At 32.8% G+C, this 72,089-nt stretch overlaps 1 protein-coding gene across 1 annotated transcript; it reads right to left on the minus strand.

The window, feature by feature from the left end:
- Positions 1-23,310: 23,310 nt before the first annotated feature.
- On the minus strand, positions 23,311-32,887 carry LOC134690663 (T-box transcription factor TBX21-like). Its single transcript, XM_063550654.1, has 6 exons — positions 31,925-32,887; positions 29,136-29,290; positions 26,593-26,708; positions 26,041-26,184; positions 25,654-25,715; positions 23,311-24,903 (listed from the first exon to the last, which is right to left on the minus strand). Exons 1-6 carry the CDS (start codon positions 32,578-32,580, stop codon positions 24,264-24,266), a joined length of 1,773 nt encoding a protein of 590 aa, XP_063406724.1. The 5' UTR covers positions 32,581-32,887; the 3' UTR covers positions 23,311-24,263.
- Positions 32,888-72,089: the final 39,202 nt, after the last annotated feature.

The following is a 72,089-nucleotide window of genomic DNA, read 5'->3' on the forward strand; positions in this document are numbered from 1 at the left end:
ACTGAGCTGTCACATACGATATGGGATCACACATTATTGCTTTTCTTTTTTTTTAAATATGTATAATCTATTAACCAATGTTAAAATAGTATAATCAATGTGTTTTGTGGGTGCATTACACTAATTAAATAAGAGGCTTTTCGAAAAATTTCACTCGCCTATTAAAGACGATATAACAAACATGCAGAGAAGCAGTTAGCAAATGTGTAGAATTAAAGATTGGTCGTCAAGAATCTGTTGATTGACCAATATTCATGTATCATAGTATGAAAGAGCGTGTGTTTTTGTTGTTATTCCTGTGTTGATAGACAGAATAACGAGGGCAATATCAAATGTGAATATGAGAAAGACAGAATAGCATGGGCATCAAATCGGAATATGAGAAAGATAGAATAACATGCCGATTGAGCAATATCAAATCGAAATATGAGAAAGATAGAATGACAAGGGCAATATCAAATCGGAATATGAGAAAGACAGAATGACAAGGGCAATATCAAATCTAAATATGAGAAAGATAGAATAACAAGGGCAATTTTAAATCTATATATGAGAAAGACAGAATGACAAGGGCAATATCAAATCTGAATATGAGAAAGATAGAATAACAAGGGCAATTTTAAATCTAAATATGAGAAAGACAGAATGACAAGGGCAATATCAAATCTAAATATGAGAAAGATAGAATAACAAGGGCAATTTTAAATCTAAATATGAGAAAGACAGAATGACAAGGGCAATATCAAATCTGAATATAAGAAAGATAGAATAACAAGGGCAATATCAAATCTAAATATTAGAAAGACAGAATAACAAGGGCAATATCAATTTGAATATGAGAAAGACAGAATAACAAGGACAATATCAAATCAGAATATGAGAAAGACAGAATAAAAAGGGCAATATCAAATCTGAATATGAGAACGATAGAATAACATGGGCAATATCCAATCTGAATTTAAAATAATATTTATTCATCTGAATCATTTGCCTAGGTGGAAAATGCGTTTGAAATATAAACAAATAACCATAGCTTCTTTTGAAAAAGCTGAACTCGCTTGCTTCTGTGGTTTGATTTAAAGTAATGAAAAGTATCGTGCACATGGTTCGTCTTTTGGGTAAGTCGGAGATCTTCTAAAATGTAAATGTTCCATAATATGCTGACATTATCAAAACATTAATAATATCTACAGTTTTTTGGTGTCATGCTGAGTGTCCAAGGACAGTAAACTTTAGAAAAAATATGAAGAAATGTTTGTTCTTTCGGATGTGTTTGCAAAACGTGTTATTAATTACGATCTAGAGCAAAATACTATTGTTGCTGATTTCTTTGACGTTCGGAAAAGTTTTATTTTATTTTAATTGCATAAAAATTCAAAGATGACGCAAATAAGACGATGACTAACTTCTGTATACGTGTTCCATGTTATAGAGATCTAATAAACAGGTTGGCTGCATCACACAGTGAATGTGTTACATGCAATAATTGACAACTCAACGGTGCAAAAAAAAATGTATTGCAAATATTTGTCTTGTTGCTTACACAAACATGACAACAGAGATGTAAGGTACTCTAAAGTAACCATTAGAGCATGCGAACACGAAAAACAAACATAACTAAAATATGTCTTCTGTATCCTTACAATTTCCAAAGGGAATACGAGAATAATAATACATAAATACACTTGCATTTTTGCGCCTGTCCCAAGTCATGAGCCTCTGGCCTTTGTTAGTCTTGTATTATTTTAAGTTTAGTTTCTTGTGTACAATTTGGAAATTAGTATGGCGTTCATTATCACTGAACTAGTATATATTTGTTTAGGGGCCAGCTGAAGGACGCCTTCGGGTGCGGGAATTTCTCGCTACATTGAAGACCTGTTGGTGACCTTCTGCTGTTGTTTTTTTTATTTGGTCGGGTAGTTGTCTCTTTGACACATTCCCCATTTCCATTCTCAATTTTACTTATAAAATGACCACGTCTTATTTATTTTTAGACATTTGAGACGATGCTGCAATTAAAATTACTGTTTCAGACTTAAAGCGGCTCGAGGATATAAATTTTATTGTATTTATTACACTACTAGTTGTTACTGTATGATATGGTACAAAAATCAACTAAAAACAATTCGTTTTTGGCCTAGATGATTTTGAATATGATATAAGTTTTGCATTAAAATTGAAATATCATTTTAACTCATCGGTTATCTATATTTTGTATTATTTCTTTCAAATAAGCTTTACTTGAACTAAACTATTCTGAAATTTAAGCGATATCTGAATTTCAAGGTTTTTTTTATTTCCGTATTACTCTTCTTTTTTTTTAAGTCAACAGAAAATAAGTACCTTAACAAAGATGCTTTCGAAGGCAGATTGTGAGCTTAAATGAACGGTGAACCCATATTTTTCTTATATCTTTGATATTAACTATAAGGATAAAGGGTATTTATAGAAAATAAATAGCGAAATGCTATATTTAAAAAAAAACGCGAGCCCCCTTCAGTTCAATTACAAGTGGATGTGTTTGCAAAACGTGTTAGCAACTACTCTGACGCATTGTGGTAAAGTTACTTATTTCTTTGACGTTTTAAAAAGGTTATGTGTATCAAAGTTGCACTCATTAACACATATAAGACACTGACAACTAATGTACAGATGTAAGACAAACGGTTGAGCTCTTCAGGTACAATGTAAATAAATTTATCATCCAGCAAAGCTATTTCACAACTGTACACAGGTACATGTTTTAGTAAAATAGGAATATATATCTATATTTATGTGGTTCATAAAAAAAAAAAATTCTTTACGTTTTTGGTTTTTTCAGGATTGAGATCGTTTTTTGTTTTTGTTTAAAAGGTTTTATACTGGTCATTTTAGGGCCCTCAATAGATTGTGGTTCAGTAACAGCCAAAGCTCAGTGTTGAAGACCGTATGTTTACCTATAATGGTTTACCTTTACAAATTGTGACTTCGGTTGAAATTTGTATCATTTGCACTTATACCGTATCTTCTTATATCTACATATCTTATTTTAACGCCTGCATACAGAATATATATTTCCAGGTTGATATGCTATTCCAGGGCTAGTAGTTAATATCATTATTTCGTCGATAGAGTGCTCATGCCCAATAGAAAGGCTCTCAACCCAGAGTTCAAAGGGACCAAGTTGAAGTCATCACATCATACATTTTACGATCTACATCGCAAGATTAGAAATCTTTATAAAATATCTGTTTGTCAGATGACGACGGATAAGTATTAATTGTCATATCAATTCCTGTTCCCCTGAATATGTCCTACCAAATTAGACTTATCACAGGGGTTTTACCTGCACAAAAACATGACAGGTGCCATAGACATGACATATGGAGCAGGATATATTTACATCTGAGATCACTGTCAGCTTTGTAGGCGTATCCCTGTTCTGTCTATTTTCATTCCATGTTATTTTTTGTGTACTGCGGTTTCCATTTTCCATTCTGATGAAATATAAAAGATCTATTTCAAGAACCTATTAATTAGAATATTTTTTGTAAACATTGAATGAGGTATGATTAATTAAAAGTTTTAAGTAAGCACAATGTTGTGATAATTTTGTGGTTAGATAACCTCTGATCATTTATCAAAGATAAAAGGAAGTTGTGACATATGCCAATTACACAGATCTAGTTTGGAAAAGCAATCTAGAAAGGTATTAGTGGCCTTTGACCTTAAATCGAACACAACATTCTCATAAAGCAACACTATACAGGAGTTTAAGAAATATTATATGGAATTATCTGGTGTTAAGATCCATCTACTACGTCCGTTATAAAGTAGATGGCTTTATACTATAGACACAAAGATGCGAATAGCAAATATAACATCAAAACTAAACACATGAATTTGGGAAAGAAAAGTACCGTGACACGTCTTATAATAATTTGAATTCACAATCAAATATAAAATAATTTGAATTCACACTCAAATATAAGAGGAAACAAACGACACAAAAGGAACACAACGTTAAAATGTATTTTATTTCGTTTGAAATATGGTTTTTCCCGTTTGCTATTTGTAGTTATTATTTATAGATGGGATTTAGTATAACTAGTTCGGATACTGGTTTTGTAACAGTATGTGCTATTTATAAATTTGATGTTAGGTGCAGGAGGTACGAGGAAAGTTTTGGTGGTTTTTATGGGTGGGGTTTAATGGTACTATATAAAGTTTGGCATTTAAATGTATTAGTATCGAAGGTGCTCGCTGTTACGTCGAATTCAAGTAGGTCGCATAGGTATATGTGCAGTTGCTGCTATGTGTATTGTACGTACAGGCCTTGGAGGTATTAGCCGAGGAAAAAGAAACGATGCGAAAGAGGAACAATGTTATATGTCATGTATTTATGTATTGTTTCAATCGAAGAAATATGTTCAATACAGTAAAATAAAATATTGTATCGCAAGCGAAAATTAAATATTACTGCGAGTAACTAATCCTATATCTGTGTTTGTCTTGTAAATATGTTCAATACAGTAAAATAAAATATTGTATCGCAAGCGAAAATTAAATATTACTGCGAGTAACTAATCCTATATCTGTGTTTGTCTTGTGTATAGCCTATTGAATTTAGAGATTAAACACTTTAAACTGTTTCAATTCAAACTAGTAAACGTTAATTGGTGAGGGTGAAACAAGCGCAAATCGTGAAAATTGTTGTTATGCATTTATGATGAGTTTCGCAAGCAGGTGATACGAATACCTGTAGGATCATGTGGATGGGTTTGCAAAACATGTGTGTACACCATATAGATAGAAACAACTAGTAATGTCCCAACTTCATTGACATTATGAATATTTTCAATTGATGAAATCTTGTTTACGCACGTCAAACACCAGATGATTTGTTTGCAGGTGCTTGTTAAAGGTTGTTGTCATTAATGAAAGAAAGGTGTTAATATCTCTTCATATATAATTGTCATACTGGGCTTGTCGGTGTAATGTATCGTCATAGTAGAATGAAAACTAGATCTTTCTGAATAAATGTGTTACTTTCAAAGAACTTAAATGTCAGTCGAAAAACAAGTGCCTTGTCGGGTATATAAATAAAGCAACTACATAACGGTTTTATAAGATTTGTCATCTTTTAAATAAAATCGTAGCCACTTTGGACATAAGGCTTTTTTTCTATATAATAAATAATTGTGACGTATGAGGTGCTGTCTGATTTTACAGGAAAGTTGCTATCCATGTTAAGCTACTTACATTGCTCCTCGGCATTGTGTCGTTCTTTTTAAAAGAGAGACGAAAGATACCAAAGGGACAGTCAAACTCATAAATCTTAAACAAACTGACAACGCCATGGCTAAAAATGAAAAAGACAAACAGAAAAACAATAGTACACATGACACAACATAGAAAACTAAAGAATAAACAACACGAACCCCAACAAAAAATAGGGGTGATATCAGGTGCTCCGGAAGGGTAAGCAGATCCTGCTCCACATGCGGCACCCGTCGTGTTGCTTATGTGATAACAATTCCGGTAAATAGTCTAATTCGGTAGTTTAATATTCGTTTACTACAAGGCATCTGTTTATTTTCGTGTATAGAAAATGACAAGAGTTACCTATTTTCATTTTAAATTCAAAATGTCTTTAACAATGGAAAAGTATAGTTTAGGGGAAGGAAGTCACTTTGAATAAGATTGTCATTGATATTTGATGACAATAACACAGCATTATTTCAAAGTTTGAAAAAATTTGTAAAATCTATGACTATTTATGGTATTACTAAAATTAATTTCACATTAACTAAACATTTTACTTTATACGAAGTTACGGTGATTAGAATAGTTAAGTTCATCCCATCCTTTAAATTGGAGTCCGCATCATCGATAAAAACCACCTTATATTATTTTTTTCCAAAAAAAGCGGCTATTTGATTTGGGAACTGGGAACAGTGACATCGTTTGATTACAATGACATGTTATGGATTTATAGGATCTTGAATTGCTGATGTCATGTCGCACTTTTTCTTTACAAATGCCACTGATAATATTATTTAAACCCCACCAAATCAATCTTGAAGCTTTTGCTTAACTGGTCAATTATAATGGCTTGATTTGTACATATCATCAAAGTACATTATTTTGTGTGAATGCTATTATTCAAAGCTAGGCTTAAATATCGGTTCATCAAACCATAAGCTTGTGTTTTGTCATGTGGCACCTTTTTTGATAAAAATCTTGTCGGTTCAGTATGATGTTGGCGCGATTAAATATTACGTTATTTGTAATGATCAAGAAAATATCATCAGAAAGTTGAAGCTGCTTTTTTTTGCAATAAACGGATATGCAATCGTTAGGAAACGGTGGTTTAGTTTTGTATGTAGACTTATCTAAACCCTCCAAGGTTAAATGAATGTGACCTTCTGAATTAGACTGTTTACAGGATGTTATCACATAACCAACACGACTGGTAACACATGTGGAGCAGGTTCTGCTTACCCTTCCGGAGCACCTGATGTCACCTTTTGTTTTTGTTGAGGTTCATGTTGCTTATTCTTTAGTTTTCTATGCTCTGTCAGGTGTACTATTGTTTGTCTGCTTGTCTTTTTAATTTTTAGCCATGGTGTTGTCAGTTTATTTTCGATTTTTGAGTTTGACTGTCCCTCTTCTATCTTTCGTCTCTCTTTGAACAGAAGGGTTTCACGACTGCATAGATGAATCAATATGCAATAGTTCTATCCCCATTTTTATATTAAACCCTCCACGTTAACAATTTGAAACACTTATTTTACATCACAAAACTTGACTCACCAGAATCAAATACCTAGACAAAATCTAAAGAAAATTACATTCTTTTCCCCCGTAGTGACCTCTCAAGACATGTAGAAATACAATATAGGATAAAAATTAATGATTTATGAACCCGCATAAATTTAGTTGGTCAACGAAATTATTAAAACAAGTGTTTCAGTGCTAAAGATTCGACAAATCAGTCGGCGAATACAGAGATTTGGAGACATGACCATATGAGAAATAATATGTTTTGAACATGTACTGTGTTTTGTTTTGAGGCCTTACAAAATTCAAACTGTCCACAAACCGACCCTATTTCACAGTAAAACAATATCAATGACCACAAACAAACATGACAACAGCCCTGGAAAGAGCTTTCTTTACTTAAAAAAATATTTGTTAAAAATTATAATGTTCCTATAATGTTTGAAAACAATGATGATACTATCGACACAATCTGTTTTGGGAAACTTTAAAAGCAATATGAACTTAGATTTGCTCACTGTTATTATAAAATAATATTAGTAGATAACATGTTTGTTTTTCATACACATAAGAATGTGTGAAACAAACGTACTGAAGTTTGTCTTGTTAACATCAAATGCAACTCCTTGAGTATTGTTCTCCTTGAGCATTGTTTCAATGTATGGCATCATTACTCGCTGGGTATCATTTTTCGTTGATTCCGTAGAAAGTAAAAACACAAAAATACTGAGCTCAGAGGAAAATCGAATCGGAAAGTCCATAATCACCTGGCAAAATCAAATGACAAAACAGATCGAACGAATGAAAAACAACTGTCATATTCCTCACTTGGTACAGGCATTAGCAAATGAACAAAATGGTGGATTAAACCTTTGATGACAGTCTCATTAAATTCCGTAGGTGAAGGGAACATTTGATATGTATCAGACTTGATTTAGAGAGTACCAATGTTAAAGGAAACAATCAGTAAACTAGATAAAATCAGTTTCACACTAATGTTAATAAGAACGTAACAAAACATAGCCTCAGACAACAAGTGTGACTCCTATATCACCATGCGAGTCACATTAGTTGTTCCAGAAGGGGTGCGCAGTGATTGTTCAATAAATTGAACTTGTCGATAATAACTTTGTCTCAGAAAACGCTACAAAACTCGATTTAACACAATCATATGCCGGGGCATCAAAAAAAATCTTAATAAAATTTTATTTCATTATCGTTTTTTCCTAAAGTAATTTGCCAGACATGTAAATACAAACCACTCAAAGAAGTTGAAATTCAGCGAAATGCATCATCTAGGTTAATAAAGAAAATAACGGTTTATAAATTTCTTTCAGTTTATTGCCCCTAGAGGTTATTAAAAAAGAATGCTGCCAAAAATTCTGCTCATCAACTGGCAGTTTTATAAATAAAGAAATATATATAGAATAATAGGTAGTTTCGTTTTCTATACTGACTATATCGTGTGGAATACCTAGACGAGCGCGTTAGGGCGAGTTGAGATATTCAACATGATATTGTCAGTATCAAAAACGAAACTACCTATTATTCTGTTTTTGGTAATTATGACGTCACACAATGTATTGCCTAATATTTTCAGTGATACAGCCAGTCCGATGATACTCGAAAAAATTAGGCAGTAAAATCAAAGGGAAAATATACGAAATACCAATATTCTGTCTTGTTTTGAAGCCTTTGTAAAACTCAGAAAACCTAACATTTTACAAAACTTTGAAAACAGACCCTAGCCTTCATAATCAAAACATCAGATATAAAAACAATCAAGAAAATACCCAGTCTGCACATGGTGTTTCTTTACTAAGAACAATATTTGTAAGTATTTATTATTTTTCTAAATGTTTGAAAACAATAATAGGATATTTTGTTGTTTTTATAATAGGTACTGTGTCTTGCTAGCTGTCAACATTGTAGAAAAAAGAATAGATAACATGTTTGTTTTTCACACACGTAGAAATCATCATAAATGTTTGTAACAGTATTATAGAAGTATGTCTACATGTATGTTCAGGTAACACGTATCTGAATGGCATATCTCCATATTTCTCACCTTACTGGTAAACTTGTACATATGTACTTTGAATTGAGTTACACCGGAATATAGAGGCTCTGTATTGCTCACCTTTATCTACTATGGTTTTGGAAATCATGTAAAATAAGGTCAAAATCATAATAAACAGTATTGGATGTCCTAAAATTGATAATAATGAGTGCCGCCAATTAGTTCAATTTTGTACAGTAGTTAAATTAAAAACAGGTCATCCAATTGTAGTCTTACAATAGTTATTGAAGACCCCTCAAAAATTTTTAAGAAGATGTGATGTGGGTTTAAATAAGAGAACTCTACATCTAAGTCACAATTTGTTAAAGTAAACCATGATAGGTTAAAGTTCGGTCTTTAACACAGAGACTTGGCTCACACCGAACAGCAAGCTTTTAAGGGCCCCAAAATGACGAGACAGTGTAAAACCATTAAAACAGAAAAACAAGAGTGAACACGCAGAATGTCTCGCCTTCTTGATTTATGATTCATATTATGTTGATAGTCTTAAATATAAAGTTTTACTACGACTATCACATAAACTTAACATGATCCAAGAAAATGAGTTCAAGGTCATATAAACCAAACGAGAAATACATGAACACCTTACACTCATTCAATACACTAAAAATTGCAGACTTATTGCTAATAGATTCTAGGAAACAAACTTAACCAAGAAATTTAAACATTGACAAATGAACCATGAACATTAGGTCACGGTCAGATGAACCATGCCGAGCAGACAGTTACATCATAAAATATTCGTACCAATTAAATAATACAGTTGACCTATTGCTTATAGTTTAAGGAAAACGACCAAGACACAAAAACTAAACACTAATCAAAAGACTGTGAAAATGAGGTCAAGGTCAAATAAAACCTCCAAGACTAACAGGTACATCATAAAATATTCCGATATACAAAATATAACAGTTGCCCCATTGCATATAGTATTAGAATAAAACACCAAAAATCAAAATCTTAACTTTGACCACTGAACCATGAAAATGAGGTCAAGTTCAGATGACACCTGACAGCTAGACATGTACACTTTATAATCAGTCCATATACCAAATGTAGTAGAACTATTGCATAAAGTATAGGAAAAACAGACCAAACACAAAAACTGAACTATAATCACTGAACCATCAAAATGTGGTCAAGGCCAAATGACACCTGCCAGCTAGACATGTACACCTAATTATCCTTCCATACACCAAATATTCAAGACCTATTGCTTAAAGTATCTGAAATATAGACTTGACCACCAAAACTTAACCTTGTTTACTGATCCATGAAATATGAGATCAAGGTCAAGTGAAAATTGTTTGTATATCATATATAGTTATCTTATTACTCAAAATAAGAGAGAAATTAACATTACAAACATATAGTCACTGAGCCATTCAAATGAGGTCAATGACAATAGACATTTGACAGACGGAAACTTTGTAACATGAGGCATCTATAAACAAAGTATGAAGCAGCCAAGTCTTCCATTTTCTAACATATGAAGCTTTTAAGAATTTGCCCAACACAGCCACCGTAGCCGCCGCTGTCACCGCCGGATCACTATCCCAGTGTTGAGCATTCTGCGACACAAGGCACAGGCTCGACAAAAAAAACAACAGTTCGATCTATATAAAACTAGAGGCTCCAAAGAGCCTGTGTCGCTCACCTTGGTCTATGTGAATATTAAACAAAGGCAGCAGATGGATTCATGACAAAATTGTGTTTTGGTGATGGTGATGTGTTTGTAAATCTTACTTTACCAGTCTTGCTGCTTACATTTATCTCTATCTATAATGAACTTGGCCCAGTAGTTACAGTGGAAAATGTTAATAAATAATACAAATTTTATGAAAATTGTTAAAAATTGACTATAAAGGACAATAACTCCTTAGGGGTTCAATTGACAATTTCGGTCATGTTGACTTATTTGTAAATCTTACTTTGCTGAACATAATTGCTGTTTACAGTTTATCTCTATCTATAATAAAATTTAAGATAATAACCAAAAACAGCAAAATTTCCTTAAAATTACCGATTCAGGGGCAGCAACCCAACAACAGGTTGACCGATTCATCTGAAAATTTCAGGGCAGATAGATCTTGATCTGATAAACATTTTTACCCCATGTCAGATTTCCTCTAAATGCTTTGGTTTTTGAGTTATAAGCCAAAAACTGCAGTTTACCCCTATGTTCTATTTTTAGCCGTGGCGGCCATCTTGGTTGGTTGACCAGGTCACGCCACACATTTTTTAAACTAGATACCCCAATGATGATTGTGGCCAAGTTTGGTTTAATTTGGCCCAGTAGTTTCAGAGGAGAAGATTTTTGTAAAAGATAACTAAGATTTACGAAAAATGGTTAAAAATTGACTATAAAGGGCAATAACTCCTAAACGGGTCAACTGACCATTTCGGTCATGTTGACTTATTTGTAAATCCTACTTTACTAAACATTATTGCTGTTTACATTTTATCTCTATCTATAATAATATTCAAGATAATAACCAAAAACTGCAAAATTTCCACAAAATTACCAATTCAGGGGCAGCAACCCAACAACGGGTTGACCGATTCATCTGAAAATTTCAGGGCAGATAGATCTTGACCTGAGAAACATTTTTACTCAGTCAGATTTCCTCTAAATGCTTTGGTTTTTGAGTTATAAGCCAAAAACTGCATTTTACCCCTATGTTCTATTTTTAGCCGTGGCGGCCATCTTGGTTGGTTGACCAGGTCACGCCACACATTTTTTAAACTAGATACCCCAATGATGATTGTGGCCAAGTTTGGTTTAATTTGGCCCAGTAGTTTCAGAGGAGAAGATTTTTGTAAAAGATAACTAAGATTTACGAAAAATGGTTAAAAATTGACTATAAAGGGCAATAACTCCTAAACGGGTCAACTGACCATTTCGGTCATGTTGACTTATTTGTAAATCCTACTTTACTAAACATTATTGCTGTTTACATTTTATCTCTATCTATAATAATATTCAAGATAATAACCAAAAACTGCAAAATTTCCACAAAATTACCAATTCAGGGGCAGCAACCCAACAACGGGTTGACCGATTCATCTGAAAATTTCAGGGCAGATAGATCTTGACCTGAGAAACATTTTTACTCAGTCAGATTTCCTCTAAATGCTTTGGTTTTTGAGTTATAAGCCAAAAACTGCATTTTACCCCTATGTTCTATTTTTAGCCGTGGCGGCCATCTTGGTTGGTTGACCAGGTCACGCCACACATTTTTTAAACTAGATACCCCAATGATGATTGTGGCCAAGTTTGGTTCAATTTGGCCCAGTAGTTTCAGAGGAGAAGATTTTTGTAAAAGATAACTAAGATTTACGAAAAATGGTTAAAAATTGACTATAAAGGGCAATAACTCCTAAACGGGTCAACTGACCATTTCGGTCATGTTGACTTATTTGTAAATCCTACTTTACTTAACATTATTGCTGTTTACATTTTATCTCTATCTATAATAATATTCAAGATAATAACCAAAAACTGCAAAATTTCCACAAAATTACCAATTCAGGGGCAGCAACCCAATAACGGGTTGACCGATTCATCTGAAAATTTCAGGGCAGATAGATCTTGACCTGATAAACATTTTTACCCCATGTCAGATTTCCTCTAAATGCTTTGGTTTTTGAGTTATAAGCCAAAAACTGCATTTTACCCGTATGTTCTATTTTTAGCCGTGGCGGCCATCTTGGTTGGTTGACCGGGTCAGACCACACATTTTTTAAACTAGATACCCCAATGATGATTGTGGACAAGTTTGGTTCAATTTGGCCCAGTAGTTTCAGAGGAGAAGATTTTTGTAAAAGTTAACAACGACGACGGACGACGGACGACGGACGACGGACGACGGACGCAAAGTGATGGGAAAAGCTCACTTGGCCCTTCGGGCCAGGTGAGCTAAAAATAGAGGCTCTAAAGAGCCTGTGTCGCTCACCTTGGTCTATGTGAATATTAAACAAAGGACGCAGATGGATTCATGACAAAATTGTGTTTTGGTGATAGTGATGTGTTTGTACATCTTAATTTACTGAGCATTCTAGCTGCTTACAATTATCTCTATCTATAATTTACTTGGCCCAGTAGTTTCAGGAGAAGATTTTTGTAAAAGATTTACGAAAAAATGGTTAAAACATGACTATATAGGGCAATAAATCCTAAAGGGGTCAACTGACAATTTTGGTCATGTTGACCTATTTGTAGATCTTACTTTGCCAACATGTATTGTTTTTTACAGTTTATTCCTTAAAATTAACAGTTCAGGGGCAGCTCCCAACAACTGGTTGTCCGATTCATCTGAAAATTTCAGGGCAGATAGATTTTGACCTGATAAATAATTTTACCCCATGTCAGATTTGCTTTAAATGCTTTGGTTTTTGAGTTATAAGCCAAAAACTGAATTTTACCCCTATGTTCTATTTTTAACCGTGGCGGCCATCTTGGTTGGTTGACCGGGTCACGCCACACATTTTTAGCTCACCTGGCCTAAAAGGCCAGGTGAGTTTTTCTCATCACTTGGCGTCCGTCGTCGTCGTCGTCGTCGTCGTCTGTCGTCGTTAACAATTTTTCAAACATGTTCTCCTCTGAAACTACTGAATGGATTTGAATGAAACTTAGCATGATTGTTCCTAAGATTATCCTGCACAAAGTTTGTGCTTCGATTTTTGATCCGTCAAAAAACATGGCCGCAGTTTTTTAAAATAGAACATAGGGGTCAAATGCAGTTTTTGGCTTATATCTCAAAAACGAAAGCATTTAGAGCAAATCTGAGATAACGTAAATTGTTTATTAGGTCAATATCTATCAGCCCTGAAATTTTCAGATGAATCAAACAAACCATTGTTGGGTTGCTGCCACTTAATTGGTTATTTTAAGGAAATTTTGAAGTTTTTGGTCATTATCTTGAATATTATTATAGATAAAGATAAACTGTAAACAGCAAAAATTATCAGCAAAAAAAGATCTACAAATAAGTTAATATGACCAAAATTGTCAATTGACCCCTTAAGGGGTTATTGTCCTTTAATGACAATTTTTCACAATTTGTTCATCATATTTGCTAACTTTAAAAAATCTTCTCCTCTGAAACTACTGAATGGATTTGGATGAAACTTAGCATGATTGTTTCTTAGATTATCCTGCACAAAGTTTGTGCTTCGATTTTTGATCCGTCAAAAAACATGGCCGCAGTTACTTAAAATAGAACATAGGGTAAAATGCAGTTTTTGGCTTATATTTCAAAAACTCCAGCATTTAGAGCAAATAAGACAAGAAGTTAAAGTATTTATTAGGTCAAGGTCTACCTGTCCTGAAATTTTCAGCCGAATTGGGTAACTGGTTTTTCAGGTATAATTAGTTATCAAAAGTACCAGGATTATAATTTTATACGCCAGACGCGCGTTTCGTCTACATAAGACTCATCAGTGACGCTCAGATCGAAATAGTTAAAAAGCCAAATAAATACAAAGTTGAAGAGCATTGAGGATCCAAAATTCCAAAAAGTTGTGCCAAAATAATGCCCCTGAATTGATGATTTTAAAGAAATTTTGCAGTTTTTGGTTATTATCTTGAATATTATTATAGATACAGATAAACTGTTAATAGCAAAAATGTTAAGCAAAGTAAGATCTACAAATAAGTCAATTTGACCAAAATAGTCAATTGACCCCTTAAGGAGTTATTGTCCTTTAAAGACGTTTTTCACAATTTGTTCATCATGTTGACTTGCTTTAAAAAAAATCTTCTCCTTTGAAACTGCTGTATCAATTTCAGCCAAACTTAGGCTAAATGAGTTTCAGATTATCTAGTATAAATTTTATATTTCATTTCCTTGTATGTCAGAAACATAGCTCCTATGGCTAAAATAGAACATAGGAGAAAATGATTTTTTTTTTGCTTTTGAAGAAAATAGGACGATTCAAAGAACATTTAAATAAAAAAGCCAAAATAATCATTGATGAGAGATTTAACCAAAAAAATTAAGGTGAGCGATTCAGGCTCTTGAGAGCCTCTTGTTTAAACTAGATACCCAAATGAGGTTTGTGGCCAAGTTTGGTTTAATTTGGCCCCGTAGTATCAGAGATGAAGATTTTTGTAAAAGATTTCTAAGATTTACGAAAAATGGTTAAAAATTGACTATAAAGGGCAATCACTCCTAAAGGGATCAACTGACCATTTCGGTCATGTTGACTTATTTGTAAATCTTACTTTGCTGAACATTATTGCTGTTTACAGTTTAGCTCTATCTATAATAATATTCAAGATAATAACCAAAAACAGCAATATTTCCTTAAAATTACCAATTCAGGGGCAGCAACCTAACAACGGATTGTCCGATTCATCTGAAAATTTCAGGGCAGATAGATTTCGACCTGATAAACAAATTTACATCATGCCAGATTTGCTCTAAATGCTTTGGGTTTTGAGTTATAAGCCAAAAACTACATTTTACCCCTATGTTCTATTTTTAGCGGTGGCGGCCATCTTGTTTGGTTGGATGGGTCACCGGACACATTTTGTGAACTAGATACCACAATGATGATTGTGGCCAAGTTTGGTTAAATTTGGCCCAGTAGTTTCAGAGGAGAAGATTTTTGTAAAAGTTAACTCCGGACGACAGACGACGGACGACGGACGCCAAGTGATGGGAAAAGATGGGAAAAGCTCACTTGGCCCTTCGGGACAGGTGAGCTAAAAAAAGAGGAACGAGAAACAATTATGAACAACATCAACAAAATTCAAGATAATCACTGAGCATCCGGTTCTTTTTTTTTAAACAACATTTGTTACATATTTGTTTTTATTTTAATTTTTTTGTCGATTTCAGTATAAAGACAATATACATATAGTGTCTTGAAATATGAAACTTATTTGTATTCGGCACGAAACAGGGGGAAATGCTCGGTAAAACTTCGTATTTCTCTAGTTTCTAAGCCGCATACAAATAAATTTCATATTTCATGACACTATACGTATATTGTCTAAATATATCTTCATATGCAAAATACAATTTAGGATTTATGATACCGAAGGCTTTTTACTAGACCGAGTATACAACATTTGTTATTTTGGAGAAACCAATCTTGCAGACAGATCTTTTAAAACTAGTTTCTTTTTATTTTATTTACAATATGATTTACACTCGAGACACACAAAACTAGAACAAAGTTTCAAACTATCTGATACAGCACCTGAGATCCCCTCCAGTTTTTGGTGGGCCCCGTTTTTTGCTATGACATTATCAGTTATTTTTCGACTTGTGAGATTGAATACCCGTTTGCTTTCTTTTTCGGTTCTCTTTTGTATTGACATAAGTCTTTCATGTTGTTTTTAATTGTGTCGTCTGAATTCTGTCTCATTGACGGGATACTCACAACCTCCTTGACGGATCAATAGTGTTCGTTCTGACATGCGCATGACTACCTAACATGTGTAACGAAATAATTAGATTATTTGATTTAGGTGTTAACCATATTAATAAAATAAATTAACATCCTTCAATTTGTTAATGAAGACGATGGTCAATCTTTCAAAGGTGAATAAAAAATTGGATACGTTATAATATCCACAACTCCAACGCCATAGCACTTTATCGACGCCCTCGCCAAAGCCTCTTAACAGGTTTTTAACATTAAAAAACATAAATTCGACAATTAGTTAATAATAATTCAAACCTGCCAGTGTCAGATCTATATTTTTTTTAAAGGGAGATGGGAAAAGCACTGACTGCTAAAGATAGGGCCCGATACAGTTATGCTTTATTGATACCATATATATCATCAGCCTGAATGTTCCCACAAACGGGGCATGTAAGGTCTATATAACCAGTCAAGGCCGTTAAAAACTCCTATCTTCACAAATAGGGAAAATGGAGCGTAGGGGTACCCTGCTCCCTCTCCTTAATACACATCTGCACGCTCTATGAGAGTGGAAGAGTTATCACCGTTTTAGTTCCAATTTATACGTTTGTTTGTTCTTCCATATGTTCTGTCGTTCTTCATACCTGTGAAATGTTCGTTGCATTTCTATCATAAATTACAAATTTCCAACCTAGATCCTGTAAATGTATCAAAAACATATGGTTGGCCTCTAGATGTATTGTAGTATTGTGTATATGTGCTAGACCGGTAGATGATTTATATAATCTTGTGTACTTGCGCTGGGCTTCTACTTGTATTTGAATATCTTGTGGAACTATGCTGGACCTTTTATGAATGAATGAATGAATTTTATTTCTCATAAACTACAAGTTACATAGTTACAGAGAATATATAAGCAATTACATAAATATTGAAGCACATGTGAACAATACAAACATAAACATTAAATTACAAACTAACCAGGAGGAGTGACCCTCACATTTATAATTTTTATAAATCTACAAAGTTTTTCAAGAACAATATGATTATTAGAGCTCATTAATTGTTGATATTTATAAATATTTGGACGAAGAGTACAATAGTTTGGTAACAACCTCTTTCTTTCTTGAGTAAGAGCATTACATGACATAACATAATGATATTCATCACCTACGTCACTTGATTCGCAAAGATGGCACAACCTATCATTTCTTGATATGTTATTCCACCTTCCCGTCTCGATAGGTAATCGGTGACTTCCACATCTAAATTTACACAATAAAAATTGATTATATATTGACAATTTGGAAAAATAGCTTTCTAATTTAATATCAGTTTTAAAAATTCTATAACATAAGCATTTAGGAGTAGTGTTAATTTCGCTTAGGCAATTCTGCAAAAACTGGTCTTTAAGTTTCAACTCAATACTTTTGATTACCCATTTATCTAACATTTGATTCGACCAGATATTTGACATTCCACAGGTATCAAAAACAGTTTTTACAAATGATATCCATTTACAGTTAAGACCATAGTTATGAAAATTAATATACAATAGTTTATATAAAAGACATGAAATTTTACTTTCTTTACCACATAGTAATCTACATAAGAAACTAACCATACGAACTTTGGCATGAATAATTACAGGATATCTACCTAATTCCGCATAGACAACACAGCTAGGCGTACTCTGTTTTAAATGTAGAACAAGCTTACAAAATTTTAAATGTATACGTTCTATCAAATCAAAATTTTCAAATCCCCAAATTTCCGAACCATAAAGAAGAATAGGTAAAACTATCTTATCAAACATGTCTAACTGACATTCTATAGTCAAACTGTTTTGTCTACACTTTTTTAAAATACCATACATTGCTTTTGTAGCTTGTTCACAAATATATTTTCGGGTCTTTAAAAAAGAACCACTTCTAGCAAAAAATATACCGAGGTATTTATACTCAGTTACAATTTCTAATTCTCTATTCTGTATAACAAATCTAATATTTTTGGGTTGTCTCCCTTTGGAGAATATAAGAACTTTTGTCTTGTTAACATTTATTTTGAGTTGCCATTTTTCACAATAATCATCAAATTCATTTAACATGTTTTGTAAATCTTCACTACTCTCGGAAAACATCACAGTGTCATCCGCATATAATAACATAAATATTTTTAAAAATACTGTTAACTCATGTTCGAGGTCATCACTAATAGAATTTACACCAAGTACATCTTTGCCTTCAAAAAAATGTTGTAAATCATTTAAAAATATTGCAAACAGAGCAGGGGAAAGATTTTCTCCCTGTCTTACACCCATTTCACAAGTAAATAACTCTGATTTCTCACCATTAAATATAATGCGTGATTTTACATTTTCGTACATATTTTGTATAATACGGAAAAATTTGCCATTTATATTATTCTCTAAAAGTTTAAATAATAAAAAATTTCTTTGTATAAAATCAAAGGCCTTTTCAAAATCGACAAAGGCGCAGTAAAGTTTCTTCTTTCTTAATCTAAGTAACTCGAATAGTGCATATACTGAAAATAAATGATCAGTTGTTGAATATCCATGTCTGAAACCTGCTTGATTTTCTAGTAAAATAGAGTACTCATCAAGATAATCACATAATCTAGTGTTTAAAATAGAAGTAAAAATCTTACCAAGACATGACAAAAGAGTGATAGGACGGTAATTTTGTGGTTCGGCAGAGCTACCTTTGTTCTTAAAGACTGGTATGACATTACCTATAATCCATGCCTCGGGTAAAATACCCGAATCAAAAATAATATTAAATATATACACATAAATATCAATCATACAATCAATAGGCGAGGAAATGTATTCATTTACAATCATATCGTCACCCGACGATTTGTTATTTTTTATATGTTTTATAGCTTTTAATATTTCTTCAGCTGTAATACTATCATTTAACATAGAATTTGAACATTCTTGACTAACATCATTGTTAATATCATAAGTATCTCCTTCATACTTATTTTTGTTTATATCTTTAAAAAAAGTAAACAATGACTCAGTGGTGATATTACAATTGTTTTTATGTTTAACTTTATTCCAAATTTTCCAAAATTCCCTGGGGTTTTTGAATCTCATATTTCTCATCTTAGTGCGCAAGTTTTCGTTATATAGTTTAATATTCTCATCCATGACTTTTTTGTAATGTTTTTCTGACTGTCGAAGTCTTTCTTTAAATAAATTAGAGCCATAGTGTTTATAAAGTCTTCTGCTTTTTCTAAATTCTTGTCTAACCTTTTTACAGTCTTTATTAAACCAATCTTTGTTTGAAAAATTCCCTTCCCCGCCAATTTTTTTTGAATTTTTAGTAAATACCCCAAAAGTGTCTTTTGCAGCACTCAATAATACGGTTGTAATATCACTTACAATACTATCTACAGTACCTTGATCAACTGAACTTATATCATCATATTTAGACATTACATTTAACAATATTTCGTTTACTTTATCAACATCAATGTTGTTTTTGTATTCATTTGTCTTTTCGTGTTTCCATTTACCAATGTGTACATTTTTGTCATTAATTACTTCGCTTTCACCTTGTGTAGCATTACAACCATTTACAGTTAAAGACAAGCACAAAGGAGCGTGTATATCTGAGAATAAATTACAAAAATCAGAAACTTCAAAATCATCTACTTTACATAAAATATTAGCAGTACATACAATGTAATCTACTACACTAATACTTCGACTTGTTGGTTTACCATTTTAAGATGTGTGATATTATCTTGTGTACTTGCGCAGGGCTTTTAGATGTATTATATAGTCTTTTGTACCTGCGCTGGGCCTTTTGATGTAATATAATATAATGCCGGCCTTCTCCCTTTTTAGGGACCGTTCAATATTTATCAGGTGGATGGGCCGGTGCAAAATTGGGGCGGGGCAAGCACTTTTTTTGTGGAAATATTTAAATGGGCGAGAACTATTTTTAAATATTTAGTAGGTGGGCCAGAACATTTTTATAGGAAAAATTTTGCTATCCATTTTGTAGGAAATTTCTTTTGCGGGCACTCAAAACATGTCTCAACAAACTAGTAGGTTGGTTTATTTTTGTCAAATTTAAGGATTCAATTAAGGAATAAAAAAGCTAGAATTTTCTGTTCGGAATATCTTTTGAAATATTTTGACCATTTAAAATACCAAGTTTCTTAATTTTTTCGTGTATTGCTGTTAAATTTATGGATTAGGTAAGAAATAAATCTCAAATTTTCATTTTAGGCTTAATTCATATAGTCACCTTTAAATGTTTTCACAACTTTTTCAAATCAACCTGGATTTTCATAAAACTCTACAACTGTCTCGATTATATATTGATTTTTACAGAAAGAAAATTTGTTTGGTACTTTGGTGTATTGTTGTTATTTTTAGGGATTTTATAAAAAGGTAAAAAAAAAAGCTAAAATTTTAAGTTTAGGCTGAATCTAGATAGTCATCTTTAAATTTGACAATTTAAAACAAAGTTAACCTTCAACACTTGGTGTATTTCTCAGAAATAGTTCAGTGTCTAATAAGTTTAAAGTCAAACCCCATCTTTATTGATGAAGATCAATCCATGTTTACACACAATATCAATATTACGGGAATCTCCCTTGCGTGATTCATTGCTTCCGATTGGTAAACAATATGTTACAAGGACTTACTTACAAGTTCTGCCATCGGTCAGTCGAATGTATAAATACAAAAACAACAACAGAACCGACGGAGTGTTGGGTTGACAAATAATTTGAAGTGACAAACTTGAATAGAAGCTGGAATATGTCTGAGAAATACAGACAAGCATTGAAATTTAACTTTCATTATTTGTTTTTATTTAAGATTGTCGGTGCCGGTGACGGTGCTAAATCCGGATGTCAGTGACGGTGACGGTGACAAATGCGGTCACTGGTGACGGTGCTAAATACGGTTACCGGTGACGGTGCTATTGAAGGTACATATTAAGAGTTATGTTGGCGGTTTTGACATAATTAATATGTCATTTAATGTGGTGTACTAAGTTTTTGTCTTCTTAGTTCTATAATGTAGAAGGGTTTTATTATTCTTTAAATTGAGATTATAGAAATATACACAATAAGTGACAACCTTGAGCTACATGTAGTTACATGACTTGAATTATATACATGTACTAGTTTTGTGTGTCTGTCTTAAGACCAACCTTTACAGGAGACCTGACCAGACCAGTGATTGAGCCTGCAAGACCCATTCTCTCTGCCGTTGATTGTTTTTGATATTAATAAAATATGAAACTTTATTTTATTCAGATATTTTATTTCATAACTAAGACTTACATATAATCACAAGTATACGATTTCTCTTTCCCTTAACGTGTTTTGTTCCGACTGTAAACAGCGGACGTCGAACCTTACACTTTATAGATCCTTTTACTCTCTTTTTCTTTGTGACCCCGTGTTCTCTGGTGGCCGACTCTAGCACCAGGAAGGCGGCGTTACAATATATTGTCCGGTGTACCTGCACAGGGCCTCTAGATGTATTGTATTGTCTTGTGGGGAAAAAAATATGCTCTGCCCTGGGCATCTAAATATATAATACTGTATTGTGTTGCTACTCTAGGTCTCTAGATGTACCTCTCTTATTGACGTGCATCATAAATTTATGTCATACTTATTACTATCTATGTTTCCTTTTATCTGTAACCTCTGTGCTGTATAAGTTGTAACGTTCCATCTTTAACATCTGCTAATACATATGGATTATCCTTTTTTTTGTAGAATGGTAAGCGTTCCTGTTTTGTTTTTTGTTTGTTTTAGAATTGTAAGCGTTCGTTAGAATTAGTGCGTATTTTATTGATAGCAAAAAATCGTAACGCTTTACGAGTACAAAGTGATCAGTCTGGTGTATATACAAAATTTAATCCTGGTATCTATGATGAGTTTATTTCGGTATTGTCTGATCAAGATAAAAAGTCCGAGACACACCCCAAAAAATAAACTAGATGGACTCAGAATTAGAATTTAAAGACTATTGCGCTTATCGAACTATTTTTTATCTAATAAATATCAAGCCAGTCATACAGGGGTTTGATCATTTGAAGCAATCTTTTTCCAAAAAATCGTATTGCTGATTGTCATCTAAAGCTATAGAATTTCAAGTGACCTCGCGACAATCAATGCATATGGAGCTTCCTTATAATTGTGTGGCCTCGTTGATTCACGAGTGTCATATTTGGTTTATCGTAAATGATTTTATTATAAAGTTTGATGCTAGTTTTGTCGTTTGAATTGTTTCACAACTGGCATGTCGGGGCCTATTCAGTATAATCGAGTATGCGGTATGGTTATTGCACATAGTTGAAGACCGTATTTTTGTTTTTAACTCTGATGGATATTGGTCTCATTATATTGAATGGAAATCCAACCACATCTCCTTATTTTTATTTCTTCTGTTTTAGTACAGAAGTAGTGCCTTGGTAGCAATGTGACCTAAGTGGTTGACCTAGTGTATCATTAGCCTGTCAACAATAATGTTACGAGTTTGAATCCCTTGTCACATTAGCAACACGAAGGGTGCCACATGTGGAACAGGATCTGCTTACCCTTCAGGAGCACCAGAGATCACTCCAAGTTTTTGGTTGGGTTCGTGTTGCTTATTTATTTATTCTTTAGTTTTCTATGTTGTGTTACATGTATGTGTACTATTGTTTGTCTGTTTGCCTTTTTCATTTTTAGCCACATGGCGTTGTCAGTTTATTTTCGATTTACGGGTTTGACTGTCCCTCTGGTATCTTTCTTCCCTCTTTTACGTGGCAGGTGTCCTGACCCTAACCTTGAATGACTAGAATTGTCAGTTGGTCTGTCTAAAGTCCGTTGTTCTCCCTGTGGACTCTAGATTCCTCCGCCAATTAAACACTGACCGCCACACAATAACCCAACAGAGCTGAAGTAGCGTTAAGCACCAATCGATCAATCAATCAAGAAGTAATGAATATAAAGAGAGACAATTGTTTTCATTTTTCATTTTTATTTACATGAACCAAATATCTGATTCATTATAAAAATAATTTACAATATTATACAAAACAACTTGCAACATAACATGTAAAAATAAGCACCAACAATAAAAGACAAAATAAAATAGGATGAAATGGACCTAAAATCACATTTATGAATATGATATGTAAATGATAATATAAATTAAAATGTTAATGTTCCCTTATTTTCGAACAATTTAATGGTAAAGACAATGAATGAATTCTAGATATGAATAATAAATAAGATAATGAGATATGATGTCTTTGTGAAACCATTTGACTTGAACGGACAACATCTATCCTTGGAAGGAGACAAGTACTTATGTAGGTGAATATGATATGTTACCGATGTTTGTATTATATATTTATCCCGCTACTGATAGAATCTAGCGATTTCATTGGACGACCGACAGCAGCCGATTTAGTCCGTTGTATTCTTTCTTAAAGCTGGAATCGGCAGGTTCAGCGATCTAGGTTGCTTTACCCTTGTAAAGTTACGGATAATTCCAGTGTCCATAATTGTTCTATCATTGTGCGAACTTCAGCCGCTCGTACTTTGAACGGGGGCAGTTGGAAGATTAGATTATCAATGTATGGCTCTGCTGTCATGAATATTAACAGGAAACGTTTTTAATGTTTTGTTTCCGGTCAACTGGCTAAAATGATAATACATTTCAAGTTAATAAAGATATATCTTCTCATCATGTTATCAAAAATAGCGTAATTGTATGTAGGTATTATGTAGCGATATGTGCCGTGTGGATCTATGATGAGTTTATGTGGATAAAACTCCGATGTATGAATATGGATGACTTGCCGTGTGGATCTATGATGAGTTTATTTGGATAAAACTCCGATGTATGAATATGGATGACTTGCCGTGTGGATCTACGGTGAGTTTATTTGGATAAAACTCCGATGCATGAATATGGATGACAAATATTTATGACAATAGATCATGCTCCGGAGCCACAACCAATTAATAAATTAACATAATTGTCACTACACAATATTCAATAAACAGCAGACGGTCGTACGTCACGTGACTGCTGGTAAAGCTGATGCATACCATTGTACGTTTCGTATGACGGTGTTCTATTATCAGGCTCAGCATATGTTCCAGTATTGTTTTCATAGACACCGTTAAACTGGTACCCACTACCAAATCCTGCTTGTTCTTTGGCAAGGTGCCCGTTCACGTCTGTTGATGCCTCTTCTTCGTATTTTGTACGTTTGACAAAAGCTGTATATGGATAAGAATTATCACCGGAAGAAACAGGAAGTCCAGCTCCATATTCGGTTCCAAATGCGTCTTTCTGTTCAAATTCTTCACTTTCTTTTCCCATATTATCCTCCATTTTTCGTTTGTTCCTTTTTGTGATATCAAAATTTTGATGATTATCTGATTCTCTGAGGGACATTTGCCACTTTTGTATTTCTGCATTTCGAAGATGCTCTGCTTGTTCCCGGTTTAATTGCAACATATCTCTGTCGTCTGCTGCGAAAGATGTGGGAACTCTAGAAACAAACTGCCCATGTGCATCTGTGTACATGTGTTCTCGGAATGTGTATTGCTGTTGTTGCTGCTGTTGTTGTTGTTGCGCCATTGTAAGCATCGGGTAGGCAGGAGGAGGTGTTCCAATATCACAATTTCTAAAAAATAGAATGTCGTATTTTAAATATTGAATTTTTTTAACACAGATTTACAGAAAATGTATTGATCGATTGTTCGTTGCTTAACGTCCAGTGACAAATATGTCATGCATGTTCAGGATGATTCAGAAAATTGAAGACAAACGTTTATCTACTGGTTTAATCTATTGTATACACTTTTTTTTGAATGGTGGACAAAAGTACCAAATGAAATATACGAATGAATAATAGTTTACTAGGTCACAGTACATGCGACACAAAGTTTCAAATCTTATCGTTTTTTTGGTCAAATATGATCAGGTTTAATTCGATTTAACAAGCTGAACGTATGTGTACAAGAATTAAGTGACATTACGACAGGTGCTTCTAGTGGAGCAGGAACTGTTCACCCTTCCGGTTATTGGTTTATTTTGTGTTGTTTGTTACGTATTGCTCAATCTCTCATGTTCTAAAGTTTTGTAATAACTGTTGTACCCCCCCCCCCCCCCCCCCCCCCCCGGATATGCCCTTTATGTTACATGTATCAACAAATAAACTATTTTAGTAGTGGATAAAATAACATGCCGAACGATGTGTGAGTTAACAATCGTTGAATAAATCGTCAAAACATATATATAATGTATATAACAAAATAAATGTTCGGAAAGCAAATATAACATACATAATCCATCGACAACCACTTAATAACGGTTCCTGGCTAAAGTACAAGCACACACGATTGTGGCGGGGTTTCTATGTATAGGAACTTACCTGTCAAAATTGTCTCTGAATCCTTTGGCAAATGGATTGTTATCAATTTTCAACTGAGTCACCTGAAAAAATAAGAAATTACTGTAGTGGATAACATCAAATGTGTATGTTGGTTTCTAATGCTGTTTAAGGCAATTATTAAAACATGTGTTTAGTCTTTAACCATATGAAAAATTTTGAAAGATAAACAATGAATATAAGCAAACTTTAAATATTCAACTTTCAAAATAAATACATGCATGGTTTTTATTTCTTTTCGGTATTGTTATCGAAGAATTCTCAACTACAGGGTGATTTATTTATTGATTCTATTAATACAAAAGCAGCTCAAATCTATTAGCGTTCTTTTGAGTCAACATTAATTTGAAACGTATTTTTGGCACTTACATCTGTGTTCTGATAAGCAGTGACACCTATAAATTGTGTTTCCGGGAACGCATGCGTCATAAGATTCTTTTGGTCTCCTTGTCCTCCGCCAACTTCAATGACGTGTATACGAGGTTGATACTTGTGCATGGAGTTCAAAACAACCTGTAAAAATAATGAAAAAAATGTTATAATTTAGTGGGAAGTATAGACAAAGTTATAACACATGTAACCATGCAACAAGGTTTTTTTTTATTAAAAAAATCAAATTTCAAGAAAAATAACATTCCGTATGTTAAACAAGCAATGGACAATTAATACCGTCCTATTATTTTGTTACAATGTCAACTTCCAAGTTACATGATTATTCGTTTGATTCCCATTTGCAAATTTAACATAAAAATAAGAATATGTGGTATGATTCATAAAGAGGCAACTTTCATACTCCATATTTGTATACTAAATTTTTATTCATTTCATGTTTACAAATAAATTAAGAAAATGGTACAAAACAGTAAAAGTAAACAAGAGTAATCTGAATTTGATTGAAGATGAATGTCATTATTGACTTACATGTCCTCCTGGATTGTTTTTATTGTTAGTCAGTTTCAGTTTGCTGAACACTATGTCCTGCTTCATCCAGTGAGCACCGGAACTTGGCGAGTCGGGATGAAGATACACTTTACCAGCTGAAAATAAACAAGAGTTAAAATTAAACTTTATTGATAATGACAATCTTGATCAAAGACGAATCTGAAAAACTAAGTATAAAGTTTAAGATTACACCACATCTTGTATTTATTAAAAAAATATCATCGATTTGTATCGTATGTTCCGTTTCATCATAGGAAAAGGGCGAGAGATATGCTGATAGTCAGACTGTATACATGAATAATATAGTTAAACGATTCCGTAGATCATTTCAAAGGTGTATTGTAATAATCTTTTTGTTTTGGAAATAATGTTTCAACGTACATAGACCATTAGTATGTGTAAGTGTACATGTTTGTGCAATATTTTTTTTAATTCTTGTTGATTCTATTTGTAACTGTTTTGCATCAGCACGTGCGTAATACAATACACCATAGTCACACGGCATTAAAACCGAATATATTAATAATGGGCAGGTGAATAAAATCCATGTTACATTTTCTATAATTATTTTCCCTTTCTATTGTTGACGTTCGCTTATTTAACTGTAATTAACTACGGAAACATGACCATACCACTTAAAACGGCTTGGAATTGTCCTCCCTTTAATAACGCCAACTATAGCAAGCAATACGGCACCCATTGTGAACGTCGCTGGGAATTACGATAAAATAGCCACCGTAATTGATGGCTAATTTGTCATTTGTAAAAAAATTGGATAATACAACTAGGATATTAAAGGTCTCTGATCGAAGGAATAGCATAAACAATCAATATAATAGTAACAGGTGAATTATTAATCCAACGGTAATTTGGATCCGTGGATTATTATATAGAAATTATTGTTACGGATTATAATAGATTGAGGCTTAATTACCCATCGTTTAGGTTGACAATTAGTTCGGATGTACAAAGATTTGGTCGATCATTGAATTGTTACATGATATTTTTTTTTTCATTTGGATCAAGAAATTAGATACATGTATCTGGTTCTATTGAGACATGTTCTAGCCAGAGTTATGTACAATCATAAGTCATGGACAGATCTATGTAAAAACTACGTTATTTGATTAAATAGTTTCGAATTGCAGAGAATAAAATACAATTAGAAGCTAACGCCCTAACGCGAACGATAAAGGCAAGAAAGGTTATGTAAATGGAATAAAATGGTATTAATTGATTTAATATAAGAATACAAATAAATTTACACAATAAAAAGCTCTCGAGAGTATATTTATGTTTTTACCGTTAAAAAATCAAATTATATAAGTTTAACAATTAAGGGATACATTTTGTATTTTATTTTGGCCTTTTGCTCTTAAAAGCTTTACATTATTTTGGTGGCTGTTGTTGATATATGTAATGTAATCTATATTTATATTTCTTATTATATAACATTTTCTAAATTAAATAAATTGCATGTGAACCAATTTTTTGAGAAAGTCAATATTAAAAATTCTATATTCATTTAACACATTCAAAAACTGTTAAGTTAAATAACTTTACATAAGAAAAAAATGAGGTGATAAAAACAAAGAGTCAATCAATAAGGGTATGAAAGGGTATCCACCAGATGCTTGTTTACGGATCAATTAACAGTTTTCTTAAAAGTAAAACAAAATAACGTCACGCGAGAATAGATCAAATTCGTCCATTACAACTAATATATTCACAAGATTCGTCAAAGAAAAAAAGAAAAATACGTCACGCGAAAAAAACTTTCATGTTATGCATATGCACAGATAAAATAAGTGTTCTTACAGCAAAAAATACGTCAAAAAATACGTCACTCGAAAAAGAAACCTTCATGGTATGCATCTTCACTGATAAAATAAGTGTTTTTACAGCAAGAAATACGTCACGCGAGAAAAAAATAAGTTCAGAGCTACTTAATAAAAGAACGAACATATTTACAGAAAGAAAAAAAATATCGTGACACAAACAAAAGATTCATTTCGTGCACATTCACGGCTAAATTAACAGTGTAATAGAGAAAATTGAAAAAAAATACGTCACGCGGGAAATAAATTATGTGTCTGTTAACAGATCCAAGAATTAACATTTATCTTAAGGAAAAACAAAATACATCACCAGTGAAAAGATCAAATGCGGACAAACTAATCTTAATAACATTTAAGAAAAGTGCGAATTTACATTTCATTTCAAAAAGCTGTCATTGTAATCACAAATCGTTCACCGGTATTAAGACTTTCTTTTTACAAATTTTCAATACGCGAGCAAATGAACACTACATTGAACATTGCAACTAGTTTCCTTCAGTCAATCTTTCTGATATTCGAAAATAAGCTAGATTTAATCAATTTAAATTATTAGGCCTAGGGTTTAATTACATCTAGCAATACAACTGACTGCTTCTAACATCATTTTGAGAATAACCACACATTGTGTCCATGCGACAGAAAACATAGTCCATGGAAAAGCAAGTTATAAAGATAAATACTTACTTTGTGGTACAGGCTCAGCTTGTCCACATGGCACCCATTTTCCACCTTGGAACTTCCAGTGATGTGGATCAGCTAAAATCATATCCACAAATACGTTGTACTGTTTGTGTGGATCTAATCCGGTCAGACTATATTGTAGTGTTGGGAACATCCGTCTGAAAAAATACCAACAAATTATAAATAATCAACTTCAGACTCTTGATTTTTGAAGGAACAAAACATTTTTTTATAGATATATCTATTTTCTTTATTGCTTAATGTCCAGTGGCAAATTTTTCATATGACATTACTGCTTGACGACAAGATTAAATGATAGTTGTAAAATACTGCCACTATCAGATCTAAAAATTAAGCCTGAACAATGGCTCCAAATGGGCATGATTTGAAAAGAAGAAAAAAAAAACAGAAGGCCCTTCCTGCGCTATGGATGCAACTCTTTACACATACAAGTCTTTTTGTATTTAAGTTCTTTAAAATTTCCTCATCCAAGCCATTTATTTTAAGTTCTTGGATGCACGCAATACTTTAAAATAAATTTGAATCTACCCGACGAAGATTTTTTGTGTCAACAATAATATTGTCGAAAATTTATATTTCCAATAATATTTATTTTATATTTGTTTAGATTAACAGTAAAATAAAACAACAATATGCTTAGATAAAAGAATGATTTCATGAAAACATAACTTGAAAAACACGTACAGAAATAAAAATAAATAAATGAACGACAAAAAAACAATAGTTCAGTTCAGAATACTAGTATAAACAAATTTTGATGTAACTTTTAGCTACTATAAATAAATCTTTTTGTTATCAATGTTTATCGAATAGATCAAAAGTCATCATGATCTACTTCAAATAAAAATAAAAAGTCATTGAATCAAACTATTCATACACATATTCAATAGGGATTATCTATAGGGATTATCACTCTAAATCTGCAGAGAAAGCGGAATAATAAATATGATAATTTGTTTTCGCACTTTAAATAGTCTGTGTTTTGACAGAAATTAACATCCTCACACTACCTTGTGTATATATCGAAAGTTTATTTGTACAAAGACACAATTGAACGTAAGCCCGTGTGTTTATCTACTACTATTGTGAATGAATAATTTTCTGTTTTGTATGAACAAAAATATTTTAAAAATATAAGTATTACAAATGATTTGCGTGACTAAAATTAAAAATCAAAATTCTAAAAATTTCGCGGCAAGTAAATATTTTTTGCGTCCCTTTGTAAACTAGATTGCTTTTATCAATGAGATTAGAATTTATCGCAGACTTTAGATATTATAATGTATCTATTTTCGTAGATGCATGTTTATTCTATAACTATATTTTTAAAGCTTAATGAAAGCAATTTTCGTATAAAAATTTTGCGGAAAATGCATAGGCATCCAAAATGCATTGTCATGGCTTTTAATAATTATTAATTACCCGTTACTTATTTTGGACATATTGCCGCATGTATTTTAAAGAAAAGAATAAATATTTTTACTTATCGGAGACATTCCTCAATTCATTCTCCTATTTAATAATTTCCAATAAATAGTTAAACTAACACAATATATTCTACGCATCGGGTAAAAATAGTTATTCGTTTACACAAATGTTTTTTTAAACAATTTTTCAAGATTGCAATATTCTGAATGTAATATTTGCCGCTGGATATTATCTTGAAACTGTTGAGTAATCAATGATCATTTAATATTGACTAAATCCATTTAAAAAATATCTTGAAAAACTTCAGAAAGCATTTTGAAAAAAATATTCCAAGTGAAAAAGCTTACACAATTTGTAAACTGTGACTGTAAATGGTTTTGTGAGCAGCAAACTTTTAAGATAATTGTTTTGTAAATAAGACAATTCTAAAAACTTGGAGCATGAAACTTTTTATTCGTTTCGCGTCTTTTAAAAAAATATAAATATATGAAGAAATAATTAGGAGTCCTGTTTTCAGTATTAAACGGAAAAAGACGAAAACTACATGCGAGATTTATTTTCATGAAACAAAATATAATAGGATAAGGTTATAAATTTAAGAGAACAAATTAGAACTTTCTTATTTCGAGATAACAGGCAATGGATCAAAAACAAATATTGAGATATCACGAAAAGAGATAACAATTTCGGAGTTTTATATCATTGTTGAATAAACCAGAATCTCAATAACTATTTCCATAACTTCTGAATTTTGAGCGTCATGTCTTGCGATTTTTTGGGTAATTGTTGTGTTTTATAACTTAGCGTAAAATTTCTGTTTTATTAAAAAAAAAAAAGAGGCTACATTTATTTACTAGTAAAGCATCACAAAACTTATTCTTTCGAGGGGTTTGTTGAATACATGTTGTTAATATGCTTTATATACGCGACCGTAGTTCCCGCAATCTTTATTTTAAATGTTTCGCTTGTAAGCTAAATATTGTTCTCTATACATTTGCGAATCGTTTTATGAGAGTTTATAAAATGCGTTCTTTTTAGTTTAGGCTATATTTCTCTTTCTAAGTTTCCACAGTTCTCCATTTTTTTTCTATTTTCGCACCCCATTGTTGCCTGTTCTATGCTATTTAGGACAACTTTCCCCAAAATAATTACATTATTACTACCCGTTATTATCTAATTTTTATTATTTGGGCCCATTTTTTTCTATTGTAATCTGTTTCGCGCATTTTTTTAAAAACCACACCTATCAACTGAATTATTAAACAAATCGATACAAATTGAAGAAACTGAGTTTGACAAAACAATTTCAAGAAAAATAAGAAAACTTAAATAAATGTAATTACCTTCCTTGTTTAGTGATTATCATCTCTGTCGTGTGTTGATGAAACTTTACCCAGAGTTCTCTGTTACACAGGTACACACAAACCTGCCGCTGTGGTGGCATCTGTTGAGGTGGCGAGAGACACGACATGTTCTGTATGGACGGCGGTATGCCACCACACTGAGCTGGAGGCGAGGCAGGATCATAGCTTTGAGGAGGAGGGTAGTACGGGACGGTTTCGTACCCAGAATACTGCTGATATTGATGATGCATTTCCGGCTGTTGCTGTTGTTGTTGGTATTGAGGAGGATACTCCATGGCGGCTGTTTTCTGCATATGCTCCATATTAGCAGGCTGTAATGAGATAAAACTTGGTCCATCACTGCCACCTGGCGACGAATATCCACCGTCGGAACTTGCGTGATCTTCGTTCCCATCTTCTGATGATTTTTCCGGTGATATTTGAACGTATGGCGCTGATCGTCTGTCTTGTTGCTGTTTTGCTGTTTCTGGAGAGTTGTACTCGCAGTAATAACCCTTAAGATTTCTCTCGGCGTATTGTTCATTCAAACAAGACACTAGATCATTGTTCTGTTGAAAATTCTCACTTCTCTCGGTAAAGTGAGGAAAATTCGCTGAATTATCAACCTCACAGTTTAAATCGCTATTCTGTTGCATGTTTATTTATTTCGTTATCAAATTATAGAATTTGACAAAAAGAGGTCTATCGCATTAACCAAAAGTGTGAAACAATATATCGCACCTATTTTCGGTAAAAAGTGTTCAAGTGAGAATTAGCCTTATAGTTAATCGTATTAGAGAGCCGTACAATAAACCTAGCATTGGTTATCACGAATTCCAAACCAAACAAGAATATTTCAATATAAGTTCTATTATTTCACAAAGTTACCTACATCGAAGACTAAAAGCCGTGAATCACAAAGGACTTGCACAATAGATATAGAAAAATGACCACAAAAAGTTATTATAAAACATAGTTCACTAATGAAACTCGCGATCTGATTGGTCAGTTTTCTAATGATTGACAATACGGGTATCTGGCAGGTGACCTTTACGGGTGTGATCAACAGTGGTCAGCGGTCTTGGCAGTCAGCTTGGCTAGTTTAGTCATCTTTTGGTCAGTTAATTAGCGAAAATGATTGAACAAAACTTTAAATTTTATTGTTAATCGATCTGACATCTACGTTTTTTTTCAAAGGGGAGATTAATTATGAAATAATCTAAATTTGTCACTTTCTCCACCAAAAGAGTTTACTGTTACAGGAAACTTAGCGTGGATTATTTATTTTATGACAATCACGAGAAAAAATGAAGATCTCACGAAATAAAATTTTTATATTTAAAGAAATCCAATTTCTGAAAATGAAAAGTGCGTATAATTCATGGCCCAGTTTCACGAAGCTGTCTTAAGACAAAGATATGTCTTAGGATGGTCTTACGACATATCTTAGTCCTAAGTGGGTTTCACAAAGTGGTCCTAAATTAGGACATCTCTTAAAGTTGGTCTTAAAGTTAGGACAACGCGAGAGGTGTCTTATGATGGTCTTAGGATAGTTATACGTTTGTTTATATAAATTACACGCATTTTTTATATTAATTTTGAAGAAAAAAATCTTTTTATCATCTTATTATCTATTCTCCTTTTCCTGCTTATAACGTTATCTTTCTAGATTGACGGATTATCATGATTTGTCAACAATGAAAATTCGATGTATTGATATCAAGATTGCACGATTTTATCCCTTAACCTTTTATAACCAATAAAGTCGAAATTGAATTCAACTCACTTGTACCAACAAATGACATCATTTTATATTCCTTTTTTCCTAATTTTGCATTCAAAATTTCATATTTGAATTGATGTATTGTTTAAAGATTATTTATATATAAATTACTTTTATTTTTTACATTTATATTTATTTTGCAAATTATGTCATTATATTAATCAATACGTTTAGAATAATTTATGGTAAGACATACTATTATTACATGATTTTTTCCGTAAATCATATTTATATTTGAAAATTTAAAGAACTTGCGACAGGTTTAGGATGTCTTAGCTAAGATCATCCTAAGACAGCTTCGAAACGAGGTCTGAGATATGTCCTAGGATAGTCATAAGAGGATCATAAGACATGTCCTAAGATATATCTTATGACATGTCTTAGGATAGCTTCGTGAAACCGGCCCCATGTGTATATCACGTGCATTTCTAATTTGAATTAAAGGATGACTTTTTGGACCCATATACGAACTATTTAATTTACAAATGTGTTTGTGGTTAAAGTAAATAAAATTGAAACTACTGTAATTTCATTTTCTTCCTTTTTTTTTTTTTTTTTTTTTAAAGAATTTTCATAGATATCTATGTTGGACTTTACTTTAAGTGATAATTAATAACATGTGCGTTGTTTTCTTTCTTTAAAAAAAAATAGCTACCATCTTGTTTATAATTTGACGTAGGATGTTAGACGTAAACCAATACCAAGACTGCGTCCATGCTTACCAATGCTAACTTCTATTTAAAAAAAAATACTAAACATAGCCATATTAACTTATATTAAGATCTGACAATATTTGTTTAATTATGTTATCAGTTACGTTTTTTAGTGTTACAATTTTTATTTTTAACATAGGATCAAACCGCAGCTTTATATTTATTATTTCAAATAGAAGCAAAACAAAAGTTGAAAACTCATGCCAAAGAACGTGCGTTGTTTATTACTGGTTTCTGTGGAATGAATGTCCAGTGGCAAGTATCACATGCATATTCAGGACAATAACTTTCTATTGGTATAAGGTATCAAATAATTTTAATAGCTACATGTAACACCATAAGTTTTCATATATTTTTGTAAATAAAATTTTAATCTTTACAAATATACTTTTCTAACTATATTTTTAAGAATGTATATGGCTGCTTTATCAAAAAGAACATCGAATAGACATGAAATGTGTGTGACCAGGGGCTAGGGGTTTAACAAACTACAATAAAACAAAACCCAACGCTTACGATTTGCTGTATTCGAAAATATGATATGAAAAGGGACTGAACGACTAACATGGAAACTATGCCTCATACCACATGCTCTTATTTATGATCATTTATATCGATGTTAGTGTTTACTTGTTTTTTGTTGCTTTTTGTTGTTTTTGATGGGTTTTTTTATTTTTTTGTTGGTTTTACTGTTGGTTTTTGTTTTTCTTATTTTAGTTTGTTTTGTTTTGTTGTTTTGCTTATCTTTGCCACTGCAATGTTTTTTTCTTTGCTTTTTGCTTTTTGCTTTCTTGTTGTCTTGCTTTTTGCCTTGATTTAATTTTTTTTTTTCGTTTTTTGTTTTTTGTTTTTCGGGTTTTTTTTTCGTTTTTTGTTTTTCGTTTTTTGTTTTTTGTTATTATCTTTACTAGTCTATTTCGTGCTTCTCCTTTTCCATTGCATTGTGTATCACAAGTAAAGCTCATCTTGTTAACGGATATTTACAAAGTATAACTAAGCTCATGTATTTCTCGTAATCTACGGCGAGACACTTGTCGAATTGCAATTATGTAAAATGTATCTATTTAATAACACGAATGAAATAGTGTTGGTATGCACCAGCGCAGATAAATGGTTGGTCCCTGAACAATATACCACAATTGTCGTTAGTTTATGTTTTTCTCAACGTTTTGGCGTTTGTTTGTTAGCTGTAATACACGTCATAAGTGTAATCACGGTGGTCAGTTTAATCACGGTATCATATCAGCTCTCAGTGAAAAAGGGTAATTTTTTTTAATTAAAATTGGAGACAGTCGAACACCTCTTAAAACGACAGGGGTTTCAACTTTCAACTTCAGAACTTGATGGCAGGTGCACATATTTCATGCACATTCAAGACAAGAGGGAACGAAAAAAACAAATTAATGATAAAATAGTATTGCAGAGAAGGGCTGACAATTTAATGGTCTAGCATAAGGGTCTGGGAATTTGAATTGCCAATAGAGAACGATTGTTTTTAAATACCCGTAGAGCACAAGCAAGGATATTTCTGAAACACGAGTCATTGCTAATGTTTCTTACAAAGCAATTGTACCATTGAAAATATAACCTATTTATAGAATAAAGAACGGATTCATCTTTCCGGCAATAAACACCTATTGATATAAATGTCAGTAATATAAAATAAAAAATACAGTTCAAAAGTTGTTTTTTTCAGAGACCAATTCGTTGATCGTGACTCAAATTGGTTTTTTTTTCGGCTAAGCGGCTAAGGTTTTGTCCAAAGTTGAAGGTCACACGATGATAATTTTTTTTCCAGTCACATGTGGTCTATTTGGCAATCATTCCAACTTTTGTATACAGTCTTTTGCATATTACACGTGTTTATACATGACTTTTCATCGAGACCACCATGATTGATGTAGCAAAACTGTTAAAAAAACCTTGAACCATACAAGTAAATTATCTATAGTGTGTGCATGCATTACAAGCACTTTAGAGAAGAGCAATCGATTTGTTTTAAAACTGCCGCGTTTGAAGTTTAGTTTGTTCCATTAGTTTTGAGATTTGATAATTCTATTTATAAACTGCCGCGTTTGAAATATTTTTTTGTACTAATGTTTTGAGAGACTAAGTCTTCCTGTACTGCTTTATAGCTAGGTTGTCAGATGGTAAGAATACATTTAAAACACTTTGAAGGTATTCGCTGCGGTATTTTTTTTTATTTTCAGGAATATTCCGCTATTCCGTAATTTCTTATCATTGTTTCTGTAAACTTTATTTTTTTTGAACCATTTTATCTCTTCTCTATTTTAAAAACAATTTTTCTTTATTCTTAATTTTTTTGAATTATTTTTCTCTCAATGCTTTAGTGTTGCTCTCTTTTCCTTACTAGCATTTATTTTAACCATTTTATGCATTCTTTTCCTTATTTATTTTAAACATTTTTCTTTATTCTTTATTCTTTGTTATTCATTATTGTTTATTTCATAAACCGCAACCTTTTTCTGCGTAAACAGTGAGCCCTATGCACGATAGATCAACCTAATATTGAAGGTGTCATATTATACAAGTATTTGTATATGTTTTGATAGTCCAGCAAAAATTACTAATGACGTTTTCTGTGGATATTTTTTCTATTTTGATTATAATAGATAAGCAGGTATCAGCGCAGACTTTCAAATAGCCTTCCAAGACGTCATAATTATTTGGAATTATATATCGGCATATATATCTATCTACGCACATTTAAATGAGAAACTATTTATATATTCTGCACCTGCATGTAGATGTCAACTAAGAATAGAATTATGAAGGGTCTTTTTTCGACACCTGATATTTGTTACATAAACAAATATATGAAAACTTTTGTATTATTTTTGTATTTTTACATTTTAACGCTTAATTTTGACTTAATAGCAATTCAAGTTCAACATTACGCTAAAAAGTTGAAAGCATGTAAAAACGTTAGAATAAGAAACAAGGAAAATGTGTTTCGAATGTTAACGTCCAGTTATGATTCAGTATTAATTTTCACAGAAGAAACAGGACGGACTTAATTAGTAGAACAGGAACTGTTCCCCAATCACATAGGTTTACATGAGTTTATCACGGGGTTCATATTTCTCTACCGTCAGTCTTCTTTGGAATGTTTTGTGGACTAGTGTGTTTCGTGTGATTTCGTTTTAATCATGGTTTTGTCTTTTTTTTATATGGTTTGGGATTACCCCTCTTCCTTTTCTACATCTTGTTCAGTATTTTTTATCCACACTCATCTCTGCCAATGGAATTATTTCGTTTCTTTGGTTTATAATTATTGAGAACATCTATATTTGAATTTTCCCCATTTTATTCTAGAGTCATTATAGTGTAGAGCAAACATTGACAAATAAATCAGAATTGTTCTTTTTTCAGTTTATTATAATAAAGAAAACTTATATTATATACATAAAATTGAGAAAGGAAATGGTGAATATGTCAAAGCGACAACCACCCGACCATCGAGCAGATAACAGCCGAAGGCAACCAATGGGTCTTCAATGTAGCGAGAATTCCCGCACACGTAGGTGTCCTTCAGCTGGCCCCTAAAAATATGCATAATAGTACAGTGATAATGGACGTCATACTAAACTCCGAATTATACACAAGAAACTAAAATTTAAAATGTATGTTACGTATACAATGGAATAATTTCGTTTTCCCCAGTTTCTTATAATGTAGAGCAAACTTTGAAAAATGAATCAGAATATAGTTCGATGCTATTAATATAAACTCGATCCTTTTAATTTACTTCACGTCATGTTATACCGTTAGCAACCATTTTGAATGAGAAATAGAAATATATTGTTTTTCTGTTTTTGGCACCCATGCTATGCCGCAGCTGTCTTTTGTTTAGTCCACGTCGTGCGTTGACCTTTTATTCCTCCAAATTCATCTATTTTAGAAACAACTTTATTACAGTCCCGTAACAGATATATATATGACGCAAATGAAATATTTGTGGGTTTGTTTGTTTTGTTGTTTTTGTTGCACTTAATTCACGTTATTTTGAGCATGAACGATCTTTCGAAATGAATACAAGATTTTAAAACTGTCCTGTTATAAATGACGCAAATGAATTATTTCTGTGTTTGATTGTTGTTGTTTTTTGTTGCTCTTCTCCTTATGTTGAGCATGAAAGATCTTCCGACATGTATTTATGATAAGAAAGATATGAGCCATGAAAAAAGGTACAAAAACGAAAAAGAATAATAAAATTATAAGAAGGTGCTACTTAATAATTTACAGCAGACTTGTGATCAATAAAACACCATTACAATGCGTTAATTCCCCCCCCCCCCCTTACAATTACAGCTAATTTCCTAATGCATGTATAGCAGGTTGCTTTATTTGTTTGTATATTGTACAAACATATTAGGATAACACCCAATTGAATTCAAAAATAATATATACAGGTTTAACTATTCCTATATACATTGTTTAAAGATGTCAATCTTATTCACAATACTTGTTTAAACAATTATATAAACAAAGCAAGCAAGCCAACCAAAATTTTACTTTGCAAGCATAAGTTTATATGTTATGATGTTATGCTATTGTTTCAGAAAAAGGGAGAAGGTTTGGGCCCATTAAAACGTTTAATCCCGCTGCAAATGTTTGCACCTGTCCTAAGTCAGGAATCTGGGGCCGGTTTCACGAAGCTATCCTAAGACATGTCATAAGATATATCTTAGGACCTGTCTTATGATCCTCTTATGACTATCCTAGGACATATCTCAGACCTCGTCTCGAAGCTATATTAGGATAATCTTAGCTAAGACATCATAAACCTGTCGCAAGTTCTTTATATTTTCAAATATGAATATGATTTACGGTAGTATGTCTTACCATAAATTATTCTAAACGTATTGATTAATATAATGACATGATTTGCAAAATAAAAATAGAAAAATAAAAGCAATTTATAAATTATCTTTAAACAATATACATCAATACAAATATGAAATTTTTAAATGCAAAACTAAGAAAAAAAGAATTTAAAATGATGACATTATTTTATCGGTACAAGTGAGTTAAACTCAATGGTTATAAAAGGTTACGGGATAAAATCATGCAATCTTATATCAATACATCGAATTTTCATTGTTGACAAATCATAATAATCCGTCAATCTAGAAAGATAACGTTATAAGCAGGGACAGGAGATAATTTGGTTATAATAAGATATTTTTTTTCAAAATTAATATAAAAAATGAGTTTTATTTATATAAATAAACGTATAACTGTCCTAAGACCATCATAAGACACCTCTCGCGTTGTCCTAACTTTATGACCAACTTTAAGAGATGTCCTAATTTATGACCACTTTGTGAAACCCACTTAGGACTAAGACATGTCCGTAAGACCATCCTAAGACATGTCTTTGTCCTAAGACGGCTTCGTGAAACTGGGCCCTGATGTACAGTAGTTGTCGTTTGTTTATGTAATATATACGTGTTTCTCGTTTCTCGTTTTGTTTATATAGATTAGACCGTGGGTTTCCCGTTTGAATGGTTTTACACTTTTTATTTTGGGGCCCTTTATAGCTTGTTGTTCGGTGTGAGCCAAGGCTCCGTGTTGAAGGCCGTACTTTAACCTATAATGGTTTAATTTTTGAATTGTTGTTTGGATGGAGAGTTGTCTCATTGGCACTCACACCACATCTTCCTATATCTATATAAGGAAATCAGCTGTAAGAAGTAACCTATATACATATTTTAGTGCTGACATCCCCCTTTTGTAAAGATCATTTCAAATTTTATATTCATTTTCTATGAACAGTTGAAGTTGTTTGACCTAGCATGCAGTAATGAATAAAACAAAGTAGTTTCGCTTGTAAAACAAATATAATACAATGGATTTTAATCATTGAAACAACGGTACCGAACTTATTTCACTAGGTAAGGAACAAATTTCACCAACCCAGAACTTATTTCACCAGGAACAGAGTGGAACTTATTTCATAGAGATGGAACAAATTATATGGAAATAGTCTGTGAAAAAAGTTCTCCGAAATTAGTTCCACTGGAACTTTTTTCACAGGAACAAATTTGGCTCACACATTCATGTATTAAACAAAGGACACAGATGGATTCATGACAACATTGTGTTTTGATGATGGTGATGCGTTCGTAGATCTTACTTTACTGAACATTCTTGATACTTACAATTTTCTTTATCTATAATGAATTTGGCCCTTTTAAGTTACAGAGGAAAATGTTTTGTAAAAATTTACAAAAATTTACCAAATTAATAAAAAATATTAAAAATGGACTATAAAGGGCAATAACGCCTTAAGGGGCCACCATTTTAGTCATGCATACTTGTTTGTAGATCTTACTTTGCTTTACATTATTGCTGTTTCCAGTGTATCTCTATCTATAACTGTATTCAAGCTAATAACCAAAAAACGGCAAAATTTCTTAAATAAATACCAACTCAGGGGCAGCAACCCAATAACCGGTTGTCCAATTCGTCTGAAAATTTCAGGGCAGATAAACATTAACTTTATAAACAATTTACCTCCTTGTCAGACTTGCACTAAATGCTTTGGTTCAGAGTTATAAGCTAAAATATACATTTTATCCCTATGTTCTATTTTTAGCCATGGCGACCATCTTGGTTAGTTGGCTGGGTCACAGCACACATTTAACAAGATACCCTAATAATGGTTTTGGCTAAGTTTGGTTAAATTTGGCAGAGTACGTAGTTTCAGAGGAGAAGTCTTTCGTGAAAGATTACAAAAACTTACGAAAAATTAGTAGAAATTACTATAAAGGGCAATACCTCCTTAAGGGGTCAACTGATCATTTTGGTCCTGTTGACTTATCTATACATCTTACTTTCCTTAAACTTACCAATTCAGGGACAGCAACCCAACAACCGGTTGTCCGATTCATCTGAAAATTTCTGAACAGATAGATCTTCAAATTTACCCCATCTCAGATTTGCTCTAAATGCTCAGGTTTCAGAGTTATAAGCCAAAATCCACATTTTACCCCTATGTTCTATTTTTAGCCATGGTGGCCATCTTGGTTGGTTGGCCGGGTCACCGGACACATTTTTAAACTAGATACCCCAATTGTGGCCAAGTTTGGTTAATTTTGGCAGAGTAGTTTCAGAGAAGAATACTTTTGTAAAAGTTATCGACGACGGACAACGGACGCCAAGTGATGAGAAAAGCTCTCTTGGTCTTTGGGCCAGGTGAGCTAAACATTAAAGAAAAAGAAATGAGACATCCCTCCCTAAAAAAGAAGACGCTCGTATATGATTAAAAAAAAAGTGAAAATAAGGGTTTGAGAAAAGGAATGGGAAAAGGGTTAACTATAGGTTATTGGTCATGCATGGAATAGACAGGGGACTATACATAAAGGGTTATTATAATTGTTATCATACAGGTTGGGGAAAAGATATAGGCTTGAAAGGGGTGAATCGGGTAAAATGATATAGTCAGGGGGACTACATGTATAACGGTTTATTAACATGAAGGGTTTGGGATAAAAAATCAGGAAGAATGAAGATAACAAAGAATGTGAGATATATATATTACGGAGGCTCGCGGGTATAAGATTTTCATAAAAAATTAAACATTAAGTTTTCATTACAAATTGTATTTATTACATTGAGTAGTTGTTTTTTTATTATATGGTACACAATTCATTCCAAAAAATCAATTCGTGTTGGCCCCAGGTCACTTTTAAAATGTAGATATCATTGAAAAAGCTACAAATTACCTCCATTTGGTGCAAACATTCCATTTTGTGGCATGCAAATTGATATATATTTTTTTTATCTCATCGGTGACCTATATTTTTTATTGTTGTTTTCGAATAAGCTGTACATAAACTAAATAATTGTAAAATTTAAGCGATTTCTGTAATTTAGTTCTTTTTTAATTTCGATATAACCGCTATTTCTCCTATTAGTTCAACAGGGAAAGTGTTTAAAAGTGGGAAAAATAAAAAAAAAAAATGATTTAGACTCGCAAGCCCCCTTAAAAGGCAAATTGTCAAAAGAGTACATGTAGGTCTGGTAAGTGCCAATTTTGGCTTCAAATTTCAGGTTCGTCTGATGAAAGATTTTGGACACATTTTAAACACTTTAAAAAGTGTCTACTTTAGTCGAATCAATTAGTATATGTGAAAGATTTTAACTGATTTAGTCACTAAAAACGCTCCAAAGCAAGCTTAAATAAGAAAAATCTATCAAATATGCAATAATATGTCACTTTTCAGATGGTTTTTGTCAAAAATGAAAGTGGCCGCATCCGTGTTCATTTTCAACCTTTATATATGTTATGTATTATCATCAAATACAACTTACATTTAAATATTAAGAATGAACACAAATGCGTCCATTTCCATTTCAAACGGAAACCGTCTAAAAATTCACCAAAATGCAAGCATTTCGAGGATTTCAGTAATTTAGCATGCCTTATGATGCTAGTATCCGATATATATGCATTGTATTGTCAAAAAAGCCCTTATGTATGTAGCAAAAGTATTCTACTTTCCAATTAAAAGCTAAAAATTAACAATTCTACAATTGTGTAAAACTGCTATATTTTAGGGCCAAAAAGGGGTCGAACTGGACCTACTCCTTTCCAACATTGCAATTTTCAAATTGTTTGTAATTTCGAGATTTCAACTTTGCAAATAGAAGATTGTCTATAAATTTGAGATTTAAACCTTCTAATTTTAAAATTAACTGTTAATTTACGATCCTTTTCAAACCGTAATGTGTTACATTGTTTTACATATTATCATATAATTGAGAATTATAACTTTCAATTTTGTCGTCATGTAAATCGAAATTCCAACATTGGATCATTGTATATTTTTGATTTTGAACATTTACATATTTAAAATTTGCACTCGACATCACCTTTGGTTTATGGTATGATTCGTATTTCTCTGCCTTTTTATGTTGTGTTTTGTAAATCAGTCTTTTTCGTTTTATGCAACTTATAAAACATTTTGGTATCAATATGAAAATAAAAAGATATTGTATGATTGCAAATGAAACAACGCTCCACCAAAGTTCAAATGAAGAGGATGCAGGCAATATAGGCATTTCCATATGGTATTTAATCATGAGAAAACCCGTACCGTACCGTCGGCTATAAAAAGGCTTGTACGTGTAAAATATGAAACCAATTCAATTGAGAAAACTATAGGCCTCATTTATATATAAAAAAATAATACAGACAAGAACGAACGACAACCACTGAACTACAGGTTCCGATATGGGGACAGTCACACAAAGAGTGCGTCGATTGCCAACCTGAGACAGCGGTGTTAAAGTACAACATGAGCAAAAATCTAAAAAAAAAATCTATTGAAAAAGGCTTACTCATCAGAACAATGCCAAGTAGAAAAACATTTTACAAAAACACGTTGCAAGGTATTTATTTATACATTACTCTGAATCGAAGCAGATGTAAAGAAAGGTTATCTACTAAAAAAAACCAATGACGGACGGAGTAGGAAAAGGAAGAAAACATCTGCAGGCATGTTCAAGACTTTGGGATTTGACATTTAGTCGATAGAGACAACGTGGTCTCGACTGTAACTTAAGAAAAACCACACAAAACTCGAATATTCCGGATCATGTCAGCAAATTGTCGATTTACAATAAAATTGAGAATGGAAATGGGGAATGTGTCAAAGAGACAACAACCCGACCATAGAGCAGACAACAGCAGAAGGTCACCAACAGGTCTTCAATGCAGCGAGAAATTCCTGCACCCGGAGGCGTCCTTCAGCTGGCCCCTAAACAAATGTATATACTAGTTCAGTGATAATGAACGCCATACTAAACTCTAAATTGTACACAAGAAACTAAAATTAAAAATAATACAAGACTAAGAAAGGCCAGAGGCTCCTGACTTGGGACAGGCGCAAAATTGCGGCGGGGTTAAACATGTTTATGAGATCTCAACCCTCCCCTATACATCTAGCCAATGCAGAAAAGTAAACGCATGACAATACGCACATTAAAATTCAGTTCAAGAGAAGTCCGAGTCTAATGTCAGCAGATGTAACCAAAGAAAATAAACAAAATGGCATGTATTCAACTGAACAAGACGCTTTACAAATAACAGAAATGATAGAGCGAATTTATCCTTTTGCGAGTTTGCAATAACAAATTAACAGTTTACAAATACACTATATTGCAAATACAAAGAACAACCGACTCGTAGCCGAGCACATGTGCATGTATCATGCATGCTGTTACTTACTTAGTGGAGTAAGCGTTGAAAAATCAAATGCTAAATTGTCGGCTTAGTGAAAAGAAACACGATCGTATGACATCAACATATTCTCGTTCAAATATGTGTGTTATATTTGCAACTGGACGATATACACTAATCCACCCACGCTTTGATGCGTTAATCAATACTCTAAGTGTTTGAGTACACCGGTCTCCTCTTGTCACGTTAACATACAATATCGTCTGTTCTTGAATAAAACAATATAAAAGTCTGTATGTGCAGGTTTAAAAATAAATATACACAAATGTACATAAAAGAAACATATTCTTGTAAAGTAGGCATCTTTTTATTATTTTTTATACAATTTTAAGAAAAGTTCGTCTCATTTTTGTACATGTACTTGCGGTCTGTTCGTTCTATTCACAATCAATATTTACATCGGGATAAGGTCCGTTTTAAGTTTTCTTAGTAACATCACATAGTTTTAAAAGTTCCTGACTTTGCCATAAAGCAATCGATAAAAGCATAGAAACATTTTAAACCATTGTTTGCTGTACTCGTCGTGGTTTCCTGATGCCCATTTCTTAAATCTTACTTCCCCTTCCCTACTCCAACTTCCCTTTCCCTATATAGCTACCCCAAGTCGAAAAGCAAAGAAAGTTTTCCAGCCTTTCCCTATTTTTCACACCCAAAGTCTTGCCTTTCTCCCCCTTATTTCCGATCCCGTAGACTTCCGCTTCCCACCTCCTCATTCATGGGTTTCCTTAATTAACCCCTAGTTTCATTTTACTCAAAGAAGAAACACTTAAGACATTGATAAGGATTGACAGATATTATTAAAAACGCGAACGAACGATGGGACATTAATATGGTTAATTAAGAATGAATAGATTCACGCGACAAGACACGTTGCTCATTTGAGTCAATAAAACTTGAGCAAACTTAATTCGATTCTACAAAATACTAGGAGTGTTTACAGTGCTTTCTAACTTCCTATTGAAGCTTAATTGGAGTTTGGCCAGATGTTCGAGACCTACTTTCCGTTAGGTGGGATAGGCGATAATAGGGAGGAAAGGGTCACGTACACGTGACAAACATGACAACCTTATCGCCTACGGGATAAAGTAAAAGATGTTAATAGAACTGTTAAAATAAACTTGTTGTTGATTAATTAATTTATTACAGTTACTTTTGTTTTAATTATTTTTATAAATAGGGGCTTGGATCTTGCTGAGGGAAGAAAGTTGTACTCCAATAGCGCACCTTCGTTTAAAAAAAAAATAAAACCCTAATAAATGATCAAAATCATTTTGGCTTTCTCTTTTGAATTGTTTCACAATTTGTTATTCCCGGACCTTAAATAGCTTTCTATTCTTTATGAATTCTTCCTCATTGCTGATAACCGTTTCAGATCTATGTACTGCTCTTTGACCTTAGTGTTACGGCATCTTAACGTGGAAAGAATGCATTATATTTTTTTCTCTGAAATATGGGATTCAGTGTTTGTTCTTTCGTGAAATCTGTATGATACACCCCCTTCAACAGAAACATATAGTTATGTCATTGATTATCAAACCACATCTCCCTTTTTTAATTGTGTATGTTATTTATTAGCACTATCTTCTTCGCCATTGATGAAAGTAGACTAGTCCACCAATTATTGCTTAAGTTTATATTAAGACACACATGTAGCAAATATTAGTATGAAACTTAAATATATATGAATTATGAGGTATATCAATTTCTTTTCTTTTTTTAAGTGAAAATATATAGAGCCATAGAGAATTTGAAGGCTAGACCCATATAAAACAAACGAAAAAAGTCCTATAATTCTAAGTTGGAAGCTGGATTTTATCGAACAGGAATTGAATAACGGTTTATATTTCAATATGACGTCTTTGCATAAAACGTGACGTTTTCTATGATATATAAAATTGAGAATGGAATGTGTCAAAGAGACAACAACCTGACCAAAGACAATTCTATAATTAAACAAATAAGAACAACTACAATGTATGTCAATAAATGTCAACCGACTGATTTTTACTGTATCCAGGCCAATTTCCCCGGAATTATTTCCTCACCTGGGGCCGTGTCAACGAAGCTGTCCTAGGACTAAGACATGTCTTAGGATGGTCTTAGGACACGTCTTAGTCACGTCTTAGTCCTAAGTCGGGTTAACGAAAGTCTCCTAAAATAAGATATGTCCTAAACTTGGTCCTAAAGTTAGGATATACAATTAGGTGTCTTAGGATAGTCCTAAAGGTTACATCGTCATAAAACGTAATAAAAACAACAAATATGGCATAAACTCAATACTAAAAAAATACTAATACAATATTAAACTATCATTAAATAAAATTAATTAAAAAAAATATTGTTTAATGTTTGTTAAAGATTTAATTGTATTATATTAAATTATTTCGTGCTGCCTTTTTTGAAGCCTACAACAATACTATCATCATAAGCAACATATTTTAAATAATTCAAATATGGGAAAAAGTTTACTTCTTTTTTTTACCTAATCCTGATTCGATACATGTAATGAAATCGAGTGGACCTAAGGACAAAACTAGTTTATGTCCTAAAATTGCAGCACGCATATCACAAAGTTTTGTGACCATTTACTTTTGTTTTCGTAGTAAATTCAGTTATATCTTTTATCATATTTAATAACGTATTTATTAGTATCCCGAATTTTTTTTAACTTTTATTTTGGGTTAATTGTTTTCTATATAAGAGTCATCCTCCCTCTCTTTACATATAGGTTCTTAAATACAATTTAATCTATGTCATACAAATCTCTACATATATTTTCAATTAAATAAATGTGTTAGGATGGTCCTAGGACCATCGTAGTTAGGACAGTCCTAAGGCAGCTTTGTTTTACATCCTAAGACATGTCTCAGACACGTCCTAAGACCATCCTTAGTAATGTCCTAAGACCTATCTTAGGACATATCCTAGGATACTTTCATTGACACGGCCCCAGGCTTTTACGGTCACCTATATTTGATAACTTCTTTGTCATTCGGTCTTTTGTGGAGAGCTGTCTCATTGGCAATCATACTACATCGTCTTTTTTTATATTTGTTTCCAAACGTCATTCCTTTTTAACAAAATTTGATATTATGGTTGATTTATAATATACATGTATACTAACCATAAGGGACGACATCAAAAGATGATAAAACACTTATTTCACATTGTTTTTTCACTGACCCCTCCCCCTCTTTAACTTAATTTGGGAAAAAATTGATCCACCAATATGGATATATGGATAGATATATTGCCGCAGTTTACCCCCCTCCCCAAACTATTTGATTTGAGTTTGTTTATCCTACATTGATCTTTTCGATGTCGTCCCTAACAAGCACGAGTATTCACAGTATTCAACTGCATGTTCCAGGAGTTCGCACAAACACATGCGATATGATGACACATGAGACAGATATCCAGTTGGATACATAAAGAATGCTCGCATTTGTACTTTTGATACGGACTATGTCAACAAGAATATCAAGCGAACCCGACATTCGAGCTAATGAAGTCCGTATCAAAAAATGAAACGTCATTATTCTTTGTATCGGTAATTTGTCTATCGAAATGTTTTTGTGATTGAGGATATGAATGAAACTGATTTACACATTTTTGTTGAGGGGCCAGAGGAAGCCCGCCTCTGGGGACAACATTTTCTCAATGTGTTGCAAACTCATTAGTTGCCTTCCGACTGTGTTCCGCTCTTTTGTCGGGTCTTTAAAACATTTCTCATTTTCATTCCCAATTTTAGGTAATAAAACTTCTTTAATGCGAAAAAAACGTTGTGATAGTTGTCCAGTAGTATGAATGAAATTGCGTGTATTCCATGATAAATTAACGCAGATGGACACGTACACCTGACGTTGCTGTATTAAGTCCAATCCATAATTATAACAAATATTAAGCGGTAAGAAATAACATGTATATTTTATGGAAAACTCTCAGTCCAAGTTACAAACAAAGAAAGTAAACAAATATAGGTCAAGGTCCGGCCTTGATTACGGAGCCATGGCTCATATATCGAACAGGAAGCTACTTGTTAAGTGAGATTCTACGTGAGGAATAATTCAATAAAATCTAAAGCTTGAACTTAGTTAATAGTCCAGTATAAGCTAATGTTTGGCCCTCAATTATAATCAATTACAATTTTATGCTTGGCCTTCATTAATAGTCAAGTATTCTCTAATGCTTGACTCTCATTAAAAATCCAGTATAATCTAATGTTTGACCCTCATAAGTATTCCAGTATAGTCAATGCTTGACCCTTACTTATATTCCAGTATAGTTTAAAGCTTGACACTTATTTGTATTCTAGTACAGTCTAATGCTTGACCCTCATTATAAGACTTTTATATTCTTATGCTCGACCCCTATTAGTAGACCTTTATAGTCTAATGCTTGACCCTTATTAGTAGATATTTATATTCTTATGGTCGACCCTTATTAGTAGACCTTTATAGTCTAATGCTTGGGCCTTAGTAGTAGACTTTTATATTCTTATGCTCGAGCCTTATTAGTAGACTTTTATATTCTTATGCTCGACCCTTATTAGTAGAGTTTTATAGTATTATGCTTGACCCTTATTAGTAGACCTTTATAGTCTAATGCTTGACCCTTATTAGTAGACCTTTATAGTCTAATGCTTGACCCTAATATGTAGAGTTTTATAGTATTGTGCATGACCCTTATTAGTAGACCTTTATAGTATTGTGCTTGACCCTTATTAGTAGACCTTTATAGTCTAATGCTTGACCCTTATTAGTAGACCTTTATAGTATTATGCTTGACCCTTTTTAGTAGACCTTTATAGTCTAATGCTTGACCCTTATTAGTAGACCTTTATATTATTATGCTTGACCCTTATTAGTAGACCTTTATAGTCTAATGTTTGACCCTTATTAGTAGAGTTTTATAGTCTAATGCTTGACCCTTATTAGTAGACCTTTATAGTCTAATGCTTGACCCTTATTAGTAGAGTTTTATAGTATTATGCTTGACCCTTATTAGTAGACCTTTATAGTCTAATGCTTGACCCTTATTAGTAGACCTTTATAGTCTAATGCTTGACCCTTATTTGTAGAGTTTTATAGTATTGTGCTTGACCCTTATTAGTAGACCTTTATAGTCTAATGCTTGACCCTTATTAGTAGACATTTATAGTATTATGCTTGACCCTTATTAGTAGACCTTTATAGTCTAATGTTTGACCCTTATTAGTAGAGTTGTATAGTCTTATGCTTGACCCTTAATAGTAGACCTTTATAGTCTAAAGTTTGACCCTCATTAGTAGACCTTTATAGTAAAATGCTTGACTCTTATTAGTAGACCTTTATAGTCTTATGCTTGACCCTTATTAGGAGACCTTTATAGTATAATACTTGACTCTTATTAGTAGACCTTTATAATCCAATGCTTGACCCTTATTAGGAGACCTTTATAGTATAATGCTTGACTCTTATTAGTAGACCTTTATAGTCCAATGCTTGACCCTTATTAGTAGACCTTTATAGTATAATGCTTGACCCTTATAAGTAGCCCTTTAAAGTCTTATGTTTGACCCTCATTAGTAGCCCTTTATAGTTCAATGCTTGACCCTTATTAGTAGACCTTTATAGTCTAATGCTTGACTCTCATTAGGAGACCTTTATAGCCTTATGCTTGATCCTTATTAGTAGACCTTTATAGTATAATGCTTGACCCTTATTAGCAGACCTTTATAGTCTTATGCCTGACCCTCATTAGTAGACCTTTATAGTCTAATGCCTGACCCTTATTAGTAGACCTTTATGTTATAATGCTTGACCCTCATTAGTAGACCTTTATTATGTTTGACCCTTATTAGTAGACCTTTAAAGTTTACTGCTTGACCCTCATTAGTAGAGTTTTATAGTATTATGCTTGACCCTCATTAGTAGACCTTTATAGTATTATGCTTGACCCTTATTAGTAGACTTTTATAGTCTTATGCTTGATCCTTATTAGTAGACTTTTATAGTCTTATGCTTGGCCTTCATTAGTAGATGTTTATAGTCTTATGATTGACCCTCATTAGTAGACCTTCATTGTTGTATGCTTGACCCTCATTAGAAGACCTTTATAGTCTTATTACGGAGCCATGGCTCATATCGAACAGGAAGCTACTTGTTAAGTGAGATTCTACGTGAGGAATAATTCAATAAAATCTAAAGCTTGAACTTAGTTAATAGTCCAGTATAAGCTAATGATGTTTGGCCCTCAATTATAATCAATTACAATTTTATGCTTGGCCTTCATTAATAGTCAAGTATTCTCTAATGCTTGACTCTCATTAAAAATCCAATATAAGCTAATGTTTGACCCTAATAAGTATTCCAGTATAGTCAATGCTTGACCCTTACTTATATTCCAGTATAGTTTAAAGCTTGACACTTATTTGTATTCTAGTACAGTCTAATGCTTGACCCTCATTATAAGACTTTTATTTTCTTATTCTCGACCCTTATTAGTAGACCTTTATAGTCTAATGCTTGACCCTTATTAGTAGACCTTTATAGTATTATGCTTGACCCTTATTAGTAGACCTTTATAGTCTAATGTTTGACCCTTATTAGTAGAGTTGTATAGTCTTATGCTTGACCCTTAATAGTAGACCTTTATAGTCTAAAGTTTGACCCTCATTAGTAGACCTTTATAGTAAAATGCTTGACTCTTATTAGTAGACCTTTATAGTCTTATGCTTGACCCTTATTAGGAGACCTTTATAGTATAATACTTGACTCTTATTAGTAGACCTTTATAATCCAATGCTTGACCCTTATTAGGAGACCTTTATAGTATAATGCTTGACTCTTATTAGTAGACCTTTATAGTCCAATGCTTGACCCTTATTAGTAGACCTTTATAGTATAATGCTTGACCCTTATAAGTAGCCCTTTAAAGTCTTATGTTTGACCCTCATTAGTAGCCCTTTATAGTTCAATGCTTGACCCTTATTAGTAGACCTTTATAGTCTAATGCTTGACTCTCATTAGGAGACCTTTATAGTCTTATGCTTGATCCTTATTAGTAGACCTTTATAGTATAATGCTTGACCCTTATTAGCAGACCTTTATAGTCTTATGCCTGACCCTCATTAGTAGACCTTTATAGTCTAATGCTTGACCCTTATTAGTAGACCTTTATGTTATAATGCTTGACCCTCATTAGTAGACCTTTATTATGTTTGACCCTTATTAGTAGACCTTTAAAGTTTACTGCTTGACCCTCATTAGTAGAGTTTTATAGTATTATGCTTGACCCTCATTAGTAGACCTTTATAGTATTATGCTTGACCCTTATTAGTAGACTTTTATAGTCTTATGCTTGATCCTTATTAGTAGACTTTTATAGTCTTATGCTTGGCCTTCATTAGTAGATGTTTATAGTCTTATGATTGACCCTCATTAGTAGACCTTCATTGTTGTATGCTTGACCCTCATTAGAAGACCTTTATAGTCTTATTACGGAGCCATGGCTCATATCGAACAGGAAGCTACTTGTTAAGTGAGATTCTACGTGAGGAATAATTCAATAAAATCTAAAGCTTGAACTTAGTTAATAGTCCAGTATAAGCTAATGATGTTTGGCCCTCAATTATAATCAATTACAATTTTATGCTTGGCCTTCATTAATAGTCAAGTATTCTCTAATGCTTGACTCTCATTAAAAATCCAATATAAGCTAATGTTTGACCCTAATAAGTATTCCAGTATAGTCAATGCTTGACCCTTACTTATATTCCAGTATAGTTTAAAGCTTGACACTTATTTGTATTCTAGTACAGTCTAATGCTTGACCCTCATTATAAGACTTTTATTTTCTTATGCTCGACCCTTATTAGTAGACCTTTATAGTCTAATGCTTGACCTTTATTAGTAGAGTTTTATAGTATTATGCTTGACCCTTATTAGTAGACCTTTATTGTCTAATGCTTGACCCTTATTAGTAGACCTTTAATAGCTTATGCTTGACCCTTATTAGGAGACCTTTATAGTATAATGCTTGACTCTTATTAGTAGACCTTTATAGTCCAATGCTTGACCCTTATTAGTAGACCTTTATAGTATAATGCTTGACCCTTATAAGTAGCCCTTTATAGTCTTATGTTTGACCCTCATTAGTAGCCCTTTATAGTCCAATGCTTGACCCTTATTAGTAGACCTTTATAGTCTAATGCTGGACTCTCATTAGGAGACCTTTATAGTCTTATGCTTGACCCTTATTAGTAGACCTTTATAGTATAATGCTTGACCCTTATTAGCAGACCTTTATGTTATAATGCTTGACCCTAATTATTAGACCTTTATTATGTTTGACCCTTATTAGTAGACCTTTAAAGTTTAATGCTTGACCCTCATTAGTAGAGTTTTATAGTATTATGCTTGACCCTCATTAGCAGACCTTTATAGTCTTATGCTTGACCCTTATTAGTAGCCCTTTATAGTCTTATGCTTGACTCTCATTAGCAGACTTGTATAGTCTTATGATTGACCCTCATTGGTAGAGTTGTATAGTCGTATGCTTGACCCTTATTAGTAGACCTTCATAGTTGTATGCTTGACCCGCATTAGAAGACTTTCATAGCCTAATGCTTGACCCTTATTAGTAGACTTTTATAGTCTCATGCTTGCCCCTCATTAGTAGACTTTTTATAGTCTTATACTTGACCCTTATTAGTAGACTTTTATAGTCTTATGCTTGACCCTTATTAGTAGACTTTTATAGTCTTATGCTTGGCCTTCATTAGTAGATGTTTATAGTCTTATGATTGACCCTCATTAGTAGACCTTCATTGTTTTATGCTTGACCCTCATTAGAAGACCTTTATAGTCTTATTACGGAGCCATGGCTCATATCGAACAGGAAGCTACTTGTTAAGTGAGATTCTACGATAAGATAAGATAAGATAAGAGATAAGATATTTTATTTTCCAATTATGGGCCCCAAAGGGCATAAACATTACAACATCAATAATTTTTTCATAATACAATACAAACAATGAGATAAAAAAAAAAAAAAAGTTAAACGAGAACTATTTAAGTTCTTAAAGAATACGTAGATAAAGAATCTATAGTATGTTTTTTTTTTTTAATACTAATGCATTTTATTGCAAGTGTGGTTGATATAGATAACAAACAAGTAGCCCAAAAAGAAAAAAAGAAAAATAGATATCCATATATGTATAGTACACAAAAAGTTGGATCAATTAAATATATAATAATTAGCCAAAAAGAAAGTAGAAATTAAACATGTCCATGACTCATCTACGTGAGGAATACTTAAATAAAATCTAAAGTTTGAACTTAGTTAATAGTCCAGTATAAGCTAATGTTTGGCCCTCAATTATAATCAATTACAATTTTATGCTTGGCCTTCATTAATAGTCAAGTATTCTCTAATGCTTGACTCTCATTAAAAATCCAGTATAAGCTAATGTTTGACCCTCATAAGTATTCCAGTATAGTCAATGCTTGACCCTTACTTATATTCCAGTATAGTTAAAAGCTTGACACTTATTTGTATTCTAGTACAGTCTAATGCTTGACCCTCATTATAAAACTTTTATATTCTTATGCTCGACCCTTATAAGTAGACCTTTATAGTCTAATGTTTGACCCTTATTAGTAGACCTTTATAGTCTAATGCTTGACCCTTGTTAGTAGACTTTTATATTCTTATGCTCGACCCTTATTAGTAGACCTTTATAGTCTAATGCTTGACCCTTATTAGTAGAGTTTTATAGTATTATGCTTGACCCTTATTAGTAGACCTTTATAGTCTAATGCTTGACCCTTATTAGTAGACCTTTATAGTCTAATGCTTGACCCTTATTAGGAGACCTTTATAGTATAATGCTTGACTCTTATTAGAAGACCTTTATAGTCCAATGCTTGACCCTTATTAGTAGACCTTTATATTCTAATGTTTGACTCTCATTAGGAGACCTTTATAGTCTTATGCTTGACCCTTATTAGTAGACCTTTATAGTATAATGCTTGACCCTTATTAGCAGACCTTTATAGTCTTATGCCTGACCCTCAATAGTAGACCTTTATAGTCTAATGCTTCACCCTTATTAGTAGACCTTTATGTTATAATGCTTGACCCTCATTAGTAGACCTTTATTATGTTTGACCCTTATTAGTAGACCTTTAAAGTTTACTGCTTGACCCTCATTTGTAGAGTTTTATAGTATTATGCTTGACCCTCATTAGTAGACCTTTATAGTCTTATGCTTGACCCTTATTAGTAGCCCTTTATAGTCTTATGCTTGACTCTCATTAGCAGACTTGTATAGTCTTATGATTGACCCTCATTGGTAGAGTTGTATAGTCGTATGCTTGACCCTTATTAGTAGACCTTCATAGTTTTATGCTTGACCCGCATTAGAAGACTTTCATAGCCTATTGCTTGACCCTTATTAGTAGACTTTTATAGTCTCATGCTTGCCCCTCATTAGTACACTTTTATAGTCTTATGCTTGACCCTTATTAGTAGACTTTTATAGTCTTATGCTTGACCTTCATTAGTAGATGTTTATAGTCTTATGATTGACCCTCATTAGTAGACCTTCATTGTTTTATGCTTGACCCTCATTAGAAGACCTTTATAGTCTTATGATTGACCCCCATTAGTAGACCTTTATAGTCAAATGATTAACCCTCATTAGTAGACTTTTATAGACTATGATTGACCCTCATTAGTAGACTTTTATAGTCTTATGCTTAACCCTTATTAGTAGTCCTGTATAGTCTTATGTTGACCCGCATTAGTAGAACTTTATAGTCTTATGCTTGACCAACATTAGAAGAACTTTATAGTCTTTTTCTTGACCCTTAATAGTAGACATATATAGTCAAATGCTTGACCCACATTAGTAGACTTTTATAGTCTTATGCTTGGCCCTTATTAGTAAACATATATAGTCAAATGATTGACCCATATTAGTAGACCTTTTTAGTTTTATGCTTGACCCTTATACGTAGACTTTTATAGTCTTATGAATGGCCTTCATTAGTAGACTTTTATAGTCTTATGATTGACTCCTATTAGTAGACCTTCATTGTTTTATGCTTGACCCTTATTAGTAGACTTTTATAGTCTTATGCTTGACCCTTATTAGTAGACTTTTATAGTCAAATGCTTGACCGTTATTAGTAGACTTTTATAGGCTTATGCTTGACCCTCATTAGTAGACCTTTATAGTCTTGTTCTTGACCCTTATTAGTAGACTTTTATAGTCTTATGCTTGACCCTCATTAGTAGACTTTTATAGTCTTATTCTTGGTCCTTATTAGTAGACTTTTATAGTCTTATGCTTGACCCTCATTAGTAGACCTTTATAGTCTTATTCTTGACCCTTATTAGTAGACTTTTATAGGCTTATGCTTGACCCTCATTAGTAGACCTTTGTAGTCTTATTCTTGGTCCTTATTGGTAGACTTTTATAGTCTTATGCTTGACCCTCATTAGTAGACCTTTATAGTCTTATTCTTGACCCTTATTAGTGGACTTTTATAGGCTTATGCTTGACCCTCATTAGTAGACCTTTTTAGTCTTATTCTTGACCCTTATTAGTAGACTTTTATAGGTTTATGCTTGACCCTCATTAGTAGACCTGTATAGTCTTATTCTTGACCCTTATTAGTAGACTTTTATAGTCTTATGTTTGACCCTCATTAGTAGACCTTTATAGTCTTATTCTTGGTCCTTATTAGTAGACTTTTATAGTCTTATGCTTGACCCTCATTAGTATACCTTTATAGTCTTATTCTTGACCCTTATTAGTAGACTTTTATAGTCTTATGCTTGACCCTCATTAGTAGACTTTTATAGTCTTATTCTTGGTCCTTATTAGTAGACTTTTATAGTCTTATGCTTGACCCTCATTAGTAGACCTTTATAGTCTTATTCTTGACCCTAATTAGTAGACTTTTATAGTCTTATGCTTGACCCTCATTAGTAGACCTTTATAGTCTTATTCTTGACCCTTACTAGTAGACTTTTATAGGCTTATGCTTGACCCTCATTAGTAGACCTTTATAGTCTTATTCTTGGTCCTTATTAGTAGACCTTTATAGGCTTATGCTTGACCCTCATTAGTAGACCTTTATAGTCTTATTCTTGACCCTTATTAGTAGACGTTTATAGTCTTATGCTTGACCCTCATTAGTAGACCTTTATAGTCTTATTCTTGACCCTTATTAGTAGACCTTTATAGTCTTATTCTTGGTTCTTATTAGTAGACTTTTATAGTCTTATTCTTTGTCCTTATTAGTAGACTTTTATAGTCTTATTCTTGACCCTTATTAGTAGACTTTTATAGTCTTATTCTTGACCCTTATTAGTAGACTTTTTTAGTCTTATGCTTGACCCTCATTAGTAGACCGTTATAGTCTTATTCTTGACCCTTATTAGTAGACTTTTATAGTCTTATGCTTGACCCTCATTAGTAGACCTTTATAGTCTTATTCTTGGTCCTTATTAGTAGACCTTTATAGGCTTATGCTTGACCCTCATTAGTAGACCTTTATAGTCTTATTCTTGACCCTTATTAGTAGACGTTTATAGTCTTATGCTTGACCCTCATTAGTAGACCTTTATAGTCTTATTCTTGACCCTTATTAGTAGACCTTTATAGTCTTATTCTTGGTTCTTATTAGTAGACTTTTATAGTCTTATTCTTTGTCCTTATTAGTAGACTTTTATAGTCTTATTCTTGACCCTTATTAGTAGACTTTTATAGTCTTATTCTTGACCCTTATTAGTAGACTTTTATAGTCTTATGCTTGACCCTCATTAGTAGACCGTTATAGTCTTATTCTTGACCCTTATTAGTAGACTTTTATAGTCTTATGCTTGACCCTCATTAGTAGACCTTTATAGTCTTATTCTTGGTCCTTATTAGTAGACTTTTATAGTCTTATGCTTGACCCTCATTAGTAGACTTTCATAGTCTTATTCGTGGTCCTTATTAGTAGACTTTTATAGGCTTATGCTTGACCCTCATTAGTAGACTTTTATAGTCTTATGCTTGACCCTCATTAGTAGACTTTTATAGTCTTATGCTTGACCCTCATTAGTAGACTTTTATAGTCTTATCCTTGGTCCTTATTATTAGACCTTCATAAGTTAATGCCAGACCCTCATTATTAGAGTATTATAGTCTAATACTTGACCCTAACTAGTATTCCAGTATAGTATTATACATGACCCTAATTAGTTATCCAGTATAGTAAAATGCATGACCCTTATTAGTATTTCAGTATAGTATAATGCATGACCCTTAGTAGTATTCCAGTATAAGTCTTAAGCTTGACCTTTATTAGTTTTCCAATATAGTCTTATGCTTATATCTTATTACATTTTCAGTATAATCTAAAGCTTGACCCTCGCCAATAATTCAATAAGATATAAAGCTTGACCCTCACAAATAATCCAATATGTTCTATTGCTTGACTCTATTTAAAGTAATAGGCTAAGTTGTTTGCCACATTATTTTGGTCATCTAGGTTCTGAATTGGAAATGAGAAGATCAACACCAATCAACATATATCAATTTCAGTAACTTTATCATTAGATTTGCAGTTCACTATTGTCATCATAGATTTTCGAAAAGGCATACTACACAGGAAACCGGTTTGGACAACCTTGAAATCCAAACCGATATCTTTTAATGCCAGGTTGTTTTCCTAGAAGAAGTTTTTGCCCAACGCAGTGTACACACTAATCCTACACTAATGTCAACAAGAATTATTGTTATTATTATTAATATGGATAAGATATATCTAACCATTTATGAAATAATTTTTGGACAGATTTTCCAAGTTAAGATTTGAGAAAAATGGTTATAATGACGACAGGCGTTGATAGAAAAACATCTAATTTTTGACAATTTTATCCACAGAAATTGATGTTGTTTTTCGTTACAATGTTTGTCGCATCGAATTCGTCTATTTGTTTTTATGTAGTCCTAAAACTAATGACAGTTTGAAATCGACACGCCTCCATTGTTTTTATGTAGTCCTAAAACTAATGACAGTTTGAAATCGACACGCCTCCGTTGTGTTTTCTCTTCGAAATAACATTATTGATTTAGTATATTTTTATTCGATAATATGTTTTTGCAGTGTTATTATAACAACAATAATTGGGTCATTTAAGGAATATATAAGCTGTTTATATAATTTTATGTGTCTTACAACCTTACAGATTGCAGACCATTTACATTCAAAATGTCCCTAAAAATAATATCGATATAATTTAGAGTGGCACATATTAGGTCTCTTTTTTAGACTGTTAACATGTGAAACGTCTTTACACTTAATTAGTTGGATGTGAACTTAATAAAATTTGAGACTGTAAACCATGTTTTATTTATATATATATTTTTTTCCGAATAAGCCAAAAGGAAAGATAAAAAGAAAGTTCAAGTTTGATATGTACTAACTTCCAATAAATGCGATCCGATAATCGGAAATATACCATCTTTGTGTGTGTGTGTGTGTGTGTTCATACTATGTTTTAAGGTCCAGGACAGAGATTAGCGCACACACACGTTGTCCATTTCTGTAGGTGCCTGTCACATGTCATCAGTTTACAATTGAGTCGTTTATTACTGTTCCTCTTATTATTATGTTTGTATCGTTTTTTCATGTGTTGTACTGTACACCATTGTTAGGTGGACGGATGGCGCCGTCCAAAGCTGTTCGATGTGAGCTAAGGCTCCGTGTTGAAGACTGTACTTTGACCTCAAATGGTTTACTTTAACAAATCGCGACGTTGATGGACAGTTTGCTTGACGCGTCTTCGTATTGCTTCGCATCACGGTGCGGAGCTATTAGTTTCAGTCGACATACATGCCATCTTGAATTAATTACTTATCATGTATATATTCTGATTGGTTGAATTGGGAAGCGACCGAGATACAGCAACAGCTATAGGCTTAAATGAATTAAAGAATTACAGACGTTTCCCGTCTCAGGACATACCATCAAGTTCACAATTTGCTTTGCTAAACAATGCTCTTATACAATGTTTACAAAAATGTATTATCTGTATTTAATAACTTCTTACAATCTAGGCACCCAAAGAGGCACACCTCAAGAGTCGTGTATATTTGTAATTGTTTTAACTTTCAACAAGTAATCTAAATATCTAAAAGCTTGGTTTTGTAACGCAAACTCTTAAAGTGAATCAATTTTTTATCAATCATTATCTAAACATACTACATTTTCAATACTAAATCAACAACCACACATGATTGACCCTTCAATGAGAATAGAGCGTATCAGTCCATATTTTTTTAGGGTGCTCAAACGTGTATCTATCAGCCTCGTCACATTTTTTATATGCTTGCCCCAAGACAAATCATTTGAATATAACAGAGGCTGTTGGTTTTGTGGTTTCACACTTTATCATGTCAGGGACATTTTTCCGACGTAGTCGGTAAAGTTTCGGTTTGTGCACTTTGAACTTAAGGACGCTTCACTATGGTAACAGACTACGCATGCTCGAAAATCCTTTCTGTGATTGGACAAAATGCTGTCATGGTGGGTGATTTGGTTGTGTTTGAAAAAATGTCTCCAAAATTATATCGTGATGGAAAGCAAGTGAAAAACTATAAAGATATATATTTTTATTAAAATAATTGTTTCTCCAATAGCTCTTTGCATCCATGACAGCTGTTTATTTGGGAAAACTATAAAATTTTTGATGTAAACTTTGTTGTACGAACGTACATGACTTTTAGAACGCACCTACGCATGTGAGATTTTCGCGGGGTTTTGGTGAATGTAAACAGAAAGATACTACTTATACAACCAATAGTTTCTATCTTTTTGAACCATGAATTAAGTTTAATGTTAACAGTAGTAAAAGTATATTTGTTTCTTTTTATTTGCACTAGATTTTTGAACAAATAAAATTTTTAGGTGTCATCACAATATTCTTATTAGTTTCATTCAGATGGAGATTTCATTAAAGAGGTCCTGCATCATTAAGCCATTGTGCTTCTGAAGGTTATCGAAATGATAGTTTTAAACATATACTCAAATTTAAATACGTCAGATATCTTTTTTAAAGATAGTTCTTGTTTAACTTACTGTATGCATTTGTTTATCTATATGATGAAGGTAGCAATGTGAATAAGCTTATCATAGATGGCAGGATTTAAACTTGTTATGATCGCGAGACTCACCAGTGACGCTCGATTAAAGTCAAAAAGGCAAAATAAGGTACGAAAAGGCTTAAATATTTAAAAACAAAATAACTTTAGATAAACAGTTAATTTTTAGATATGACCATATAAATGATAATTCATGTCAACACAAAAGTGCTGACTATTGGGCTAATGATACCCTCGAAATACAAAAACTGCACTAGCAGTGGCATCGACCAAGTGGTTGTATCGTATGTGACAATAACATATAGTCATTTACACCTTGTGGTCTCTGGTTGATACTTGTCTCATTAGAAAACGTAACGCATCTATTTATTATAACATATGATTCGGCTGTTGTTTACTCCTTGATCCGGTTGTTGTTTCTTTGACATATTCCCCATTTTCTGTACATGTTATATAATAGTCACTATAGTTTTTTGGCCGCATCATAATTTAAAAAATATAATGCGCAATCAATCAGGAGGTACTGCGACGAATGTCTACATAAAACTGCTCCGATCCTAAGTCATGAGTAGCTATGTCTTGGATGTTGAATACTGCATTAAAACAGACAGGCATTTGTTGGTGGCTGTTTTGGCATGCAAAAGGGAGTATAAAACAGAGTAAGTTGCCGGTCAATATCTGAAGACCTTGTTATACTCGGTACTAACGAGGCTCTTCTCTAGGAGTTTGTTTCTGTTTAAGGGTTGGTACCATTTCCATATTTTCCTTCTTCTTCACCAGTCGTTTGGAATATCAGCACATTTAATATAAGCGCTTCGAACGCATGCAATTCTCTTAAATGTGTTGTTTTTAATTTTTTAAGATAACGCAATACACAAGTAGGCGGAAATATTATGGACACAATTGTGATAATCGTGATACAAGCATGAAATTTGATATAAAGGTTGTCTACATGATATTTATAAAAAAATCCGCTGAAGGCCGTACAAAAAAGTCTGACTCAATTTTTTAGGATGGACACCACACATTTTGGAATTGGCGTCATAACAAATTGACAATAATTCATTAATCCTTTGAAAGGTGTGTTATATGTAAAATCCAATGTTTGATTTGATAAAAAGTAAATGACACTTCCTAATTTACGACTAGACAATATATTTATGAAACTAAAGGTGACTTCCGGTTATAAAATGCCAGCAAAAAAGTCAAACATTTCAATTTTTATACTTTCAAGCAACTGCACAAGGGATGTAGATCATTGAAAGATGTGTTATAGGTATAATCCAATGTAAGTTATGATAAAACGTTAAAACAGTTTCTGAGTACGACAAAGCAACACACAAATATAGAAAAATTGTGATTTTCGGTTCCAAAATGGAGGCAAATACGAAGAAAATATTTTTTCAATTTCCATCAACTTAACAAGTGATAACACTCTCTGTTTAAGTTTAAATGGCTTGTTTGGTTAGAAAGACAGGTTGCTTTGACAGTTGGCTATGCAATAACCCGTATACGGAAGGCCAGAACGGTAGCATTTACAGTTCCCAACAAAGCTGATTTGTGCCTCCGCATTTCAAAAGTTCCTGACTTTCCTTTCTTTCATCCAACCCCAGTGTACCTGTCGAATACATGAATCAGGGTGAACCCAAACAACTCCTCCTTGATTTTCTTCTCTTTTGATGTGCTATGGAAAAGAACCTCTTGTAGGCGAAATTGCATCACATTTCCGCTGCTTCCTGGCAAACAATTAACATCGTGCCTCGCTTCATAATTATACTAATGTCAGCTGTACAACTCAATACGTTAACTCAAACAGAATAATACGTACTGAACTTATTATGGAGAAATTCAGAACAAAACCCGATGATTGCACAAGATTCATTCTGAGTAAAATCGGAATGATGTAAAATTGCTTTTAGTTTAAGTTGGAAGCTGGATTTTATCGAACAGGGATTGAATAACGTATAAAAAAGAAGATGTGGTATGATTGCCAATGAGACAACTATCCACAAAAGACCAACATGACACAAACATTAACAACTATAGGTCACCGTACGGCCTGATACAATGAGCAAAGCCCATACCAAATAGTCAGCTATAAAAGGAGAACGGTTTATATTTTAATATGACGTCTTTGCATAAAACGTGACGTTTTCTTTGATATATAAAATGAAGAATGGAATGTGTCAAAGAGACAACAACCTGACCAAAGAGCAGAAAACTATGATAAAAACTGACCTACCTCCATCCAACCTTATATTAATACATACTAATGAATAATGGTTAAACGATTAATTACTGAAACCGACCTACCTCCATCCAACCTTATATTAATACATACTAATGAATAATGGTTAAACGATTAATTACTGAATGTGATACATAATTCTATCAAACAAATAAGAACAACTACATGTATGTCAATAAATGTCAACTGACTGGGTTTAACTGTATCCAGGCCAATTTCACCGGAATTATTTCCTCACCAGGCTTTTACGGTCACCTATAATTGACGATTTCTGTGTCTTGTAGAGAGCTGTCTCATTGGCAATCATACCACATCTTTTTTTTTATATTTGTTTCCAAACGTCATTCCTTTTTAACAAACTTTGATATGATCGTTGATTTATAATATATAATAACCATTACAAGCACGAGTATTAGCAGTATTCACCTGCATATTTGATGAGCTTACTCAATATAACAAGCACATGTGATATGATGGCAAATGGGACAACTTTCCAGAAGAAACATATATATTTTTATTATTGATACTGACTATGTCAGCTAGAATATAAAGCGAGCCTGCTAGGGCAAGCTGATATTCGAGTTGATGAAGTCCGTATCAAAAACTGAAATGCTATTATTTTTTTACTCGGCAATGTCCCTATCGAAATGTTTTTGGATATTGAGGATATGAATTAAACTGATTTACACATTTCTGTTGAGGGGCCAGTTGAAGCCCGCCTCCGGGGACAAAATTTTCTCAATGTGTTGTAAACTCATTAGTTGCCTTTCGACTGTTTTCTGCTCTTTTGTCGGGTCTTTAAATTTTTTGCTCATTTCCATTCCCAATTTTAGGTAATAAAACTTCTTTAATGCGAATAAAACGTTGTGATAGTTGTTCAGTAGTATGAATGAAATCTCGTGTATTCCATAATAAATTAACGCAGATGGACACGTACACGCGACGTTGCTGTAGTCCATAATTATAACAAAATACTAGGCAGTAAGATAAAACATGTATATTTTATGGACGACTCTCAGTCCAAGTTACAAACAAAGAAAGTAAACAAATATAGGGCAAAGTACGGCATTGATTACGGAGCCATGGCTCATATCGAACAGCAAGCTACTTGTTAAGTGAAATTCTACGTGAGGAATAATAAAAAAAATCTAAAACTTGAACTTAGTTAATAGTCCAGTATAAGCTAATGTTTGGTCCTCAATTATAATCAATTATAATTATATGCTTGACCTTCATTATAATAGTCGAGTGTTCTCTAATGATTGACTCTCATTAAAAATCCAGTATAAGCTAATGGTTGACCCTCATAAGTATACCAGTATAGCCAATGCTTGACCCTTACTAATATTCCAGTATAGTCTAATGCTTGACCTTTATTTGTATTCCAGTGCAGTCTAATGCTTGACCCTCATTATAAGACTTTTATATTCTTATGCTTGACCCTTATTAGTAGACATTTATAGTTTAATGCTTGACCCTCATAAGTAGACCTTTATAGTCTAATGCTTGACCCTCATTAGTAGACCTTTATAGTCTGATGCTGACCCTTATTAGTAGACCTTTATAGTCTTATGCTTGACCCTCATTAGTAGACATTTATAGTCTAATGCTTGACCCTCATTAGTAGACCTTTATAACTAATGCTTGCCCCTAATTAGTAGACCTTTATAGTATTATGCTTGACCTTTATTAGTAGACCTTTCTAGTATAATGCTTGACCCTCATTAGTAGACCTTTATAGTTTAATGCTTGACCCTAATTATAGTAGACATTGGATCAGAAAATCGCAGAATGTTTCAAGTAAACCCATTTGTAGCGATTCAATACCACTATTTCAAGAACCATCCTAAGATGACGGAGAAGTTTGTTTTTTATAGTTAAAGAAATGTTCAAAGTAAAACTGTCACCTGTGATAAGAAATGAAAAGTCTAGATAAGGCCACACCAATTTAATTTCTTGTTCTACGGATTTTTGGACTCCAAAAGTGGGGCGAGCGAGCGATTTGAAAATATTTAATTTGCAATTTTTTGAGGCGAAGATTAAAAAGTAAAGGCCAGCGATTATAATTTTTTTTGTAAACATAAAATAGTAGGTTTTGACAATTAAAACTTGATTTATCACTTGCACCTTGACATTTCTTTAACTTATGAAGTATTTATCCTGTTCAACAAGAAATAATTGAATAATTAAATCTGGTCTATGTATGTGTGACTGACAATGAGACAATTCTCCATCCATGTCATAATCAGGTTCAGAACAACCCCTTAATGTTATGAATATCCCTTTTATGAGGGGTCAAAATATTAAAGTTATAATATTTTTTTTTTGTAAAAACACTTTAAGTACAAAAGGGCTTATATTTTCCCAAAGAACTATAATATTTGGTATTAAATGGTCAAAACATGTACAAGAATTTTGTAATATTCCTGGACTTTAACCATGTTAACACATTTACTTTAACAGTTTAATATTATTAAAAAAAAGTGGACCCATCCCTGTTTTAGAAAAGTTGTTTAAAATATAATGTATTTCTCCTCTTTTTGAGTAAAAAATTCTAAGTTGTCAAAGGTTTTGTATAGTAGCACTGTACAAATCCTTAGTATTTCTATTTTCTTTTCTACAACAGACTGAACAGTAAACATGGCAAAACGACCCTTCAAGGCCCTTGTCTGAGGGAGGGTTGGTCCCAACCTGATAATAACAAACATAGGTCAAAGTACAGCCTTTTACACAGTGCTATGATCAAGACTAACCAGCAAGCTATAAGGGACCACAACTTAGTATTGTACACAATTCGAACAGGAAAACCAACGATCTAAATTATTGTAATAGATGTGCTTTGATGTGCCTGATTAATTCCCCTTAATTTGGACAGCTTAATTATTTAGTATTTAAATGTTTATTTTAAGTTAAATTTGATTTACATATAGTAGGATAAAAGTAATGAATGTTAATTTAACTGTTTTAGTATTTAACTTTTGATGTTTTTATAATGTTTTAAGAATATTCATTTATTTAACTTTTCTTCAGTACCTTTTATGTTAAAGTTAGCCTGTTTAATGACAAGTTTAGGATATCATTTGATAATTAGACAGACCGTGCAAGGGCTGTATAGCCAGTCAAGGTCGTTAAAAACTTCCATTTGTTGATAGTAAGTCGGAGTCGGCCTTGCACAGGCCTCCAAATACTCGCCGGACTCATCAGCCCACCCGAGTTCAGAGATAGCCACCATTTCGGTGCAGGTTGCCAGAGTTAGTCACCCCTTTTTGGAGCAATTTTACTACTTTAAAACACAACGCGAAGCCAATTTACTTTACTTTTAAGACTAACTCTGGGAACACTATATTTTTCATTTTACATTTGAAATTACTTTATTTTTGAACTCCGCTTAAGAAAGTTTTCTGACTCCTCTTTTATCCGACTTTGTTTAAATTCATGCAATTATTGTACATTTGTGAATAAAATTATAGTTTCATTTGATTCATTGTCTGTTGTTCAGCCATAATCTGATATCAGGTATCCCAATGGTCAAATAGGGGCGAAGTACTGGCCGCTACACGTCCCGGGAGGTGTCGTCACCGACCCCCTCCGTTACAAATGGTGCCGTGACCAGGATACCTGATCCCTCAGTTTTGGTTTGAATATTTTTATTACATTTATTTTGATTTTGTTCAATTTTTGATTTTAAAAATGATAAAGTTTGAACAGAAACCTTGTACTTTTGACGGTGTTAGTGCCGATGTACAAGATTATTTTATTCAATTTGAAGAGGTTAGTCTTTGGAGTAACTGGAATTTATCTGAAATGGCTCTTCAGTTAGTAATAAACTTAAGAGAAGAAGCATGAACTATTTTACGTCTTCTTACTCCAACTCAGTTGCAAAGCTATGATTTTTTGAAAAGTTTACTTTTTCAACGCTTTAATCCTAAGGAAAGGATAGCATTTTATAAATTTCAACTGAATAGTTGTTTAATTTTGTCAGATGAATCTGTGTTCGATTTTGGACATAGATTCAAACTTTTATGTCATCGTGCATATCCAGATAATTTTCAAAGTATGCAAACTTATTTTATGGATCTTTTTATTGGAAAGTTAGAGAAGGAAATGGGAAAGTTTGTCCATTTTAAGCATCCTGCAACTTTTGACGATGCTATATTTTTGGCTACAGAGTTTGAGTCTTTTAATTTGACAGTTGAAACTGTTGAATGTGAAATTAAGGAAAGTGAAGAAAACTTCGATTTTAGTTGTTTGAAGTCTGGTTTTGATTAAATTGTCAAAGTTCTTAAAAAGCTGGTTTATAAGAAGTTTAAAGTTAAAAAATGTTTTAATTGTTTGGTAATTTGTTTTGTTTGCTAATTGTCCCAGTAAAGTTTGTAAAAGTGTCAATTCTGTTCATGTTGTTGAACCAGACAAACCAGTTTCTACTTCACTTCAGAAAGTGAAAAAATCATGCTAAGTTGTCAACAGAGTTCAGAATTTATTTCCATCTGACTTGGTTAGATTTTCATCTGTTTATTTTGGGGATGATAATGTGCAAACTTCTTGTTGCAAGACAGGGAAAGTTAAAGTTTTCATATAGTATGTTTTATGAGTTTTAGTTTGTATATTTAGTATTTTACTTATTTTGTCAGTTTATATTATTGTTTAGTTGGTATGGTTTCAAAGTTGTCATTGAATTTGTTGTTTTTCTTGGTCATGTTAATGATCCGGTTTTGCCATCAAAACCACCCTCAAAAACGTTGTTTGATTTGATTGTGTTTTTCTTTTGATGTTGGTTTGTTTAGATTGTGGATCAGTTTCTTGTTTTAATAGGTTTGTTTATGAGTTTGCTCATTTATTTGGATTTTTAACCTTTCTGAACAAGTTTTATTGTTTTAAATTTGTTTAGTTTTGTTATGGTGTTCCTTTTGTGACTTTTATAAGTCATGGCAGAAATCTATAGAGTGGCAGAAAGATGGAGTGAAGACAACCAGCTGATAAAGTAAGCAGTTCTTGTTATCAAGAACACCTTTCTTACTTTTTGTACAACGTTTGAACATTGATCATCTTGAACCCGGAATCACATGTTATACGTGATTCCGTGAGATCTACAATGGTGGACTTAACCTGGTACAACGATGGACTTTTTAGAACCCGAAAACACACGTTTAAAGTGTTTTCGTGAGAACAAAAATTGGTGGACTATACCTGGTACAACTTGGACAATGCAGATTATCCGTATTAACATTCCGTTTCCGTTTGAATCTAGAACTGTGTTTTATTGACTGCTGTATAACTGTGTCCGTTTACATTTATATTCTATGGACCGTACTTTATAATTTGTGTTTACCGCCTATTCCTGGACATTTATACCGTGTGGAACTTTTCCGATGGTTGGACCGTGTGTTTATATGACATTTTTGTGACATTTATTGACATTTTATGTTCCTTGCATTTATATTGTTAATTGTTTTCAACACATCTATTTTAAATAGTTCTTTTCCCAAATATTAATTTCTTTAATATTTGTCCTAAGGGGGGAGGATTGTAATAGATGTGCTTTGATGTGCCTGATTAATTCCCCTTAATTTGGACAGCTTAATTATTTAGTATTTAAATGTTTATTTTAAGTTAAATTTGATTTAAATATAGTAGGATAAAAGTAATGAATGTTAATTTAACTGTTTTAGTATTTAACTTTTGATGTTTTTATAATGTTTTAAGAATATTCATTTATTTAACTTTTCTTCAGTACCTTTTATGTTAAAGTTAGCCTATTTAATGACAAGTTTAGGATATCATTTGATATTTAGACCGACCGTGCAAGGGCTGTATAGCCAGTCAAGGTCGTTAAAAACTTCCATTTGTTGATATTGAGTCGGAGTCGGCCTTGCACAGGCCTCCAAATACTCGCCGGACTCATCAGCCCACCCGAGTTCAGAGTTAGCCACCATTTCGGTGCAGTTCGCCAGAGTTAGTCACCCCTTTTTGGTGCAATTTTACTACTTTAAAACACAACGCGAAGCCAATTTATTTTACTTTTAAGACTAACTCTGGGAACACTCTATTTTTCATTTTACATTTGCATGAAATTACTTTATTTTTGAACTCCGCTTAAGAAAGTTATCTGACTCCTGTTTTATCCGACTTTGTTTAAATTCATGCAATTATTGTACATTTGTGAATAAAATTATAGTTTCATTTGATTCATTGTCTGTTGTTCAGCCATAATCTGATATCAGGTATCCCAATGGTCAAATAGGGGCGAAGTACTGGCCGCTACACGTCCCGGGAGGTGTCGTCACCGACCCCCTCCGTTACATTATATTTCCAAACTGGAAAATACCAATGAACCACATCAACAAACGATAACTGCTGAACGACAGGTCTCTGAATCAACCAGGAGAGGTGCACAAACCTGCAGCGGGTATGACCGTCACCATACATTATAATTGCAGTTGAAGGCAAATCCTTCGGAAGTTCTTTGTACTTTATTTTAACAACGAACATTTTTTTATAGGGAATATAAGTTAAGGGGAAAGAAACCAACGTTTTGTTCTGTACTGGTATTTCAATTTCTATTTATATCGGAGCACTCCCGCTTGGAATAAATTGGTTTCATGCTAAAACAAATATTCTCGCAGATATTTACAGTGTTGTGGGGTGCTGATAGGTTTAAAATCGTTGTATAAAGGCTAAACTGTGATTTTAATAAACAAATGTTGAGATCTTTATATAAAATTTACAAAAAAGGTGCGGGAAATGGACATGATTTCATTTCCGGATGCGGGAAGCGGGAATATAATAAAAATAAAAAAAATCTGTTTTGAAAAAAATAGGTGCGGGCGGGTCCGTCGAACAAGGAATCAAATTGGTGTGGCCTAAATACCGCAATTGCTTTAAGGTTCTCTAGCTTTGTTTTTGACAAAGACGTTTCTAGTTTCATTTTACGGCCAAAATAAGAAGTTGTTATATTTTATTTGGTTATAAAAAACGGGTTGTCCTTCGTTTTGCATTTGCTTAAAAACACTTCGTATTGTATGGACCAATATCTTGGAGTTTATTTACATATCTTACCTGTTTAACCTCCTAAATGGAGTAATTCTTTTACAAATCTGACGACTCTTCTAGAAATGAATTTCCAAACTGGTTAATCACTTTACAAAGTCTTTAAAGCTGTTTAAAGACATCCTTTTGCGTTTTTGTAGAGTCTTCACTAGGTCGTTCATCCAAACCACAAGATCTTTCAAATTCATCTTCATAAAATTGCATCGAACAGTGAAAAAATAATTAACGCTTTCAGTCCAGATGAGTTGGCTGAGGAGCTCAAAACCTTAGATCTAAACGAAGATAAACTACCTATTCAGCACAGTCTTGGAATGAGTTGGGACATGCAACAGGACTCTTTTACTTACAAATTATCAAATGAAGAGAAACCTATAACACGTGGAGGTGTGTTATCATCAATAAATAGCTTGTGACTTCGTGAGTCACTTCTATCCTTATGGGTAGACTTTACATAGATAAATTAAGTCGTATAATAAAAACAAATTGAGTATGTTAAATTTGATGCATGCCTCTTTGTGCTTCTTCGTTACATTTGTTGTTTTTATAGTGATATTAAGATGATAACACAATATTGACTGCTGTACCCCTATTTTGACATTTTTACTCTTTGAGTATGTTTGTTTTGTTCATGCATCTTTGACGATGTAATGGAATTTGATGCGACTGTCATAAAAGTGAGAGGTTTAGCTAGCTATAAAACAAGGTTCAATCCACCATTTTTTACATAAGAAAATGCCTGTACCAATTTAATACTATGACCGTTGTTATCCATTCGTTTGATGTGTTTGGACTTTTGATTTTGCTTTTTACTTTTGATTTTCCTTTTTGAATTTTCCTCGGAGTTCAGTATTTTTGTGTTTTTACTTTTTACAGAGTCATGACCTAATTATACATTCTGATTTAAGCTTTCATAATCCGGAATTATCAGTTCAAGCAAAATACATGCAGTTGTCTAATGCGCCTGTCTAGTCCAGGGTACATTTGAACATACATTCATAAAAAGAATATACCATTGGTCTTACAATATTGTCTCCAGAAAGACAACATTTCTATCCCCTATCACGCAATATATTACCAGGAGTTTTATAACAAGTCATTTCAATGTCCAATCTACCAAACATGACAATAAACTTATCTTTTCCGTAAAAATTAGGCCATTGCCAGTGAATTTGCTTAGGCATTTCCAAAATTGGCCTAAAGAATTGCCTGGTAGTGCATACACGTCGCTCTTGATGTCTATTTTAAAATAGTTTGCACATGCGCAAAACTGTTAAACAACTGTGTATCATAACCTTGAAAAATGTTATTAAACCAATTCATAATATCATTAGAAATCCAAAAACACTAAATATATAGTAAATAGTTCAAATGCTTTTGAAAGAAATTTTGTAACATTTCGCGCATGCGCAAATACTGGATATATGTCACATATTCATTTTTATTAAATATGTGATGTAAGGAAGGTAGCCACCAAACCTGATAATTGGTTTTTACTGAAAGAAGTTCAAAGAAAAGTTTTCCAGATAAATCAGTATTTTCAAACTAAAGAAAAACAGCCATTTTAGAAAATGTTCGTGGCCATCTTGAAATTATTTTTTTTAATGGCCAGCAGTTATTTCTTAAAAAGTATATAATAATGATGCTTTGTGGTAATTTTCATGCTTGTATTATCATTTGCACAATTTCCTCGATTGTGCTTGCTAATATCTTCCACTAAAGTTGAAGAGGATGCAAACATGTTATAAGTAACTCAACTTTATATAAATAATAAAGTGCCCGTAAATGAGCCATCTTCAAAACAAAACTGTGTTGTGCTTTAGGTTTACGCAGCTTTCATTCACATCTGATAATTGAAATGTAATTTCATTCATAACACGATTTACATGTTTGCTAATTGATGACAGTTTTTCTGTAATTTCAGTTTCACGCTTCCGGTCTATATATCTATATATATATTGAT

The sequence above is a fragment of the Mytilus trossulus genome, chromosome 11 (assembly GCF_036588685.1).
Source record: "Mytilus trossulus isolate FHL-02 chromosome 11, PNRI_Mtr1.1.1.hap1, whole genome shotgun sequence".
Taxonomy (NCBI): Eukaryota; Metazoa; Mollusca; class Bivalvia; order Mytilida; family Mytilidae; genus Mytilus; species Mytilus trossulus.

What these genes read in the sequence shown, in the direction of transcription:
- LOC134690663 (XM_063550654.1), bottom strand. Translation starts at nt 32,580, where the DNA reads ATGCAACAGAATAGCGATTTAAACTGTGAGGTTGATAATTCAGCGAAT. An exon ending in CTGCTTATCAGAACACAGAT is followed by an intron (nt 25,716 to 26,040) that starts GTAAGTGCCAAA and finishes TTATTTTTTCAG; the next exon opens with GTGACTCAGTTGAAAATTGA. An exon ending in TTCAGAGACAATTTTGACAG is followed by an intron (nt 24,904 to 25,653) that starts GTAAGTTCCTAT and finishes TCTATTTTTTAG; the next exon opens with AAATTGTGATATTGGAACAC.